This window comes from Papio anubis, chromosome 7 (assembly GCF_008728515.1).
Source record: "Papio anubis isolate 15944 chromosome 7, Panubis1.0, whole genome shotgun sequence".
NCBI lineage: Eukaryota > Metazoa > Chordata > Mammalia > Primates > Cercopithecidae > Papio > Papio anubis.
This window is the reverse complement of record NC_044982.1, coordinates 100,531,346-100,602,904: the sequence shown is the minus strand read 5'-3', so window position 1 is coordinate 100,602,904 and position 71,559 is coordinate 100,531,346. Positions and strand designations below refer to the sequence as shown.

General features: G+C 45.4%; 2 protein-coding genes across 3 annotated transcripts; one reads left to right on the top strand and one right to left on the bottom strand.

Moving 5' to 3' along the window:
- Positions 1–30,014: 30,014 nt before the first annotated feature.
- On the bottom strand, positions 30,015–37,827 carry MRPL46 (mitochondrial ribosomal protein L46). The gene is made up of 4 exons (XM_003901346.2): positions 37,537–37,827; positions 35,981–36,167; positions 35,084–35,257; positions 30,015–30,411 (listed from the first exon to the last, which is right to left on the bottom strand). Exons 1-4 carry the CDS (start codon positions 37,762–37,764, stop codon positions 30,161–30,163), a joined length of 840 nt encoding a protein of 279 aa, XP_003901395.1. The 5' UTR covers positions 37,765–37,827; the 3' UTR covers positions 30,015–30,160.
- On the top strand, positions 37,819–48,630 carry MRPS11 (mitochondrial ribosomal protein S11). Of its 2 annotated transcripts, XM_003901345.5 has the most exons (7): positions 37,819–37,910; positions 38,031–38,169; positions 38,298–38,414; positions 43,026–43,124; positions 45,484–45,613; positions 47,349–47,414; positions 48,228–48,630. In XM_003901345.5, exons 2-7 carry the CDS (start codon positions 38,105–38,107, stop codon positions 48,333–48,335), a joined length of 585 nt encoding a protein of 194 aa, XP_003901394.1. In that variant the 5' UTR covers positions 37,819–37,910; positions 38,031–38,104; the 3' UTR covers positions 48,336–48,630. The 2 variants fall into 2 exon arrangements, with proteins under 2 accessions (XP_003901394.1, XP_017816391.1); XM_017960902.2 differs by lacking the exons at positions 37,819–37,910; positions 38,031–38,169; positions 38,298–38,414 and adding an exon at positions 39,342–39,521.
- The last annotated feature ends 22,929 nt before the right edge of the window (positions 48,631–71,559 follow it).

The window sequence follows — 71,559 nt, the reverse complement described above, 5'->3', positions numbered from 1 at the left end:
GGGAGGGACCCTCTGTGCCATCTGATCCAGCCCCTCTCAAGGCAGAGACTTCTCCTACAATGCCCCTGCAATGGTTGACGACCTGGTCCAGGCTCAAGCCCTTTCAGATCCTTCTGACTCAGCAGCATGGACTGGTCCTAATAGGAAGGAATGTGAAGTCGGCCATCCTAGAACTTCCATTTATTAGCATCCTCCTCCTCTTCTATAGAGTAACCCTAGGATTCAGGAAAAGTGCCATTCAGCCTGCTCTTCTCTGGAACAAAGGGCTTCTGTTCTGTCCACCTGTATCTGGAAAAGTATTGCCTATGTGTGCACGCACACACACACACACACACACATGATTACTTGCTCACATACACATATACACTCACATGCTCATACCCACACATGTATGCACACACTTTAAAAGACTGTGCCTTTTAAGGTAAGACCCTGACCTTTAGAGGCAAACCACAGTCTGAAGCCCTCTTTCATTCCTTATTAGTGATGGCTTGAAAAAGTCATCTATCTTCTGAAAGCCTCAGTTTTCCCTGTATTTAAAGTGAATCCAAAAGACATCTGCCTCCTAAATCATTGGTAGGATATACTTGAGATCTTTGTAAGACCACCCAGCAAAGTACGCGGCACATAGTTTCTTTCCTATCTTCCTGTGCTTTTGGGAAATCCTTGGACTGACCATGCCCAGTCCACTCCCACGATGATGACCACCAACTCAAACATCCAGGCAGAAGATGAGGGCTCTATCATCCCCAGTTGGACTAGATGCTAGAAAACACATTGCCACAGTGGGCAAAGTGGGGTCCTGGATCCTGCCCACCTCACCTGCTTTCCATTTACCTCCACTTCTTCCTTATGGCCTACTTTCATGTCTCACTGAAACCCCTGCAGCTCTTAGCCCCCTGCTGCCTCCCTAGGCTTCAGTTTTGCTCTCTCTCATTGGAATGTCTTCCCTGTCATCTCCCAATTCCTCCCACCACCAGATCAATGAAGGCTTCCTGGAGGAGGTGAGTCCAGGACTCAGTCTGGAAGAATGAGCTGCATCACTAAATATCTGCGTAACTCCTATTCATCCCTCCAAACTAGTGCCTGACTCCTCCCCAAGAAAACCTTCCCTGATCACCTCATCTCCAGCTAGTTTAGACGGTGCATCAGTTAGCACTCTTGTTTTCTGATTGTAATGAGTGTTTTTGTTTGGGGGTTGAGAGACGTATCAGAAAATGAGTGAAACACTCAAACTAGATAGTTGAGAAGAATTTAACAAAGTGATTATTTTCAAAGGCAGGGTTTAGGGAAACCAAAAAGAGACAGCATTATACATAGGACTAGAAACAGAGGGCAACCTTAACCACCCATAGGCCTAACTGGGACAATGGGGGGAGCCGCTAACAGAACCAGAAGATAATGAGATGAAATGGCAGGGCTGGTGGTGGTGAATGACAGTCAATGTCAGAATGATGTTAGGATCATAATGTTTCTTCAATGTTAACATTTTAATTAAAACTTTTAGTTGATTTTTCCACATTTGTACATATTTTGTATTTGAAGGTATTAAGGTTTTAGTGTCACCCATTATTTTTAAATGAATTTTAAATACTTCTTTTTTAAAAACCAGTATTGCCAGGTGTGGTGGCTCATGCTTGTAATCCCAGCACTTTGGGAGGTCAAGGCAGGTGGAGCATGAGGTCACGAGTTTCAGACCAGCCTGACCAACATGGTGAAATCCCATCTCTACTAAAATGCAAAAATTAGCCAGGCATGGTAGCGCGCGCCTGTAATCTCACCTACTCAGGAGGCTGAGGCAAGAGAATCGTTTGAACCCAGGAGGCAGAGCTTGCCGTGAGCCGAGATCACGCCACTGCACTCCAGCGTGGGCAGCAGAGTGAGACTCCATCTCAAAAAACAAACAAACAAACAAAAAACCAGGATTGATGCTCGCATTTCAGCACACACGAATAAATCTTCAAACATAGTATTATCATTCTGTTCTGACGTTGAAAATCAGTACTCTTTTGGTTGTAAGGGATAGGAAACCCAGCCCCAAACTGGCTTGAGCAAAAAGGGAATCCGTTACTTCCCATGTATGAAGATTCCAGCGCATTGGCTAGCCTCAGGCCTACCTTGGCACAAGGGCATGAACAATATCACCAGGACCTGGGTGGCTCAGTCTTTCAGCCAGACTCAGTTCTCCTCCATGGGTCCCCTTTATTCTTGGATAGGCCATCCCTCGGGGTCACCCAGGGACTGCAGCAGCTCCAGACCTCATGCCCATTCAACCTCATATCGAGCTGGAAGGAGCTGCTTTCCCAGAAATCTGCAGAAGTCCTGCTGCCTCCCATCGGCTCCGGTGGGCTGCTGTGGCCATCAGCAACCCCTGAGTCCTGCATCATGAGCCGCATCACCGGAGAGCCTGGGGTAAGCTCAGCTTTCTCTGAAACATAGATTGAGGTGGGAAAGAGGTAATTTCCCCAAAGCATAAGAAACTACCCCAAGAAGAGAGAGCTGATGCTGTGTGACGAAAAAACACGTACTCACCTCAGATGCGCCCCTCTGTGCTTCCGTGGAATTCCAGACTTCTCTCTTAAATGACTCCCTTCACGCTATTTAAAAAAAAAAAAAAAATCTGCCCAGGGGCAGTGGCTCACCCCTATAATCCCAGCACATTGGGAGGCCGAGGCGAGTGGATCACTTAGGGTGAGGAGTTCAAGAACAGGCTGGCCAACATGGTGAAACCCCATCTCTACTAAAAATACAAAAATCATCTGGGTGTAGTGGTGCATGCCTGTAATCCCAGCTACTCAGGAGCTGACGCAGTAGAATCGCTTGAGTGCGGGAAGCGGAGGTTGCAGTGAGCTGAGATCGTGCCACTGCACTCTAGCCTAGGCAACAGAATGAGAGTCTGTCTCAAAAAAAAAAAAAAAGAAAAAAAAAATCCTTAGGCTAAACTCCTAGAGGACAGGGACTATCAGGTATTCCCAGTCCCAGGAAATGCCTGGCATTCCATAGTTGCTCCATAACTGTTTGTAGAGTGAACATCTGATTGGCAGTTCCAGGTGATGGTGGCTTGCCTTGGACCCTCTATCTGACAGTCTGATGGGACAAAGTATTGTAGATGCCCTCTGGGTTCTGAAGGCAGACTTAGTGTGCCTAGGATTGCCTGTAGAGCTTAAAACATAGATTTTTAAAACACAGATTTCCTGGCCCCACCCCCCGAGATTCTGATTCAAGAGGTCTGGGATGGGGCCTGAGACTCTGCATTTCCAGCGAGCTCCTAACCACTGCTGATGTTACAGGCCCTTGACCACGCTTTGTGTAGCAGTGCTTGAGAGAACCCACAAAGGAAGCCCAGAGCATCGGGGAAGAGCCTTTTGCTGGCCAAGACTTGGGCTACCCTGCATGATCAAACAACCCTATTCAAAACCATGCTCCAGTGACTGCTCTATTAACCGAGCATGTTCAAACGGCCTTGCCGGATGGGGCTCATAATGAAAGAAGTAGACTTCTCAGAACTATCCAGTAAAAGATTTATTCAATTAAAGTGATTCTGTTTTAAAAGATATTTGGCCTTTTGTGAAGGCAAAGCCATGCTTTTCTAATTAAAGGCTAATTGTGGGCTAATACGCAGATCTCACTGCTTTCAGCACAGCGAGGCAGAGGGAGAGGGAGAGTCTGACAGCTGTGCTGGAAACCTAAAGAGTGAAGAAAACATGCACACTTCTTCCCCATCCTTCAGAGGCCCGCAGGATGAAGCTTACAGCTAGTGTCTTCATACATTCAACGAGCATCTTAAGCATTTTAAAAGAGGCATATAAAAACACATATATAAACCTGATCATGTCCCCTGCCTAAGACCCTTCAAAGTCTCCTGATTGCATAGGATGAAGAACACAATCTTTAATTAACATGGCCCGTAAGTCTTGATTAGGCTCCTTCCTCACCTCTTCAGCCTCATCTCCTACGACCTGCTCCCTGACTTGGAGGCTGGCCACACCGGACTTGTCCCTGTGAGTTCCTCTGATGCACCTAGTCTGACACAGACTGATCTATGCCCACCCCCTGCCAAATTCCTTACTGTCAATGTGACAGTATCTGGAGAAACAGTCTTTAGGAAGTGATTAAGGTTAAATGAAGGGCCTTAAGCCAATAGGACTGGTGCCCTTAGAAGAAAAGAAAAAGGCATCAGGGTACCCACTTAAGAGAAAAGGCCACGTGAGGACATAGTGAGAAGGTGGCCATCTGCAAGCCCAGGAGAGAAGGCTTCACAAGAAAGCAATGCTAGCATTTCAGCACTGCATGAATAAATGCTCACAGTGTTACCATTTTGTTCTGATACTGAAAATTAGTACTCTTTTGCTTGTAAGCGATAGGAAACCCAGCCCAAAACTGGCTTAGGATGCCATCCTATGGCACCTCGATCTTGAAGTCCCAGCCTCAAGAACTGTGAAAAATCAACGTCTGTTGCTTAAGCCACCTCGGCTGTGGTATTTGGTTATGTCAGCCCTTAAAGCAAAGCCCTCACACATGCTGTTCCCTCCTCCTGAAAGACCTTGCCACCCTGCCACGCTCAGCCAGAGTAATTCCTCTGCTCATCCTTCAGACCTCAGCTGAAATATCACCTCCTCACAGAGACCTTCCCTGATCACTCCCCACTCAGTCTGTTTATCTCCTTTAGAGAACCCACCAATGAAACAGATTTTAGATTCCAGAAACATACTCAAATATAAGTGAAAAATAAAGCTCATGATCAACACAACCTTTCAAATCAGTAGAACAAAGGATACAGGATTCACTAAATGGTATTAGGATAAACTGAGTCTCTAGTTAGAAAAAAACAAAAAGTTTCATCGCAACTTTATTCTTTACCCCAAAATAAATTCCTGATGGAAGCAAGGTTAATGAACCTTGGAAGTTCATGAACTGAAAGAAGGTTTTACATTCTTGGAGTCGAAATAGGAAACCACACACCCTACCCCCAACGCTTCTTTTTTTTGAGACAAGGTCTCACTCTGTCACCCAGGCTGGAGTACAGTGGTACGATCTTGGCTCACTGCAGCCTCAACTGTCTATGCTCAAGTGATTCTCCCACCTCAGCCTCTGTGAGGCTGGGACCACAGGCATGTGCCACCATGCCCGGCTTGCTTATTTATTTATTTATTTATTTATTTATTTATTTATTTATTTTGTAGAGACAAGGTCTCGCTATGTTGCCCAGGCTGGTCTTGAACTCTTGGACTCAAGCCATCCTCCCATGTAAACCTCCCAAAGTGCTGGAATTACAGGCATGAGCCACCGAGCCCAGCCAGAAAGGCCTTTTAAAACATACAATACAAACCCAGAAACTCTAATAGAAAACATTGATTACACTGCTAACTTCACAAAAAGTTTTCTTTATGAAAAAAAATGAGAGTTATAAGAACAGTAACAAATGGAGGGAAATATTTGCAACACATATTAAAGACAAAAGGCTAATTTCTATTATATATAAAGAGTGTCTACAAATCAATAAGATCAAGAGTTCAGTAGGAAAATGTGGAAAAGATAAAATAGTTAACAGTAACTAAAATAAAAATGAATTTTTAAACACATAAAAGATTCACAAATTAAAATGAGATACCACTTTTACCTATTATGTTAGCCAAGTTGACAAAGCTTAATAACAGATTGTTAGCAAGAATGTGAAGAAACTGACACTCTCACTCATATGCACTTTCAATGCATGTGACCTTTATGGAGGCAATAAACCATAATATTTAAAATGTGCAGAGTCTTTAATCTAGCAATTGCAATTCCAGAAAATTATCCTATGGATAGGCTTGCACATACATGAAATGACATATGTATAAGAATATTCATTGTGGCATCGTTAAAAATCTAAAAGACTGGAAACAAACTATCCTTCAATGTCAGGCTGGTTAAATAGATTGTGATATAGTCCATACAACTGAATATTATACAGCCTTTAAAATGAATGAGGCAGTTCTCCTGAACCGATAAGAGTGTACTCTAAGATATATTGTTATGTGGAAAGGCAAGTTATTGAAGAGGGTGTATATCATGCTAGAATGTGTTTAAAAATTTAAAAATATGCATGCATATACTTATATATGCATTGATTAACTTTGGAAAGGAACGTAAGGGACTGGTAACCAAGGCCGCCTTCCAGGAAGGGAGCTGCAAGGGGAGGCACACTTCTTTTTCACTGCATAATCCTCTGTAACTTGAATTTTGTATGTACTATGTATCAAAATGAATTTCTGATTAAGAACAAATGAATTAAAAGCCATTTCACAGGAGGAAAATACCAAAAGGGGAAAAAAGCAAAAGCAAAATGTTACCAATGACTGCGCGGTGGTTCTAGGAATGCCTTTACTTTTTCTTTGTATTTTTCTATATTTAACTCTATTTCTTTAGTGAACATGTACTGATTTCAAATGGGGAAAAGAATCATTTTTTAAAAGCACTGTGAGAGTCACTAATCAGCATCTTTCCTGTTGAGCCGCATGTGTTCCCAGCTGGAGATGGCATGAAATCCCCCAACCACATCTGTTAATCCTGAGCCATCCCTGTAAAGACCCTCCGAGCCCCTGCATGTGGCTTTAGGGAATCAAGTCATTGCAGCTGCTTCATTGGTCCTACTCCAAGCGGGCCGGAGGCGGGACCTGTGCTTAAATGACAGCAGAGCTCCAACTCCAAGAGGAAGGGAAGAAGCACAGCGACCCCTGCAAACTTGGAAAAATCACACACACACACACACACACACACACACACACACACCAGTTAACATTTGAGCAGCACTCTAGAGTTTGCCAGGAGCATCTTATACATTTTATTTGATTCTCACAACTGCCATGAGATGTAGCTCTGAGGATTCTCCCCCTTTTGAAAGCTAAGGGAACAGATTTGCTGAGAGGAAAAGTGACTCTCCAAGCCTCCACAGCTACATGTTCTGGGGTCAGGAGTTCCATACAGATATTCTAGCTCCAGATGTTCAGCTCTCTCTTCTTTGTTAAGTTGTTGCGGTGGACACTAAATAAGCTCACCAGAACTGAGTGTCTCTTTTTTCCTGGGCACACAACTAGATTATATTTCCCTCCCCCTCTTGCAATTCAGTGTGGTTATTGAATTAGTCATGGTTTTTTAGTATGATGTTTTGACATCCAAGACCTGGGGAAACTGCGCCTCCCAGAGTTGGCACATTTCTAGAGATAGTGACCCTCCCAAGAGTACAACTTTCAAACACAAATTACCCAATCCAAAGCCCACACCCTCAACGCCTGCCCTCATACTGTGGTACACTGTTTCCCTGCCCTACTTACCCCAGGGCCAGCCATCAGACAACTAGGGGCAGCCCCTACCCCCTACTCCGCTACCCCAAGTCTCAAACTAGCCAATTCTCAACCTACTTACCCTGTCTTGGCCATTCCTTCCCCAGACAACCTCAGTGAAGGTTTTCCCACAGTTCCCCTCACTCCCTCTGCCTCCTCCCACATGTGGCCCTGCATGGCATGGCATGCCCCCTTCTTATTGGGAACTGTCAGTTAACAAATTCTCTTTTCATTGGTAATTGCCTCCTGATCTGTTGGCCTCACTGTACATGAACAATCATAAAGCTTACATTTTAAAATAGTTATAAGGCTAAATTTCTAGCTAATGGAAGGTGAGCAGAATTTCAAGATGTCACCTTCAGGGCTGGCCCTTGAAAGCCTCCTATGCAGATTTCTCTCTCTCTCTCTCTCTCTCTCTCTCTCTCTCTCTCTCTCTCTCTCCCTTTTCTCTCCTTCTCTGTCTCTCATACACACACACACACACACACACACACACACACACACACACACAAAACTGGCTGGATGTACAGAATCCAGAAAAATACTTGCAGGTCCTAGGGATGATGGAACTACAAGGGAAAGGAACCTGAGTGCCCGAATTACCACATGGAAACCACCTGCCAAATACCCGTATCACACTCATACCTGAACAAAAGGTAAATTTCTATTGTTTTAAGATATTGCAATCTTGAGTTTCTCTGCTACACCAATGGTACTACCCTGACTAATTCAGTTGCCAAAACATGCCTTTGGTGACTTCCCCCTCTTCCCATAGCCCTCTTTGTCTCTCAGACTTCTTTTCTTCCTTCTCCACTCCCCCAGGGCCTTGGGGCTCTACAGTTCTCCTAGATTGCCGAGGCCCTCTAGTAGAGCGTCCTATTCTATCAAGTAGATTCCCCCAAATTCAATTCCACAAATGTCTCCGAAGTGCCTACCTTGTTGCAGGGCACTAAACAGGATATGAGATAAAAGTCCCAGGCCTGTGGGTGGGCTGGGTACCAGCTACTGGAGGTGAGAAGCTAGGCTGGCTCCAGGGACACAGGGATGAATCAGAGTATTTGCCACTTGTATTATAGACTCTCCCATTGCTAGGTATGCAGGTTTCAACATCAAAGAAAAGAAGGGGAAGGAGGAGAGACAGAATGAGATTGCAGTTAACTGAGACTCAAAGAACCAGGACAAGACTGATTAGGGGCCCCAAGGGGAACCAGGGAGTATCCTGAGAACCTGAGGTCAGACAAAGAGGAGGCATAGGGACTCAAAAAGGGTAGGTAAGAATGCTGGAGACAGGGAGCAGTCATGTTCCACAGGGTTTTGAAGAAGACTCTAGAGCCACTGGCCTTCTGTTTCTGAAACTAAGCCTCCATTGTAAACACCCCAGAAACACCCACCAGTGGCTCACCCCTTCCCAGTGTTCCTCATCAGGTGAGACAGCATTTGTGTCTACAGCTCTGGGCCTGGGCCCTGGGCTCACTGGACTGCTGAATGTACCTCCATCACAGTCACACAGCCCCAAGGGGCACAGGTACACATTCAACAAACATGCAGGGCTTGCTGCAAGGACCTGGGGAGGCAGCACGTGTGATACACTGTCTTAGTCAAGCATCACTCAGCTGCAAGAAACAGGGACACTGCTCCCCCTCACCCCTTCAAATTAGCTCAACTAATAAAGAGTTTTATTAAAGGGTTACCAGATAAACTGGAGGAGATACTGAGCACGAAGTGAAAATAATTCTCACAGGAGCCGGAAAGGCATCTGTGCCTCCCTCTCCCTCTCTCCCGCCTCTTTCTGGGTAACTCCATCATGTTTCCAGTTCTCTCTGTAGAAGGGCGTCATCTAGGTGCTGTGGTTCTGTTCATCCATAACTTAGGCTTTCCGTGGCTTCCATGAGCCAGGCTCACTTGGCCTCAACTCCACAGGGCCCCCCAGCGCAGCCTTCCAGCTCACCAACTCATTCTCTCTCAGAGTCTTAATTTCGAATTCTTAAAAGAATTGATCTGATTAAGGAACTGATCAAACTAGATCATATGTCCACTCCCGGTCTCATCAGCGTGGAAGAGAGAGCTGCCCTTCCAGCTGCTGGGAGCCTTGTCAGATGAATAAGCAGAGTGTGTAGGCAGAGATACAAACTCACAGAGCCACTGCAGACCAGCTCTGGCTCTCTAAAACCTCATGGTCCAAGCACTTCGAGAGTGTGTCTTCCAGCAAACTCTAACAGGGAATGAAAATGAGACATCAATCCTATTTCCCAGGGAGGAACCATGAATCCAAGGGAGAATGACCTATGGTAGGTCAGGATTTCAACTGGGTCGCAATGGGAGCAATTGTCCAGATTTCACACAGATCCATCCTGTGCCTCCCACTGACCCAGACCATATACCAGCATTCTTGCTCCCTAGGCGCTTATACGCCAACATAGACCATGCGGGTCTTACAGGATCTGACGTATTGCAACGCAAAAATACAGAATGTAAACAAAATGTGTCCCATAGGGGCAAAAGAAACGCAGAGACCTGGTTGCTTATCCTGACCCTGAAACTAGCTTGCCAAGTGAAGCTGGACAAGCCACTTCCTCCTCCTGCACTAGATGACCTCAATTGTCTGCCCTTCCGGCTCTGAGCTTCCTTGGCTGAGGGACATCTCAGGCAGGGCCAGTGGGGTAGTATGTGAAAAGGAAGATGGTTCATGCTTTTTTCTACTTAGTTAGAAAAGATTCTCTAGATAAGGCCAGAATTGCCTAAAAGAGGGAAGGGAGAGGGCAGTAGACTACAATGGAAAGAGTTTTCAGGCCTGGTGCCACTTGAGAGAAAGGGCTGGGTCATTGTCATAAGACAGATACATCTGGCTGGGCAGAAGATTGGTGTCCTGTTAAAAGATGTTGGTCCTGATGTTGCTTCATGGTCTTCAGCAGGTGTGAGTATGCATATGGAGGAGCTGGAGCAGTGTGGGAGCAGCCAGAAGGTAAAATACTTGCTTTCTGTGGTCTTCTCTACAGGGTCTCCAAGGAGCCTCTTGGGGGATTCTTCAGGGCATGCTGGTGTGAGTTATAAGCACTTCTGTCATAAGGCACAGAAACCCCAGCAAATCATCACAAGTCAAATGATAATTCAGTGCCACAGGCAGCTGAAAAGTTCAGAGGTAGGTCTGGCTTCAGGCATGGCTGGATACAGGTGCTCAAAGAGAATCACCAAAACCTGGTTCATTATCTCTAAGGTCCACTTTCTCTGGATAGCATTCATTCTCAGGAAGACTCTCCTGGTATAACCACAAGATGACTGCAGCAGCTCCACCACATACCTCCAGGTTTAAGTCCTATGAGGAAGTGTGAGTCCGCTTTCCTAGCACTCAAACAAACAAAAAACCTAGAACTGAATTTCATTGGCTCTGACTGGTCTCCCTTGAATTATGTGCTAGTTCCTGAACCAATCACTGTCAGCAGGAGAATGGAATGCTCTGGTTTTGTAAGTCTGAACCTTACTGTATAACCCATGGGCCAGGGGTGGATCCTATTCAACCACATGGGCTGAGAGAGAGAGAGAGAGAGAGAGAGAGAGAGGTGGATTCTCAGATGCTATTACCAGGAAAATCAGGAATGGATGTTTGGAAAGCAAATCACCCACAATCACCATAGCAGGTTATCCTAAACTGGGACTATCGCTAAGAGGACATTTTCACTGCAGATGTCAATTCAGGTGGAAAAGACCTCCATTTCAGCTACATGCTGACATATCTTATCCTCCTAGGAGGGGAGGATTTGTTTTTTAAGCTCCAGGGTACATGTACAGAATGTGCAGGTTTGTTACATAGCTAAATGTGTGCCATGGTGGTTTGCTGCACCTATCAACCCATCACCTAGGTATTAAGCCCAGCATGCATTAGCTATTTTTCCTGATCCTCTCTCTCCCTTACCACCCCTCGACAGGCCCCAGTGCATGTTGTTCCCCCCCCTATGTCCATGTGCTCTCATTGTTCATCATTCTGCCCCATGAAATGCCTAATACAGGGCCTGCCTGGTACACAGTAAGTGCTTAGTACCTGCTTCTTGATTTGAATATCTGCAATGGAAAAAAATCACAATGGGCACTGCATGCAGCATTTTATATAACTTACCAAGCACTTTTGTATCCATTTTCTAATTTCATCCTCCCAAAGCCCTATCAGAAAGGCATCATTAGCCTTATTTTACAGGTATGAAGATGGAAGATCAGTGAAGCTAAGTAGCTTGTCAACTGGTAAGTGACTTGTCCAGCTGGTGAGTGTTGAAGCAGGGTCTCAAACCCAGGACTTCTCAACCTAAACTATGGGCTCTTTCCTCTCCACTGTGCCACCAAGCAGTCAAGAAAGGAGAGGACACCAGCACCAGGGTTTGGGTCCCTGCTACCCTAGCCCAGAGAGATTCAGCCACAATAAACTATTTCCCATCCACTAAGATGGCCAACAGGGTCTCTTTTCCTATGGATCTGGAGATAGTCCTGTTCCCATATCATGTGTCCTGGGGACACAGAGCCTTAGGGGCAGGAATAAATGCTGAGATGAGCACTGTGCTGCCAGGCAACCTGACTGATCCTCTGCCAGAGCCCCCAGCCCCCGACACACTCTAGTCCTCTACTAAGGCCAGGGCCAGGGCTGAGCTGAGTTCTGAACATCATTTATTGACACATAAAATCCAAAGGTTTGTGTCTCCAAGGTTCCGCTGAGCCTGCATTTTTAAAATAACTACTCCAACCACTGAAAACATGCCTGTCCTTTCAGTTACTGCCTTTGAAAAAATTGATATATTTTAGAGCATTTGTTTACTTAATATTTTTAAATTGAATTTAGAATTTTTACAGCATTGCTATTAAATATGTGTCAACCTATTTTGAACTGTATATAAAAGTGTTTATAAGAGCTGTGTGCATTTCCCAATATTTATTTAATCCTCTAAATTAACCTTTGAATGTCTGCAAAGTGCCTCATTAAGCATGTCGCTTTTTTCTCTTAACACAGTGCATAAAAATATTCATAAGAATTGCATTGTTTTTGAGCATTAATCCACTTAATCAAAATAGGTATGTGGTTGTGTTCATTTATTTAATTAATTGAGGATTTTAAATTTTCAAGAAGGGTAAAAATGGCCAACCAAATGTAAGATATCTGAGAAGCCACAAAGGAACTGCTTATCCAACCTTAGAGAAACAATCAAATAAACTCTAAAGCTGACATGAAACAGACACACTAAACATGGGCAGAGGCTCGAGGGTGGAGAAAAAAGACTAGGAGTTGGAGGAAAGAAAATGCTGCAACTAACTGGACAAAGAGAAGTTCCAGATATGCAGCACCAACGAGCTATAATGAGCACGATCTGGCCCAACGTAGGAAGTCTGTAACCAAGACAAGCATCCCAGTGAACTGGAATACTATTCACCTCTCACTCCCCACGTTGCCCTCTGTACTCAGAGGAACAAGTTATTGTTTTTTTCAGTGATCAGCTACAAGCCCCAGGGGAAATCTTTTGACAGAACTTCAAATCCTAGAGAATGATACACTCTCTCAAGAGTTTGATTATTGGGCTCATTATAGGTTTTATTTGAGAAGAATAAGATTAACTGTTCACAACAAAATGGATGAGAAAATACGATTTTATTAATAGTAGGTAAGATCTGTTGAAATCAAGTGTGTTGCACTATGTATACCTCATTTCCCATCAGGTCCTGCTGATTTGCTGCCTTTTAGGTACTTTTTCGAGCTGTTTACTACCTGTTAGGTTATCTGACATCATGATTGACACCTCAGGCTCTCACTGGACTTGGAGAAAGGGCAACTTGGCATAACATCCAGAGCACTGGGGTTATGTACTACGTTGACCTTGGTAATTTAGACTCCTGGAATGATTAGTTTCTTTAAGTTCATGTACACACACACACACACACACACACACACACACACACAGAGCCCTGGCAGCCTCAGGGTTCGTTCTTTCTCTTTTCCCCACCAGGAGATCCCATTCTCTTTGCACTCAAGGTAAGACTTGCTACGATCCAAGAACTGGACTTAAGTAGTTAGAGGGCTGTCAACTATGAGAACCAACGGCCTTAGCAAGCTGCTTGTTTGTTTGACTGTTTGGTTGTTTGTAGAGATGGAGTCCACTATGTTGCCCAGGCTGCCTTGAACTGGGCTCAAGCAATCCGTCCGCCTCAGCCTTCCAAGTAGCTGGGACTCGCACCCGACTTATCCAGCAGATTCTTAACATTTTCCCCTATCACAACACTTGTGAAAGATGTGAAAAACTCAAGCATGACATGCTCTCTTCATACAGGCAGATCTTAACAAAAACTTCTAATCATTTTTCAAGGAAGAAAAATATTATAATTATTATCAATAATAGTAAATTATTTTTTTACTAAGGGCCACAAACTTATGGCCAATAGGCTAAAAGCAGCCTATCCCACAGAAGCATTTCCTTTGGTCTGCATAATATTTCTTAAATATTTGACTGCTTTTGCTATCTTGAAAATGGGATTATTTTACACTAAAAGAACAGTGATCTGGGCTTCTAGTTAGTATACACAAGGTCATGAAAGACAGTTACTCCCACTATGACACTGAGAAAACATCAGATAAACTGTAAAATCATGTTTTGTAAACCCACCAGAGAGCTGAGGATTCAGAGAAATCTAAATAAACTAAATCTTAGAGAGAAAGAACCCTTTCATAATGGAATAGAGACCTATGGCTGCTTTTATTCTTGGGATATGGGCAGACAGAGACACACACCTGCAATAGATTGGAGTGCTCTGCTGAATTAAAGATTGCTGAGAATGACAGACTGGAGTTTGATTGAGCCCTCAAAGTAGATGCTACTCACTAGCCACCAGTTCTCCCCCAGGGGACTTCTATTGAGTATGCAGTAACTTATGGACCTGGGCTAGAAACCAGAGCAAGAGCTCTCCCACAGAATAGAAATCTGGGGGCAGGCAGGAAATCAAAGAGGGAGAGAAAGAGGGGTCATATAATCAGTTACTATTTAGATCCCTTGGGATCTGATCCCATCCACAAGACATTTTTGAAACCAATGAAACCATTATTTTTGCTGCTAAAAGAAGAAAGACATGACTTCTGTAGGTAAATATTACCTACTTCAGTTTCTACCCTGCTTTTGTATATAATGTCTAGCTTGTGATCCAAAGTTCTAATAAATGCAAAGAATTACAACTGTAATCAAGAGAAAAAGTCAGTAGTAGCATACCTACAGATGATCCAGATAATGAAATTAACAGGCAAGAAATTTAAAACAACAATTACAAATATTTTAAGTTATTGGGAAGTATGAATATAATGAGTAAAAAGATAATTTCATCAGAGAAGCAGAAACTTTAAAGAAGAATCAAATGGAAATTTCAGACCTAAAAAAGTAAATATCTGAAATGAAGAAGTAACTTAATAATGAGCTGGACAAAGCAAGGATCAGTAAGCTCAAAACCAGACCAATAAAAAAAAAATAGCAAATCTGAAGCACAAACAGAAAAAAATAATTCTTAAAAACCCAGAACATGCCATCAGAGTACTGTGGGGAAAAAAATCAAACGGTATAATATAAACATGACTGAAGTCCAAAAAGAAGAGAAAGATAATTAAAGCAAGATAAACATTTGAAAGGATAATGACCCAGAATTTTCTAAATTTTGTGAAACATATCAACCCACAGATTCAAGAAGCTCAGTGAATCTCAAGTCAGATAAATACATCTAAGCATATTTTAGCTAAACCACTAAAAACTAAAGATGATGAAAAAAAATCTTCAAAGCAGAGAAAAAAGAGACATTAAATCTAGAGGAATAACCATGAGATTTACAGATTTATAGCAAACTTCTCAACAGAATCAATGGAATTCAGAAAATAATAGAGTTATATTGTTGAGATCCTAAAAGGGAAAAAACTGTCACTCTATAATTCTATATAGTGTGAAAACATAATTCAAACATAAAGCAAAATAAAGACATTTTCAGAAAAACAAAAGAAGAGAATCATCACCACCAGCAGACTAAACTAAAAGAAACACTGAAGGAAGCTCCTGAGGCTGATGAACATTATGGAGGCCAAAACTTTCAGGAGGGAATAAAGAGCACAGGAAAGGGGTATTGCAAATACATACACATATACCTACTATTTAAAGCAAAAAAATAACATTGAAGTGTTAAGCTAATATCATGTCTAGGAGTAAAATGTATGAAAAAGAGTACAAAATAGTACAAAAGAGGAAATAAAAGGAATATTTTGTCAGATTCACAAATTGTTGAATTGTATTACGGTAATTAATACTAATTACATGATTTATTAAATGTGAAAAGTTAACATGCATATTATAATTTCTATAATATACATTTAAAATAACATACAGAAGTGCAGCTTCAAAGCCGACAAAGGAATAAAGTATAATAATAAAAAATGCCTGATTAATTCAAAAGAAGGCCAGAAACAAGGAACAAATATATAAAAAGAGATGGGACACACAGTAAGAGCACAAACTTAAACCCAACCATATCCTTAATTATACTAACTGTGAATACACCAGACACTTAAATTTTTTAAAAAAGAGGTTTTCTGTTTGGATAAAGAAACAAGCTCAAATTATGCTGTTTGCAAGAGACATACTTGAACTATAAGGACACAGTTTGAAAGTAAACAGATTGAGAAAAAATGTCCCATATAAATGTTAATCAGAAGAAAGTTGATGTGGCTATATTCATTTATATAAGAGACAAATAGACTTCGAGATAAGGAGTGTTACCAGAAACAACAGGGACATGTTATAATGATAAAAGGATCAATTCATCAGGAAGACCTAACACTCATAAATGCGTATGCACATAACAACAGAGCTTCAAAGTACATGAAGCAAAAACTAACATAAGGGAGAACCTAACAAATCCACAGCCATGGCTGAGGATTTTAACACAGCCCCTCAGTAATGAATAGAACAAGTAATCAAAAAACAAGTATGCAGAAGATTTGAACACTATCAACTACCTTGACCTAATTGATATTCATAGAAAACAATATTCAACGACTTCAAAGCATACTTGTTGTTAAATTCACATGGAACAGTCACCAACATAGTCTATATGCTGGGACATAAAGCAAGTCTTCATAAATCTCAAAAGAGTATGTTCTCTGGCTACAATGGATTAAAACAGAAATCATCAGCAAAACATAACCCAAATAAAACATATCTATAATACATAGATATAAAATACAACAGAATAAAAGACATTTCAATTAAAAAGGAAAAAGGGCAAGGAATTTAAAAGGAACTTTATAAAAGAAGATACTGAATGGCCAATAAATATATGGAAAGATGGTCAATCTTAGTATTCATCAGTGAAATACAAATTAAAACCACAGTGAGGTACCACTACATACCCACTAGAATGGCCAAAAGTGCTCATGAGGATGTAGAGGCACTAGAACTCTCATATATTGCTAGTGAGAATATAAACTGATATAACCTTTATGAAAATTTGGGCCGGGTGTGGTGGCTCAAGCCTGTAATCCCAGCACTTTGGGAGGCCGAGACGGGTGGATCACGAGGTCAGGAGATCGAGACCATCCTGGTTAACACGGTGAAACCCCGTCTCTACTAAAAAATACAAAAAACTAGCCGGGCAAGGTGGCGGGCGCCTGCAGTCCCAGCTACTTGGGAGGCTGAGGCAGGAGAATGGCGTGAACCCGGGAGGCGGAGCTTGCAGTGAGCTGAGATCTGGCCACTGTACTCCAGCCTGGGTGACAGAGCAAGACTCCGTCTCAAAAAAAAAAAAAAAAAAAAAAAAGAAAATTTGTCAGTTTCTAATCAAGTTTCATAAACGTATCCTATAGCCCAGCAATACTAGTCATATATATGTATCCAAGAGGAGGGAGTGCATGTATCCACAAAAAAGGCTCATACATGATGGTTTGTAACAGCTTTATTTCCACTAGCCCAAAAGTGAAAACAATCCAAATATTCTTCAATAAGAGCACAGGTAAACAAATTGTGATATTTGCTATTACTCAGCAATAAAAGGGAATAAACTGCGAATACATGCAACATGGAAAACTCTCAAAAGTATACTGCACAAGGGAAACCAGACACAAAAGAATACAGACTGTAAGATTTTATTAATAGGAAGTTGAAGATCAGAAAAAGCTAATTTATGGCTATAGAAATCTGTGGTTACATGTCCAGGCATGGTGGCTCATGCCTGTAATCCCAGCACTTTGGAGGGCCAAGATGGCTGGGTCACTTGAGGTCAGGAGTTCGAGACCAGCTTGGCCAACATGGTGAAACACTGTCTCTACTAAAAATACAAAAAATAGCCATTCATCATGGTGCATGCCTGTAATCCCAGTGACTCAGGAGGCTGAGGCAGGAGAATCGCTTGAACCCAGCAGGCAGAAGCTGCAGTGAGCTGAGATCGCGCCACTGCACTCCAGCCTGGGTGACAGAGCGAGACTCTATCTCAAAAAAAGAAAAAAGAAATCAGTGGTTACCTTTGTGGGAGGGGGCTAACTGTTGACTGGGAAAGAAACACAAAGGAACTTTGTGGGTGGTGGAATGGTCCATCTCTTTATTACGGATGGTGGTTACATATATAAAATGTATACTTGTGTAAAGATGCATTAAGATTTGTATGCTTTATTGTCTGTAAATTATGCCTCAAAAATAAAACCCTATACATATCTAGTTTCTTTGGAAAACATGAGAAAATCAGCCAACAGAGGGCTCACACTCCCACATGGCCACAGTTGGCTGCAGGAAGGTACATGTCACTTCAACACAGACCCCACCACTCTCTATTGCCCACTTCCAGCCCATCACACTCATTTCTACTCCCTGCCTGGCTCCATACTGCCCAGGTCCAACCACCCTGGCACATTGGTCAGGCTGGGAGTCCTGAATGAGAGTACGACAGCAGCCACCCAACTCAGACTGCCAGCTAATGGACTAATCAGACTCTTGTTTTCTGGCTCACATTTAGAAACTGTTCTTCCTTTATACTAAGCCAATGATAATTCAGTGGGGCAGAAGCCTTAAAAGAGAGAGCTTGAACTTCTGAATCATAAAGACTACTCAAGCAATTAATTGGAAAAACTAAAAGAAACGTGATGGTATTTGCATTCCAAGCTGGTGAAGTAGGTCATATTGATTACATTTTTTAATCATTTGAGTAAATCATGTGCAAACTCTATTTTAACAGTGGTAGACACCTTTTTGCCTCAGTTTAGAGTCCAGTTACAGGGCTTTACCTTTGTCTCGTGGCTGGGCTGGGTGACAATACAGGGAGGGAATCTCACAGATTAGCTGACAGCGGTATGCCAGGCATCACACCCACAAGCCAGGGCCACTCAGCTTCCTGACCTGGAACCTTTGGGGCTGCAGACTTGTAATACTCATACAACTTATCTGCTGGTCTGGCACAGCCTTGACCTATCAGAACTGATACTGGCCAAATCATGGAGCAGATTCCTCATAACTCTCTCAGTTAATGGACCAGTAGGAAGTCTGGGAAGATCACTAGGGGAGAAGCCATGACTAGCAAAGTAGGAGGAGGACTCTTAAGGCATTGACCAGCCAGAGTGAACATTTTCAACATTGATTATGCAACCTCATCACACCAGTGGGTGCTGGGCCAGAGCTCTGTTGGAATCAGCTCACCCCAACTCTTGAGAGTCAATTGTGCACACTTCTTCCGAATTCTGCATTTAGTGACACCATAATGGTGGCTCAAAAATCAGCCATGGTGGGAATATATGCACCACAGAGATGGACAAGTAAGTGCTACAAAAACAACACCCCACCCCACCCCCACACTTCCAAGAGCCTGTTTACCTGTACACAGCTAGTAATGACTCAATTATCAGCTGCACCCACTCACACTCAGGACAGTCTCTGCACTCAGGAACCCTGGTGACAGGCAATCCTCTAAGGGCTTTAAATATAAACACTCATTTAACCTTTACAGCAACCCCACAAGGTACATCCTATTAGTATTCTCATTTCACTGATGAGGAATTGAGGTACAGAAAGATCAACTGACTTGCCCAAAGTCACACAGCTACTAAGTGGCAGAGCTGAATCCAAACTGGACCCTGGAGCCCGAATCCACATACTTCACCCCACATAGCACTGTCTTTCTTCTCTTCTTCCCCTTTCAAAAGCTTCAGTGGGTCATGAATGCAGAGCCCAAATTACCAGCTACAGAAAACCTGATTTCCCTTTTCTCAGAACCAGGGAAGGCCCAGGGCTTCAGAAACACACTCCATTGCTCAGGCCTCACTTCTTCAAGAGAATGGGAGATGTGTGCACCTAATCTTGAGAAAAATTCCCCTCCCAACACCCTCACCCCAGAAATGTGCCTAATGATGCCTTTTAAAACGCAAGGTTATGTTTTCATTAACATGTGGACTGTCCACATGTAGTATTATTGGTAACTGATGGTTTTCTGCCTCCTGGCTCTAGCTGCCTGGCCCTGCCCTGACGTCTGCTCCCTGATACTGGGGATATAAACCCTCCCAGCCTTCCAGGCCCCTTGGAAAATGCTCGCCTGGCTCCAGGTATCAAAAGCACATCCGGCCCTTGCCCCAACCCTGCACGGGGGCCTGAGCAGGCCTCTGGGAGATCCTGGCTAGAGGCATCAAGACCAGATGGCCAGGGAGATTACTACAATTTGATTTCCACATAATCCATGAACTTGGATGAGCAAATGTCTCTTCATATGCATTATCTTGTAATCCCAGGGAGGGCTGTGCAAAGCAAAGAGCCTGGTTCTTCCGCCTCCGCAGGCCCAGCATGCTGGGTAATCCCTGCTCTACTGGACAGGGCTTCTGAAAGCCAAGCAGTTCTGCCAGGAGGCTAAGGAGATGCTGACCCCAGGGTAGCGCTGGCTCCTCGGAAGCCTGGTATTTGAGCACAGGGAGGAGACCCTGGGTTCCCGGTGGCTCCCAGAAAGCATCAGGGATTTGAAACGCTGGGGCCAGGCAGACCCCACATGGCATGTGGGCAAAAGCCCAGGCTGGGAATCAGGACTCCTGGAGTCTCCTGCCTCTGCCTCCACTCTGTGTGAGGTCTAAGACAGGTGACTCCCTGTCTCTAGGCCTGGTTATCCCCAAATGTAAAGCAAGAAGGTGGAGGCAGGTGATTTAAGGAGTCCACCTTGCTTTGCATGTAGCCATGTGTGAGCACAAGCCCTGGATTGCCTCCCTGTCACACGTCAGGAGCTGCTGACCCAAGGCCCTCCTGAGGCAGGTGCCCCACCCTACTGGCTGTCTCCAGTACCCAGAAGTGCCCTTCATGAGCCTGGCCCCTGGCTCACGAGGACTAGATTTAAGTCCCAGCTCTGCCACTCACAAGAGTGAGGCGGGGCCATGCACATCCCTTCCGCAGCTCCACACCACCCTTACTCCTAGCGAGGTTTATACAACCCTGCTTTCCTCTAGCATCTTTTGAGGGTCACAAAAATTAGGATGCCAGACTACAGAGAGAATCTAGCCTCTCAGTCTACTCAAAACAAAAGTACGTTAAACCGAATACATGGGAAAACGATAGGATGTTGCTGTTACTACCTTTTTTCCTGGCTCTGTCTACCCTTTCACATTTTACCTCTCCTGAATTCCCACAGCCTCTTCATGACTCTGCTTAATCCCATTAGCTCACCCTAATGTGTTAATGACTTGGTTGATGACTTCTGCCTCCCAATATAGCAGCATGTTTGCAGTGGCCTTCAACGCCTTCACTCAATTTGTAATAGGCAGATGGCCACTCAGTGGTGCTCACATGCCAGGAGGTGTGAGGGAAGGGGGAACGTGGGCTTCAGGACCCGCAGCACAGCTTTCGACTTGGATGGTCTGGGACGTGTATACATTTGTGTGTGGTGCCTCCCTGTGGACACCACAGGTATTGCCTGGGACCGACCCTGATTGCCAACATCTATCAGCCAATGGCAGTCCCTACCAGGATTGTGGATGCAACTTTCTTATGTTGTCAGTGAAAAACCCAAGGCCCACATAGGGGTGGATAACTTGTTCAAGATCAAACAGTTCCTTAGGCATTCTGCAAACAGGGATAAGTGATCTGTAATAGCACCTCATAATTCTATAAGCATGAATGCTGAGGCAGAGAGCAGCTTGCCCAAGTCAGTTTCAAAGTTAGAAATTTAGATTTGAGGACCAATCCTCAGACCACACATGCACCTAATCTTTTGGGGAGAGAGACGACCTCATTCTTTCCTGTTTATCCCAGGCAGTGATAGTCCCCTTGCTTCTGAAACCACATCTGGTCTACTATTGCAAAATCTGCTTATGCCTGATGCCCCTTAAAGTCTCCACAAGGGCCTGACTCAGCTGAGGGTTCACCCTCCACTCTCCAAATGGGCTCTGCCCAAGACGGCCAGTGTCATCACTGTTGTCATTTGTAATCCATCTGGAGAGGGATGAAGATGTCCTGGAGCCACTCAGTTCATGGACTCAGGGATGCAACAAGCTCTATCTAGAAAAATCCTGGAACAGTGGGGACTGGTGGTGGGCGGGCGGGGGTTGCCACTGTACTCATTCATTCAACAAATACTGAAAACTCTGTACCAGGATTTGGTCCAATAACAATCTGATCACAGTCGGAGGAAAGGCTGTAGGTCAGAGTTGAGAAAATTATAAGGTGAGCTGTGGGCGCTGGCTGAGCATCAGTCAGGGTCCAGTTAGGAAAAACTCGGCCATGCCAGGTAGTTCAGAAGAGGGAGTTTAATATAAGGAACTAGTTACGAAGGTGTTGGAAAGACTGAAAAATGAAAACGGAGGATGGTGGGACACCCCAGAGATTAGCAAGTTAGAAGTCACTGCCATTCCCAGGGCTGGGGGAAGACGTGGTGCTCCCAGGAGCCTCGACTACCTGCAGAAATTTGAATCATGAAGGCAGCTGCCAGCAGAGCTGGGCCCAGAGTAGATGAGGAGAAATACCTGGCTGCTCCTCCTTTCAGTCTCTTGTTGGTACCTCTTATGGCCAAATCCAGGTGGAATTCAGTTGGCAAAAATGTTTAAGAAATGTAATTTGCAGTGGTTAGCACCCTCCCCAACATGCACACACACACATACGCACTGCAAAACACAGCAGGGAAAGGCTAGGGAATGGATCTGAGAGCAACAGGCAAATGCCCCAGCGTGTGAGGTGCATGTTCAAGCCTACATGTGATGTGAATGCTCAAGAATAAGCATGTGTATTAGCCTCAAAGGTATGTCTTCAGAGTGTGCATGTGTGTGTTTTAGTGTGACCGTTCAAGGGTATGTATGTATCAGATGGATAACAAGCTTTATACCTGTGTGTGACAGGAACGAACACCCAAGTGTTTGTGTGTGATGCGAACATTCAAGGCTATGTGTGCGTGTGATGAGAATATTTAAAGCTCCTGGCGGACGTGTGTGTGTGTGCTGTGAATGTTCAGGAGGTGTGTGTGTGATGTGAATGTTCAGAGCTGTGTGATGTGATATTCATCCAAGGTGTGTGTGTGTGTGTGTCAGGGAGTATGTGTGTGAGACAGAGAGAGAGAGAGAGAGAGAGAGTCTGGTGAGAAGACATAGGGATGGAAGAACAGAAGAATAGAGTGCACAGAAATGTTCCCTATATCCATGGAAGGAAATGTGGCCATTTGTCTTTGTTGGGGACAGAAATGCATACTAAACTTACCCCTAATAAACAGACTTTTTCATCCAAATGAGTTTCAAAGTAGCCACCTTAAAAAGTTAAATTCTTACTGTATTGATGCAGCCATGGCCCAGCAAAATTTTGGGGTCTGGTTTCATAGTCCATCTATGTGCCCAACAAAAAGTCTACAATCATTACTCATAATCACATATTCTTATTCGCTGAGGCTAGAATGACCCAACTTAATCACTTAATCATTCCCATTGCTGGCTTAACAACTTCTCCAAAACCCAAATCTCTCTCCTTTAAAAAAAAAAAAAAAAAGGAATTTGTCCACCCTTGAGGCTAAGCTTCCCTTGCACGTATGCGTTAAAATACAAGCTTCATTGCTGGATAATTAGCTGTTGTGGATGGCAGTGTGCAAGGTGCTACAGAAACTACTAGGAACCAAAGGAATACTGTGGAGTCTACAGAATTCCATCATATACACATTTGATTTTTATAAATTCAAACTATTACAGCAAGAATTTTAAAGGTAAGACAAATAACACTGTAAACAGTGGAGGCATTTTCATCCACTATTTTCTTTCATGGGCTCCTGCTCTGGAGTTAGCCTGGGATGGATGAGGAGACTCCATCTAGGACTTTGAATGTCTGTCTTTGTGCGAACATCTCGTATTTGGTGTACTTCAGAATCCTTTTCATATTCTCCCAAACCACTCCATTCAACCCTCTGAGGGATGGGGCACAGACCTGCAGTCAACTGCCCTTCAGGGACAGGGATAGGAATCTTAGTATTTTCTACATCACGGCCCCTAAACACAAGCCAACTGGTTAATCTTGTGCTCATCCAAATAAATCATGATTGGTTCCACCTCTACAAGAAACACTGGCCATGTTGGATTCCCGGAGAGGCCTGGCCAGTCACCAATATGTTACATTTCTAAAGGATATTTCCATGGTAACTTTAGTCATAGATGATTTGTGACCTATACAGTGACTTTAGAATCCACCCCTCAGGTAAGATGTGATTCTGCACAAGACATCATGGAACTCATTCTCTTGCCTTCAGACAAAACTACTCTTGAGCTGTCTTAGACAGTTAAGAACTTAAAACACTGTAAAGTAATTCCCATGTGCACTGCACTCCAGCCCCACAGAGCTTCTTCTAGGCCTCTCTGGGCTTTGTGCACGCGATTCCTACTCTCCTCTATTCCCTGACTCCCTCCCCTCTCTTCTGAGGCCTGCTCTGAGGCCCTCACAGGGTTGGTGCACAGCGCAGCTCCCTTTGGCTTGTTGACAGGTGTGGTTCCACCCCCACCCTCAGCACTAAACTGAAGATGTTGGCCAAGAGTATTTTGATCTCCATTTTATTCCGAGTGCTTGGCTGTAAAGCAACCTCCTCCACAAATATTTGTTGAAGGGTTAAGCGGGATGTTTCAAGAATTCTCTTTGAGATTTTTCCTTGTCATCAAGATTTACTATCTTGTAGAAAACGTGGTGAGGTGATTGACAAACTGAAAAAGACTAATCTATTGGACTATTTGGAACTGACCTTATTTTGAATGACATTTGTTCTTTATTTTTAATACTCATGGAGATTCTCACCGACTGTTACCAATTAGCTTTCCCAAATTGAGCTTTAACTGTTGATTTTTGTACTAAGAAGTAGCATCTTCAAAAAAAATTCAGTTTAATATTTAATAATCCTAAATGTCAAGGAATTCTTCCCATGTGTAACTTCTCAAAATTCCTACTGTTGCATTTTAAAGCTTGCTTACTTCCTCTAATTCAGACCAAGATGACTAATCGACATCCTCTGTGTAAGTCATATACACACTCAAAAACCATGACTCTCATCATTCTCTTCTCCAAGTTCAAATAATTTCAATCCCTTCAGCCTCACTGTTCTCCACATCAACCCTCTTCATGTTCTCACAAATCACCCCAGTTCAGGCTTTCCAAGGGGTCCATGAGCCTGCAGTAGATTGCTCCTCCACGACCAGTTCAGGAATTCCATGATCCAAAAGCAGGGTCCAGGCAACATGGGACAACGGGTGGCTTTAGAATCACATAGCTCTGGGTTCAAATCCTGGCTCTACCAAGCATTGACTGAGATCTTCACAGGATCTCCTCCCCTCTCCAAGTTTGTCTGCGGATCTAAAAATGCCACACAGGACCAACATAATTCTTAGGTGAGTCAGATTATGTTGTGGACATGCAGGCCTATCACAAGGCTACACGAAGTGGTCCTAACACATGGCAGTCTGGGTCCCCTCCCCTTCCAAGGGCACAGCGTCTATCTGTGGCACTCCCTGGAGCTGATGCATGGAGGTGGATGGCCATGAGTGCCCCACATCTATCCTGGTTGGCTGCAAGCCAGCTCCGGGAACTCTGCTCAGCCTGAGATAAGAAGCTTCTCCAAGGGCAGCAGCCTAAGGCCAGGCGCCGTGAAAGTTTCCAGAGACAGCCTACTTCCGGAAGAGCGGATGCCAGGCAAACCCTGCCACCTTGTGGTGCTCATGTGTATGAGCCTACTCCAGCTGTCATAAAGCCCTGCCTTCCACTCTGGGCCCCCATCTGGTTTCTCCGTCTGGGGATATCCTCTCTCTCCTTTTCTCAGCCTGATCTACCCCAAGGCTTTCTGACCTGGAGGTGTGTCCCAAACCCCTTAGACCCAGGATGTTCTCAACTTTGTCTATTAGCCCTGTCATCCCCAAAGGCCCTAGACTCAGTGCCCTCATCTGACTGTATTAGGAAAGTTTTACCCTACTGGGTCAAAGAAGAACCTGGGAGTCTCTCCCCTACCCACCTTAGCCACTTAGCAGCTACCTGGGGCCTGGTATCTGACACTTGGGCAATCACTGCTCTGTTTGTACTGCCAAAGCCTCTGAATAAAACCTGGGGCCAGCTTCTCAGTGGCTTAGGTTAGGGTGGCTGGGATGTATGCGTGCACATGTGCACCTATGCCTTGCTCTAGGCTAGTAAGACCCTCCCTGGCGGTGCCTACCTCCTGACTTGCAGGGGACCTCCCAGCCCCAGCCCCTCAGCTACAGCAGTGATTCAGCTATCTGGACCTATCCCTGAACCTTTAACAGCACCTATTCTGGCCACAGAGAGAACACTTTCCTCCTTCACTCCCTGTTTTAAGCACCGAAATGCCAAGGCAGGTGAAAGGTGACTGATAGCCTAAAGTGACAGGCTCTATGGGCTTCTAGAAAATAAAGCGGAGAAGGGCAGAGGCTGAGGCTACCCTGAGATTTCAGGCAAACAGGCTTTATCTTGCTATGTGTGTTTGAAGCTTAGCGATCTGTGAGCTTTCAATAATTGCGTTGCTGACCTTTCAGCTGCACTCCTTTTCCCGTTGGGGTAATAGAACCGGTCAGCAAATCCATTGTTTTTAGTGCCCATAAGCCTGTGCCTAACAGTGGCTCTGGATTTCCCGGCCCAGGGTGGGACAGAGCTAACATGCCCAACCAGCTGGCTGCGGCTGCCTATGGGACTGACCTGCCACACACCCATTTTGAGATCAGCTGACGGAATCCATTAATGTCCAAATTACTCACATCCCTTTCCAAATAGGTCAGAAATGCTTGGTTGCCACAATGTATAACCTAGAAAAGGTGAGAATGGGAGTTGTAAAAGCTAAAGATGTTACAGCTAAATGAAGGAGAATTCAGGAGCCTAAGTATGTTGGAATGAGGGAAACATTTACTGAGTGTTTATAACAAGCCACACATGGTGCTAAGTACTCTCACATAACTTATCACATTACCTGAGTAGTATCATCTTCATTTTATAGATGGAGAAAGGTCAGGTTAAGAACTACCTTTGGGCCAGGCGCTGTGGCTCAAGCCTGTAATCCCAGCACTTTGGGAGGCCGAGACCGGCGGATCATGAGGTCAGGAGATTGAGACCATCCTGGCTAACCCGGTGAAATCCTGTCTCTACTAAAAAATACAAAAAACTAGCCAGGCGAGGTGGCGGGCGCCTGTAGTCCCAGCTACTCAGGAGGCTGAGGCGGGAGAATGGCGTAAACCCAGGAGGCGGAGCTTGCAGTGAGCTGAGATCCGGCCACTGCACTCCAGCCTGGGCAACAGAGCGAGACTCCATCTCAGGAAAAAAAAAAAAAGAACTACCTTTGTATACAGGTGTAGGTTTGCATTCTGGCCACACTTCTTACTAGGAAGTAACTCTAAGTAAGCTAACTAACTTGAGTTTATTTCTCATGTATAAAATAGGGATAAAGATGCCTGCCCTGCTGGTTTAAATAACAACATAGGTTGTAAGTAAGGGTGCTCACACGGCTCTTGGCACTCAGGAGTCACTACACTGTCATCAACAGTAGCAGTAACTTAACTGAGGTCATAAAAATTCAAATCCAGGTTTTCTGACCCCAAGTCCAGTGCTCATGGGGAAAGGAGCTAATTAGTACACAGTTTCTCAAGTCCAACAGGTACAGATGAACATTCCTAACCCCAAAATCCAAAATGCTCCAAACTCCAAAACTTTTTGAGGGCCTCAAAGACACCACAGGTGGAAAACTCCACACATCAAGTACTTAACACAAATCTGGTTTCATGCACAAAATTATTTAAAATATTGTATAAAATTATCTTCAGCCTGTGTGTATAAGATGCATATAAAACATACATGAATTTCATGTTTAGATTTGGGTCCCATTCCCAAGATACCTCATTATGTACCAATGCAAATATCCCAAAATCCAAAAAAACTTGAAACCTGAAACACTTCTGCTCCCAAGCATTTCAGATAAGGGATATTCAACCTTTACAGGAGCCAAATTAACAACTAATTATCCTATAAAGTGTTAAGTGTAGAAGGACATACAAGGCATGGAACTGGCCCAGCAGGAAGTAACCCTTAAAAGTAAGTTACCATGAAAACAAGTTTGTAAGCAGGGCAGTATTTTCTCTGTAGAACCAGCAAAGGTGAAAACCAGGAGACTGGAAATCATTTGGGAAAACAAGGACCAAGAGGTGGAGGCTAAACCTTAACAACCAAAGGATCCTTACAGTGAACTGGGTGGTCTGTTGTACATGTTACACACACACACACACACACACACACACACACACACACACACAGTGGCATTTCTCCTCTTAGGTTGTACAAACACACTTCAAACTGGAACTCCTAATCCCCACAGCACCACACACATTACGCTCTCCTCCCACACTGAGAACATCGCCTCTTATTTTGTTCTCTGGCAATCTTCCCCCAAAGGATACACTAGAAACAATTTTTTGGTCATGTTTGGCAGCCGGTAGAAGATTCAAGCTGGCACTCGGCAAATATAGTTATTTATACTATAATGCTAAAAATCTTGCATTCTGCAATATCACACTCCAAGAATAACAGCAAAGGGGGTTGGGGAAGACCACTCAAAACCTATGGAATTCTGTAACCAGAGCAATAACAAAAGAGAATGAAGCCTAATGATGATGCAGATGCAGTACCCCCACCACCTGTACACCAGTCCCTAGCAGCCTTAAATCGTGGGGCTTATACTGCTTCCTGAGATGTAGGTCCTTTGAGATGTAATCTTAGCAGAGATGCATTCCATCAAAATTAAAACTGTGATCCAGGACAGGGCCTTCTTCATCAATTTTTTAAAACAAGGTGGGTGAGGTGTCTTCACAGCTTCTTCCATTCCACTCACAGTTTCCCCTGAGAGCTGAACATCATGCAAAGGCTAGCAGTGCTTCTAGAAGCTACTAAACCAGTCCCTACTTGCAATAAAGGAAGGTGCTTCTAGAAAATTTTCAGCTTTTTTCTTCAGCTATTCAATTTTGTCTCCAATCATTTAAAAATATTAATGTTCGGCAGAAAATCTAACATAATTGTGGGTCATCCTGACACCATTTCCCAATTGCATATATGCTACTTCCCACCAAAAAAAACAATGTTGTTACAGACACGCATAGCATGGTCATGAAAATAGTCACCACTTCACTTTGGTGATTCCTTCCCTTCTAGGTCAGAGGTGCCCGTGGCCCTAAGAATATGCAATACATTTCACACACACGTCACTGCAAAACCCAGAATGTGCATCCTGGCCCTGTGGCTGCACCCAGGCTTCACTCCAAAGGTGCCACTGCAGCTCACCACCAGCGCCTATGCCAGGGCACATCTCCCCTCAGTCATGTGGGGGAGACAGCACATGCAGGAGGAAAAAGATTAGCAGAGGAATATCAGAACTAGGCCCCTCAATTTTGATCACAGAAAGCAATTTCCCCGACCCTGCGCAAGAACATAAGGCTGCAGCTGATGCAGAGAAATCCCATTTCACATGCTCACAGCCTGTTTAACCCAGGCCGTCTGAGAGGAAACCAGGAAGCATCTCATGGGAATCCAGGACTGCAGACTAAAACCACTATTCTGGGCAAAGGTATGCCTGAGGTCCCCATGCTCCTCCACTCACTTAACAAATGTTTACTGAGTGCCTTGTATGTGCCAGGCACTGGGGACCAGTAAGGACCCAAGCAACACACTGAAGAGCCAAGAGCCCCAAAGAGGCGAGGGGCAGGGGGTCAGCATTCTCCTCTAGCACCAACAGGCACATGCAGTATGACTCTGGGCTAAGTCACAGCCTGGCCATGATTCCTCCATCTGTAGAACGGAGATAAAGTAACTTTGCACATTTTACATGACTGTTTCCAAAAAGGTAAGACATGACTAAATTCTTTTTAAAATAAAATGTTTTTAGGAAAGGAGGGAAAGAAGGAAGGATTATTTCCCAGGCTAGATTAAAACACCTTCATATCAAGCACAGAGGGAAGGAAAAACAAACTGGAAATGGCTAAGAAACTACATAGAACTAGTTTTTTCCCAAGGGCTTAGAGAAGCTTTCACAGAACTCAAGGCTTCTGGGAAGTCAATTCATTTCCTTCTGTTCTTTCTTCCTGGGCCCAGTAAGTCAGCGAGGCACTGTAATATAATCCAGCATTCAATTATCACCTTGGGGAAAAAAATGGAAAGACACAACTCTCTTCACTGGACCATCAAAGGGCAAATCAGCTGAGACAAACACAGTAATAGACTCATTTATTTCTCAGAATTTAGTTTACTGCTTGATATTACCTGCAAATGTGAGGCAATCACACAATGTTCTTGAGGCTCTAATCCCAGACTTGTCTGAGCACCGTCCACAGGCAGCTCAGCCCATCAGAGGTCCGAAAGAAACCTCCTAACTTGGGCCAGGTATTTTGGTTTCAAATAGTCACCAAGCTCGTCCTTAGTGACCCACACATGATGGCCCTTATTCCCGGCCTGGGAAAAGTCTCCAGTTAATAGCAGTGCTTTGAAGAAGAACACCTTGGCCCCGAGGTTACTCTCTGTCTGCACTGCCCGGGGGAACTTGAATTTATAGTGCCCACAAGGTGCATTTCCTAGGAACTTGGCTTCCATGTTGTTTTCTGAAGAAGGAGGAAAAGAAAAATCACCGGTAAGGATACAAACATCTGTTTACTCTGGCTCCCAAAATTATAGGGGGTCTCTGCAAGATCTGGCCCTGAGGTAAAATCAATCCCTAGGAATAGGACTAGAGCCATTCCTGAAAAGAGCCTCCTCCCCTCTCAATCCAAATGCTTCCTGGCCCATGGAGCCAGATTCACTGGGTTTATTCCCGTGTGCCAAGCTACTGTTTTTAGACTGAAAGTCAGCAATGCAGTTACAATCACATCTGGGAGTCAGAGCACCTAGTTCCTACGTTCAGCCCAGCCACTGTCTATTGGTGAAGGACCAGGACATTTGGTCTGTAAAACAAAGTTCATCCACCTTTAAAAAGGGTGTCACATGGAAAGCATTAAAAAGGACCCCAGTTTTAACTCCTACCAGGTGAAAAAAGTCATAAACAAACTTAAAGACAAAAACGGATGAGTAGAAAATATCTGTAATCTATAACTAAGGGTTAATAACCCCAGCATTTCAAAGGATGGGGAAATGATGGACTAATTACTAAATGGCATCTGAAGAACTGACCAGCCAGACAGGAAAAACCAAGCCGGATCCCATGCTCAGTCCTCACATTAAAATTGATACCATACAGATCAAAGATTGAACATAGACATTTTCACTTTTCGTAAAAAATTTGTTCATTCTGGATGGTTATTTCATGGACATTTAATATTTTCCAATCTTTTCTGTATTTTTTTTTTTTCTGAGACAGAGTCTCGCTCTGTCACCCAGGCTGGAGTGCAGTGGTGCAATCTTGGCTCACTACAATCTCTGCCTCCTGGGTTCAAAGGATTCTCATGCCTTAGCCTCCTGAGTAGCTGGGATTACAGGCATGTGCCACCACGCTCAGCTAATTTTTTTGTGTGTATTTTTAGTACGGACGAGGTTTTGCCATGTTGGTCAGGCTGGTCTTGAACTTGTGGCCTCAAGTGATCCACCTGCCTCGGCCTCCCAAAGTGCTGGGCGTATTTTCTAACTACAATAAAAACATATGAGCATTAGAAGAAAATGTAGGATGCTTTCTTAAACCTTAACATATTATTTGAGAGGGCAAGGCCTTTCTAAGAAAGAAACAAAATTTTTAAGCCCAAAAAACAAAAGATTTATATTTGTCTACATAAAAATTAAATCTTTCTGCAAGGAAAAACAAAGCACAAAAAAAGTCAAAGATAAAATGACAAACTAGGAAAAATATTTTCAACACATTCAACAAAGGAATATCTTAAGGTATCAGCAGCACTTAAAAATCAATGCAGATACTCAGAAAGCTGAGGTAGGAGTACTGCTTGAGAATAGGAGTTTAAGGCCAGCCTGGGCAACACAGCAAGATTCCATCTCTAAAAGAAAAAAAATCAATGAGGAAAAAAACCAACAAATTAAAAAGAAAAATGAACCAAGCACATGAATAGTAAGCTCACATGAAAATAAATATCACTGGCCCATAAATACATTAAAACGTATTGAATCTTATTAATAATCTAAAGAAATAAACAACAGTATATATCATTATTAGTAGAAAGTTCAAAAACTGAGCTGTACACTGCTTGTGAAGGATAAGGAAAAAACTTGTACTTTCACACATATTTTGGAGGGGTTATAAATTTGTATAACTGCTATTAATTGGCGAGAGGTGTCAATTTAATTGCACATGTCCTTTGACCTAGCAACTCCACTTCTAGACTTTTATCCTACCAGATATACTAATTTGCCCATATGAGCAAAGATGAGTGTACAAGGATATTCACTGCAGCTTTGTTTGTAAAAACAGACTGGCTAAACAAACTGCAGTACATACATATTATAAAATAGTATGCCAGTGTTAAAAAAGCTTCAGATAGGTCTTAATAGGCTGATCTGAAAAGATGTTTAAAAGTGTATATGAGAAAAAAGGAAGGCACATAACAGTGTACATACATGCTCCCGTTATATGGAAAGAAAGAAAACAAAACATTTATGCATTTGTATACGCATAGAGAATTTCTGAAGAGATACAGAAAAACACTATTAATAGAGGTTGCCTCTGAAAAAGGAAAATTACATCTTACACTACATTTACTAGACACCGGTAATTTTTTTACCACATACGTGAATTGCTTTTCTCATATTAAAAAGTAAAAAAAAACACTACTAGCATTAGATGAAAAATTTATAGATAGTGTGAGCTCACATAAAATAAAAAATGTTAGCAGCGGGTATCTGTGAGTGGTGGAATTGTACTGGCATATTTCTTTATACTTCCCTGAATTTTCTAAACTTAATTCCATAAATGCATGTTACTTTTCTATAATCTGAAAGAGATGGATTAAAAACATAAACAAACTAAAAAGAAAAAAACAGCTTATTACAAAGATGAGCAAACGATCTAAATAGGCAGTTCACAAAAGAAGTACAAACAACCAATAAACATATGAAAAGATAGTGAATCTCACTAGCAAACAGGAAAATGCTAATCTTAAAGAGAACATTTTGACTCACTAGATGAGCAAAATTTTAAAAGCGACTATTTCATACGTTGGTGAGGTTTACACAAAGAGGCACTCTCAGACACCACTCCTGGAAAACATCAATTGTTATATACATTCTGGAGGGCAACTGGGCTACACTTACCAAAAACTGAAGTGTGCACACCTTTGAACCATTAATTCTACCTCTAGAAATTCCATCTCGCAGAAATACTGGAAGTGTGGAGCCAGTGGGGAGGAAAGGAGTGCACTTTCACTTTTTCAATATACAGTATATGCTCTTAAAGTGCTAGAGCTTTTCTTTGCCATTTTATATTGTCAGATTAGTAAATGTGTAATAAGTCAATACACTATTTTATATGCATCTATGAAACATAAATACGTCTTTTAATATATTTGATATATTTCTTTTACATTTATTTATTACAATGGCAATGTTTAAAGGAAAGCATAGTGCTCAGGTGGAACCCCTTTCCACATTGCAAACAGAAGGGGGCGCTGAGCAAGGATCGGTTGTGAATGTTCCACGGTAAGAGAGGCTGAGCACCTGAACACAATGATCCTCCCAAGAAACTCAGCTGCTGACTCCTATGTGATGGCTGAGGAGACTGAGAAAGCAGCAACCTCTCCTCCTACCATATTCCATTCTGTCTTGATGTCTCTCCTGCAGGCCACACAGGCCCCTTGGGAGTCAAGGGAACACACACTGGCTGCTGACATTTCATTAGCAGGTACTTGTGCTGATGGGAGGGCAGGTAAAGTGGCTGTGCACCACAAAATCCATTTAGTCAACATTCAACAAATGCCTATGTGCCAGGTACTTTGCTGAAAGCTACGATCAGAGCGAGGAACAGATACTGCCCATATGTTCAAGGAAGTCAAAATTCTGACTAGGGAGAAAAATGTGTTAGTAAACAATTACAGTGCAATGGCATAAGTGAAAGAATGTATTATCCACTAGAACACAAGCTCCTAGGGAGTAGGGTAGTGTACCGTTCATCACTGAGACCCTATATGTCTGTTGCATAAATGGAATAAGGACACACACCAGTGCTATGGGAGCTTAGAGAGGAGTAGCTCTGTCTTCCTGAAGGCTCGGGAAAAGTTTCACCACATAACATATAATGTAAAAGCTGTTTTAAAAACTGAGCAGTCAGGCCAGGAAGGAGTAAAGTATTTCATAAGGGACCAGCAGGCCCCAAAGCAGAGACAGATGAAAGACCATATTATTCAAGGAATGCAAAAGGTTTGTTAAGTTCGAACTTGAATTTTACATTAACGAACAGCAAGACAGAAGACTGATGAGACTGGGATCAGGGCAAATAAGATTTGCAGGCCATGCTTGACACTTAGAATTTTTATGGGAAACCTTTTAAGAATTCTATGCAGAGAAGTGACAAGGGATTTGTGTTTCAGAAAGCTCATTTTGGCAGAATTGAAGGGCACTCCACAAAACCAAGGTTAAACTTACTTGGCTTCTAATTCAATCGCTCAGTATAGTGCTTCTCAACCACTGTAATTTACTCCCGGGTAATATCTGGCCATGTCTAGAGATATTTTTGGTTGTTGCACTGGGGGTGGGGTCAGGGGATGAGGTAGTGCTACTGGCATCTAGTATGTAGAGGCCAGAGATACTGTTAAACATCCTGTAACGCAAAGAATAGCTCCCCACACTTATCCGACCCCAAACACCAATAATGCCAAAGATGGGAAACCCTAGTCTAGTGAGAAGTGAAGAGGGTCACAGCTAAAGCTGTTAGAACAAAGAGAGGACTATTTAGAACAGATCACGAGGGACTCAAGGACTTATGGATGTAGGAATGAGGTCAAGGATAATTCTGAGGTTTCAAATTGAGTGAACAGACAAGCAGTGATGCCAATAAGCAGTGCTGCAAAGATAAGACAAGCAAGCTGAGAAAATGGTAGAAATGTCAATTTTGAATGTACTAAATTTTAAAATCTCAGTGGAACAAAGGATTTTCACCTGGTCTTTAAAAAAAAAAAAAAAAAATCCTTACCTGGGTTTTTCTGCCTGAAATTTTTATAAACTTCAAAATTTCCATTAACCTTCCCACCCCCACCCTTAATCCAATTCCCCAGTCAGCCTGTAAATCCTCTGGCTGAGTCTGAAGTGAATTTTGCGGAATTTAGAGGAAGGTAGAAAACCCACCTGAGAGTGTTGCCAGGGTTCGTTCAGCTGTTCCTCGAAGGGTCTCCCCAGGCTGCCACTCTGCCTGGGGCAGTATCCAAACATCCTGGTCTCCAAGCTTCTCTCTGACTAACAGGACAAGGTTCCTGTCTAGCTTCCGGTTCAGGGATGTTCGGTCATTCTTTTCATCAGCTTCTACAGCAAACGGGGTCAGAGGAGGTAAGAAGACTGTGATCTGCCAGAACCAAGAAGCCTGGAGTTTTACAATCTTCCTTTAAGATCCACAATCCTTGCCCTCAAAGAGCTTAGAACCAAATTACACCTCTGACCCATCTCTCTAGCTCTGACCTCCACTCTGACCTCTTCCAGGGAAGAGTCTCACAATCCCGAGGAAACTAAAAGGTAAGAAATCAAGAGGTAAACTTCTTTGAATAGCAAACCATATTTTGAGTCTTCAAAAAAGAAACAATGATCATACTAATTCAAACACAACTACTTCATTGGTTTTTATACTATTACTGACTTAACTAGCCCCTACTCTCTCTGTTCTTCAGTCTTCACCTGTGAAACAAGGAAAACAGAACTCAATCTCCCGCTTTAAGAGGGATTTCACATAAAACACAGGAATTAGTGGAAAAAGGCTTCAATTGCCCCATTCTCAGTCTCAAACTTGGAGTTAAACACAGATAACATTCACAAAGTTTAACTGAGAGAAAAGTCTATTCCAATACCCTTACCTCTCACTCGAAAATAAGACAGACTTTTAAAGTCACATTATGGTAGATGTGAGCAACAGAGAAGAGAATATGAAATTATTTGTTACTTAAAACACAAAACAGGGGCCAAGCAACTGTCTTTTATTTGGGAACCCAAATTCCCCTTTTCCCTTCCTTCTTGCTGGCCTAAAAAGATCACAACCTGTTATGCGAGCTCCAAGTTTGAACTGTAGAAATGTCTGCTCCCACATGTCTTCCAAATCTTGCACCAGCAATATATCCTGTTCATCTTGTTCATCATCAAGGTCGGCTTTCTTCTTTGCCAATCGCTGGTTTTCATCCAGAGCACGAAGCTCATGGTCTGAATACACGCTTCTCTCTATCTCAATCTGGGAAAATTAAAAGGGCAAAAAACTACCTTAATCTGGCAAAACTAAAAGAAAAAAAACCAGGAAGAATAAAATAAAGATATGCCACACTTGGCAGGCTGAGAAGTTTATCACCCAACATAACCAGATATACAATCAAAACACCATGCAGAAAGGAAACAGAGGGAAAAAAAGGTCCTCTGAACTTTGGGCTTCAGTTAAATTTGCCAAAAATGTTAGAATATCACTGGGGGTGAAGACTGCTACAAAAACAGAGAGCTGGGTTGGGCAATGCCTGCTCACTTACCACAATCCAGTCATGTCAGTCTTTGATCAGAATCTCACCCACCAAGGACTTTCCTGTTCAGGGACCTTCAAGAGTCTGTTCCTTCTTCCTAGAATGTTTTTCCTCACATTCTTTCTTCTGGGAGAGTCCTACTCATCCTTCTGACTTCAATTTAAATAGGACTGTCTCAGAGAGATATTTCTCATATAGAGAAAAACCTGTATTCAGAAAGCCTGAAACATTCCTTGACACTCACCATAAAATCAAAATGTGATGTATTTGTTAAACACTCTTATAGTGCCCTGTGTTTTCCTTAACAACACTTATCAGGGTCTGCATTTCGTTGTATGACTATTTGCTTACTGACTGATCCTCTCACTCAACTAGACTGAAGTACCGTGAGAACCAGAGCTACTTCTGCCTTACTCATTACAGCATCTCCATCACTTAACATACTCTCTGATGCATAGTATGGGCACACTGAGTATCTGTAGGGTGAGTAACGAGTATTTGTCAAGCGAGCAAATAAATGAATAAATCAAGCAAAAAGCACAGAAGAGAAGTTTATCGTTCTCAACAGACCAAGACAAAAACATCTCGGATTCTGAGGAAACATATCACCCTTCAATCCCTTTCTGTAGCGACTTCACACCCTCACAGCCACTATACTGTTTTTGCCCATGCTTCCTCACTTGCCCCTCACACAGATAGCCCCATAAGGTAACACAGAGCAGGCTTATCATAGGCATCTTACAGATGTGCCCACTGCCTCTTGTATTTCCTTCTTAACATTCATCACATCACAAACACTTTCTCCCTCCAGACTTGTAAACTTCTAGTGACAGAGACCGATTCTTGTTGACCACAGGATCCCTACTGTGTTGCATGAACAAGAAGTAACTCTCCAAAGAGTTGCCTAAGGTGACAATAAAGACGGCCAATGAAAAGAAACCACTTTTTGTTGAACATCTATGTACCAAATCAAGTCAGTAAGGTAGGTACTATTCTGCGGATAAGTACCGTATACTTAAGTTCAGAGAGGTGAAATTACTCGCTCAGTCACGCAGAATAAACGTCACTCTGAACCCTGCATCTCAGTCCCACCTGCTGCAGTAGAGATGCCATCTCTTCCTGCAATGGGGTCAACGGCTTGGAGACTAGAGGGGGCCGCTGCAGGCACAACGCGCCCAACAGGCGCCATGGGGATCCGTTCCCTGAGGGTGCGGCTGCAAGAGCCAGGCTGCGAAAGCTTAGACTACCGGCCCAGAGCCTTTCTAACCGCCGCCAGCTCCCCGCCACCCCTAACAGCGTCCCCCTTACGGACGCCGCCATCTTTCGATCTCCCACAATGCACCGCGGCTCCCAGGGAGCCCTCAGCCGCGGGAGCGGCAAACTAGGGGCGAGCTCAGTCCCGGAACTGCTAGAACGAACCATTCCCATATGGAGGGGTGAGCCCACATCTCAGAACATTAAAAAAGGTAAAGAATCCCCTAGTGAACCACAATGAAAGTCTTATTGAGCATTTAAATGGAAATTAAAACATTGAGTGGACCTGATGAAGAGTATGATGACTTTCCCTTCTGTCCCCTCCCCGACAGACACTCATGGTACCGGCGCCGGCGCAGCGATGACTGACGCTGCCGACGGAAGCTGACTGGGGTCAATTCAAGTCATGCAGGCTGTAAGAAACGTGGGGTCGTGGTTCTTGCGGTCCTGGACTTGGCCCCAAACAACCGGGTAACAAATGATTGCCCTCTCGAGCCCACCGCCACCTCCAGGGCTATGCTCCTACTCGTGTCCCTTGAGCCACCCGAGCCCCAGTGACCGTTAGGTTGTGGTCCTCACCGAGCTTTTCTTCCCGGCAGGGTCGTGGCCAGGACGCCAGCCCGGACAATCCACACAGACGCCCGGCAGCTCCAAGACGCTGCGGCCAAGCAGGAAGATGAAGAGAAGAAGGCGGCTCCTAGCCACACCAGGTTCAGGTGAGCCCCACTTGGACCAGCCCTCTGGAGACTCGCAACCCCTGCCTCTTGCCCGACACCCTCCAGAGTCAGAACCAGTGAATTTTCAGCTCTTTCACTTGCTATCCGTGGAACCTTCTGCAAATAAATCTGAGCCTCAGCCTTCTCATCTAAAAATGCGGATAATGCTGAGAGAGGTGGTGAGGATCACATAAGCCGTGGTACAGAGTAAACGTTCAGTGAACATTCGTTAAATCAATGAGTGAATGTGGGATGTCCATAACATGTTATCAGCGTTCTTTCCTTCTGAGATGGAGATCTTTTCAGACTAACAACCTTCCGTGCCTCCAACACAAAATGGGGAGGTGGAGGGCGCTAGCGATGGAACAGATGCTCCTGCACATCTTACAGATGGTCCAGGGTGTGTTTTGTGCTCAGCCCTAGGAACTGGCATCTTGCTTCCCACCAGTGCCACCACCTCTGTATGCTCTATACACATCCATTTAACAAACATTTACCAAGAATCTACTATGAGTGAGACACCATGCTAGGTGCCGTGAATACAGATACAAAAGATCATTCCTCCCCACAAGTAGTTCACAGTCTTTGAGGGAAGACATACATGCAAACATTTTCACCATAATTTGCTCAATAGTATAACAGAGGTAAGCATTCTTTGGAAGTATGAAAACATAAGTGCCTAACTCCTGGCCGGGTGCAGTAGCTCATGCCTTTAATCCCAGCACTTTAGGAGGCCGAGGTGGGCTAATCACTTGAGGTCGGGAGATCGAGACTAGCCTGGCCAACATGGCAAAACCCCATCTCCACTAAAAATACAAAAACTAGCCAGGCGTGATGGCTGGCACCTGTAATCCCAGCCACACAGGAGGCTGAGGCAGGAGAATCGCATGAACCCGGGGGGCGGAGGTTGCAGTGAGTCAAGATCACGCCACTGTACTCCAGCCTGGGTGACAGATTGAGACTCTGTCTCAAAGGAAAAAAACAAAAAAACAGAATAAGTGTCTCATTCCTGAGGAAATCAGGCAAGACCATGGAGAAAAGAACATGGAGCTCAAAAGCGAATGGGAGTTCATCTGGACAAGTTGAAGTGGGTCACTGGAGACAAAGGTAACCATCTGTGTAAAGGCATGTGGTATGAAAATCATGGTGTGTTCAGGTGTGTATGTGATGGCAGATGAGGCCAACAAGACAAGAAGGAATCAGAATGTCAAGGGTCTTGTCTGTCACACTGGAGCTTTTACAATGTCTCCACTGAAGACAGTGAGGAGCTGCTGAAAGGATCTAAACCAAGATTCTGTTATAGTCATTTCTTAAACAATGCCAGGCACTGTTCAGAGTGTTGGGGATATATCCCTGACCAAACAGACAAAAAGCCCTGGCCTCATAAAACTTAAATTCCAGTGGGTAGAAGACAGTAAATAGAAAACAAGTAAAATGTAGGAGAATAATGGTTGGAAAGGGGAGGTGGGGGTCCAGCAGGCCTGCATAGCCACATTCTGTAGGACTTTGTCGGCCACTGTGAGGACTTCAGCTTTTACTCTGAATGAGATGGGAGGCCAATGGAAATTGCTGAATAAAGGGTTGACATGATCTTGCTGACAAGATCTTGTAAGCCCTGTGGCTGCTGTGTTGATATTAAACCATAGGAGAGCGAGAATGGAAGCTGGGAAGAGTCCTCTAAGCAGTTAGAAGACTATTGAAATAATCCAGACAAGAAATGATGGTGGCTTGAACCATGGTTATTGCCATGGAGGTATTATAAATGGTCTGACATATTTTGAAGGTAGAACAAGCAGGATTTGTTAATATACAGTGTGAGAAAAAGAGAGGAGCGAAGGAAGACCCCAAAATTTTTTGGGCTAAACAACTGGAAAGATGGAGTTGTCATTAAGATGGGGAAGACTGCAGGAGTTTGGATGGGGGTTGTTGAGATGCTTAATAAACATTCAAGTGGAGATACAATGTAGACCATTAGAAATGGAGCTCAAGGGCTGGGTGTGGTGGCTCACACCTGTAATCCCAGCACTTTGGGAGACCGAGGCAGGCAGATCACCAGGTCAGGAGTTTGAGACCAGCCTGACCAGCATGGTGAAACCCCGCCTCTACTAAAAATACAAAAATTAGCCAGGTGTGGTGGCGCGAGTCTGTAATCTCAACTACCCAGGACACTGAGGCAGGAGAATCGCTTGAACCCGGGAGGCAGAGGTTGCAGTGAGCCAAAGTTGTACCACTGCACTCCAACCTGGGCGAGACTCCATCTCAAAAAAAAAAAAAAAGAAATGGAGTTAAGGGACAGATTTTAGCTAGAGATATACAGTTGGGAGACATCATAGAGATATTTAAACCATGAGATGACAAAATCATTAATAGCGTAAATGTAGATGAAGAGAAGAGGTTCAAGGATTGAACCCTGGAGCACTCTCACATTTAGAGATTTGGGAGATTAGGAAGAACCATCAGAAGAGACAAGGAACTTCCAGAGAGATAATAGGAAAACCAGGAGAGATCATTTGTTTTTTAATTTGGCTCAAAGTGGGGAGATCAACTGTGTCAAATGCTGCTGATGTGATAGGTTGCTAGATCAATAACAGAATTGCGTATTGTATTTAGCAATGTGGAGTTAGTCGGATTAAAGCATTTTTGGTGGAATGGTAGGGGCTCATATCTGATTGAAATGGGTTCAAGGAGAATAGAGGCAGAGGACAGGAAGAAACAGCAAGTATAGTCAGTACCTTAAAGTTCCTTAAGAGGGCTCTGCTCTAAGGGTATAGAGAAATGGACAGTAGCTCCCAGGAGGTGGGTTCAAGAGGTTTTGGAGGGTTGTTTTGTTATTTTTTCAGTTTGGAACGTAACAATATGTTTTGCCATTGGGAGTAGTGCAGTATACAGGGGAAAAAACAAGTGATACTGGAGTGGGGACATTGTGGGAACGGCGTCCTTCAGGGGCTAATACACAAGTGGAGCACTGTAACAGGAGACAGCACAAAGGCTGTGGGCACAGATGTTCGGTAGTGGGAGCTGGAAGAAAGTCTGATTGCTTCTATTCACCTATAGAGGTCATCCGCTCAGCAGTGAGGAAGCAGGGAGTTGGAGGTTAGAGGAGACAAAAGAAGGTATAAAAGAGTCATCTAGGAGAATGGAAGGATAATTGAACTGGGGATGTGCTGTACGATTGCCAGGCAGTTCTAATCACTTATAAGGTCAAACCCACAGGAAAGAAAATACTTGTAACCTTTGAATACCAGTGTGTTTTTGTTTTGCCTTTTAAAATACCTCTAGAAAAGCAGGTAGGGCTGGGGTGAGAGTAGCCCTCAGATTATAATATAATTTCTAAAATGGAATCTATTGTATTTCAAGTGGCTGTGGTAGGTACAAACATGAATCTGATTTATGTGTGTAGGCCTAGTGGAACAGCAAGTTTATTTCCAGCTCCATCACTGAAGGATGGTTGTGTGCGTTCAAATTTTAAAAATCACAGCTTTGGGAGGCTGAGGCAGGAGAATGGCGTAAACCCGGGAGGCGGAGCTTGCAGTGAGCTGAGATCTGGCCACTGCACTCCAGCCTGGGCGACAGAGCGAGACTCCGTCTCAAAAAAAAAAAAAAAAAAAATCATAGCTTGGTGAGGAAAGCTCTAGACTGAGACAGATCTCCTAGGTCCAAGGCTTGGCTTCTCTTACTAACCCTATTTCCCAATTGGTACCTAATTTTTGCCATCTGAAAATAAGAGTACTTAGCTAGAAAGAGCCAGAAAACAGCTTGGACTAAGACAGTGGAAGATCTTGAACGCAAGACAATGTGTTCACATCTGATTCTATTGGGACATTTGAAACATTGATTTCCAGACCCCAATCAGAAGTCCAGGGTGAAGCTTAAACATCTGTATGCTTCACAGCTGGCTGATGTTCAGCCTGCATTGAAAACCACTGGTCTAGGGTAGAGGTTGGCAAACTATGGTTCACTGGGCAAATCTGGCCAGTTGCCTGTTTTTGTAAGTAAAGTTTTATTGGAACACAGCCTATTAATTTACTGTTGTCTATACCTGTTTTTGGGATATAGTGGAAGAGTTTAGTAATTGGGACAGACCTGTTGGCCCGCAAAGCCTAATATATTTACTATCTGGCCCTTTACAGAAAAGATTTGCTGTCCTTTATTCCAGGGGATTCTGGATTTTTTTTAATGGTAATGATATGAGTATTATTTTTGTCTCTTTTTTTATAAAGTAAAGTCCAGAGACTGTCTATGGTTGATGAAACAAGAAACAGGTTTGAGTGTATTTTTTAAATTGTGAGAAGAGGAACCTACAAAAGATCTGAAAATAATGATATGGGTATACTAGCAGGGACAAGGAAGATGGGGAGTATGAATTAAAATATCTTCTCATAGCAGAAAGTCCCTAGATGTGTCTGAAGTCAACAAGTCAAGAAACAGCCTCATAAGCACGGTAGTCACAGATGCAGTGGTGGCACCAGAAGGACTGAAAAGGAATGGTGGGGGCAGCCACTTCAGAAGCAGCAGGGGGCAGAGAGCTGTTGTTTTTTAACCATGTGTTGTATTTCTTTGACTTTTAAAAAGTTGAGATAATTTTAAATAAAATCTTTCTTCTAATTGCAGCATTTACCCTCCCATTCCAGGAGAGGAGAGCTCTCTGAGGTGGGCGGGAAAGAAATTTGAGGAGATCCCAATCGCACACATTAAAGCATCCTACAACAAGTAAGTGGGAAGGGAAACACTGGGCAGGTCTAGCATGAGATTCTTTCTGCTTCAAAGGGAAAGTCAAGCTTGGCCCTGGGGTAGAAGCGAGGGTGCTAAGTGCTGCATGATGGCGCCAGTGTAGAGCAGCATCTTCCTCCTCACTTGAGGAACCACCTGCTGTCTTTACAAAGCTTATTCAAGTTTCGTGAAAATGTGACATACGGTGGGCATTTCCTAGTTATAAGATTTCTTTGCTTTCCTTGAGAATAGTTTTGCTCAATAGTTGGAAGAAGTGTATTAGGGGCATATGGTCCCACCATGAAGGTGTTTATTAAGTGTTGCTGATAGGGAATGGATGATATATAAATTAAAAGAAATATGATTCAAGATATTAATATGATTTATTAATACACTAACCAGAATCTAAACGAGTAAATAGATATTGTCCTTACTGTGGGCCACTGTGCACTGGCCTCTGCCTTGTAGAGCTAAATGTGGATGGTGAGTTTAAAGTGACAAGGCTAGTGTTCTTGTGTGGCTTACAGACGGGGGCAGTGCCAAGGGAATTCCTAAACATATGCTGGCAACAGAAGCATTTCTGGTATTAGTGACAACTTTGCAGGTTGGCCCCCACTTGGAAATGAGATCAGTATTTGGTCACAGCCAACCCACCCAGCAATTTAGAGACCAGCACAAGAGACTAGAGTCATGGGCTAAAGTGTGTGGCACAGATGAAATGCTCTAGGATTCATTTCAGCATTTGTCAGATAAACGTAAAGTGACAGCAATTGGATTTCCTTTTTTTCCCCCTTTCAGGCTAATAAGGACATAGGCTAACTCTGCATTTAAGTGTCTATGGTCTACTCTGTACAGCACTGTTTAGGCTGTCACAGAGACAAGCAATTATGCATCTATTCCGTATGGAAAACCCTAGAAACTGGTAGGGGGAATGGCAGAACCATACCCAGGAAAACAAGCGGATGACCCAAGCTCAGGGCTGACTCCAGCGGGCCTCCCCTTTAGTCACTTCTCCTGCCTCCTTCTGTGAGCTCTCAGAGCTCTCCAGACCAGAAATAGAATGACGATGACTAAAGGGGAAATTGAAAGCATATCTGAGGATTTCTTAAGGCATAATCTTAATTGTATTAATAAATTAACTTATTAGAGACGATTAGGAAAAAGGTGTGTCTCACACCTATAATCCCATCACTTTGGGAGGATCACTTGAGGCCAGGAATTTAAGACCAGCCTGGGGAACATAGTGAGACCTAGTCTTTACAAAAATACAAAAACTAGGCGGGCATGGTGACATGCACCTGTAGTCCCAGCTACTCAGGAGGCTAAGGTGGGAAGATGGCTTGAGCCCAGGAATTGGAGGCCGCAGTGACCTGTGATCATGCCACTGCACTTCCAGCCTGAGTGACAGAGTGAGACCCTGTCTCACAAAAAAATAGAAACAAAGAGAAAATTTTACTTGTTTAAAATAATTTTTGATCATGAAATATAGTATCATAAGCATCAAAAGTATCCAATATGAGGCCGGGCACAGTGGCTCACGCCTGTAATCCCAGCACTTTGGGAGGCCAAGGCGGGGAGATCACCTAAGGTCGGGAGTTCAAGACCGGTCTGACCAACATGGAGAAACCCTGTCTCTACTAAAAATACAAAATTAGCCGGGTGTGGTGGCGCATGCCTGTAATCCCAGCTACTCTGGAGGCTGAGGCAGAAGAATCGCTTGAACCCGGTAGGCAGAGGTTGCTGTGAGCCAAGATCATGCCATTGCACTCCAACCTGGGCAACAAGAGCAAAACTCCGTCTCAAAAAAAAAAAAAAAAAAAAAAAAAGCATCCAATATGGTAATGTTACTAATATTTTTTTAAGAGTCCTTTTAGAGCTATATACTGAAATATTTACAGACAAAATGATAGGTCTGGGATTTGCTTCAAAATAATCCATTGGTGAGGGGAGTGGGGTAGGAACAAGCTTTATAAATGAAACTGAATTGGGTAAGAGTTGATAACTGTTGAAGCTGGTTGATGGGTCCATCAGATTTCATATGTTATTCTCTTCACTTTTGTGTATATTTAAAACTTTCCCCAATAAAGTCATTTTCTGGGTGATACTTGTAACTACTCTCAGATTATGGAGCACCCTTTAGATTATGTGACTTACCAGTTTTCAGTCAGGTTTAGGGGAGAATTCTGACCTTTCCTGATACTTCTTGTAGGAGTTCAAAACATGTTCATCTGATAAGCTCAAAGTAGAAGCAACTGAATTCCTTTTTCTTTCTCACCCAGGCTTCTAGGGGCATAAATTAGCTCTCTCTTATTTCCCTAAAGAAGAGTGGTATCCTGTGTGTTTCTTCTGCTTTTCTCAGCACACAGATCCAGGTAGTCTCTGCCAGTAATGAGCCCCTTGCCCGTGCTTCCTGTGGCACAGAGGGATTTCGGAATTCCAAGAAGGGCACAGGCATCGCAGCACAGACAGCAGGCGTAGCCGCAGCGGCGGTAAGTGTGTGTTCCTTCGGCTGCCCTCTGTAGTGTGTGTTTGCTTTCTGCATAGCTCATCACTGAGTGGAGAATCCTCATTATACTACCCATTCAGAAGCAAGGGTTTGTCATGGCAGCTTAGATGCCCTGACATTGGGGCACTGGTTTGAAAAGGTTTATGTGAAAGGCTCCTCTTTTTTCTTTCTCTCAGCTTCATTAGAGGTGAAGCCCCTGTTCGTTCATTCTAGGATATAAAAGCCAAGATACCAAAAGCTTGAGAACCAAAGACCCCTCAATTTAAAAACCATTAGCCAGGTGTGGTGGCACCTGCCTGTAGTTCCAGCTACTTGGGAGGCTGAGGCTGGATGGCTTGAGCCCAAGAGCTTGAGGCTGCAGTGAGCTAGGATCTCACCACTGCACTAAAGCCTGGGCAACAGAGAGACCCTATCTCCAAAAAAAATTAAAAATAGGCCGGGCACGGTGGCTCACAGTTGTAATCCCAGCACTTTGGGAGGCCAAGGCAGGCAAAGAGATCGAGACCATCCTGGCCAACCTGGTGAAACCCCGTCTCTACTAAAAATAGAAAAATTAGCTGGATGTGGTGGTGCGCGCCTGTAGTCTCAGGTACGCAGAAGGCTGAGGCAGGAGAATCACTTGAACCCAGGAAGTGGAGGTTGTAGTGAGTCGAGATCACACCACTGTACTCCAGCCTGGCGACAGAGTGAGACTCCATCTCAAGAAAAAAAATAAAGACCCATGGTTTGGGGTTGGGGGAGATAAGATAGTCTCTTTGGAGAGGATATAGTATCGTGAGGACTCATACGATACCAGTTCCAGTAAGAACTGTTGTAGACCTTTTTTAGAAGCAAATTGGCAAGGTGCTGCTATTGGTATAGTTATTGAGCATGTACATGTGCCAGACACTTTACATTTATTATCTTGAATCTTCAAAGACCCTCAGGATTATCCACATTTTCATAAGCCATTTGAGATTCAGAGTGTGTGACTTGCCCAGAGCCATGCACCGATTCAGTTCACTCATCAGAACCCAGATTGGTCTGAGACCAAAGCCTGCACAATTTCTACTATAGCACAGGCCTTACAAATGTTCAGACTGCCAAACCAGATGTATTTCCTGAAGGAAAACCTTGACCTTCAAACAAGGCAAGGCACCCCAAAATATTGATTGCATGTACTATCATCAGAAATCAAAATGTGTAAATGCCCAACCATGGACAGATCATATACTATGAAAAGAAGTACGTCAGTGTTCACAGTGGCTTCTGCATGGTGGGTCATGAGTGAGTTCTGTGTATTTTCCCTTTTTGTAATGAACTGCCTTTATTATCAAGAAAGAAAATTTCAACTCTAACTACTTAGAGATTTTAAACAATACTTTTGAAGTGGGTATTTAGGTTCAGCCTTGAAGCCTAGGGTGTTGCCTCATGGTCTGAAATTCTGCATGTGCCCAGCTGAGAAAAAGCTGAGCAACATTTAGAAATCTCCATTAGGTGGCAGTGCTGTCCTAGGCTAAACAGATCACAGTCACGTGAATTCTGCAACCTGCCAAATTCTGTGTTCTCTGCTGGCGCTTGTCCTCCACTATAGCCATCTGCCCTTTGCCTCCCTGTTTACTTCTCTGGGTGCCCTTTCCCTGAGCTCATACCCGTCCTTGCTCTAGGAGGCAGTAACAAGAGATTTGGATGCAATAGTTCTCTCTCCGGGGCACTAACCACTCATTGCTTCTCTCCAGAAAGCTACACAAAAAGGTGTGACCCATATCCGAGTTGTGGTGAAAGGCCTGGGGCCAGGACGCTTGGTAAGCTACAGTGATTTCCGTAGTGTGTGTGCCTCCTAGTAAGTGAGAATCTGGGGCTTGAGAGCAGAGTACAGAGAGATTAGAAAACACCCTTTAGTGGATTTCCATGTTTGCTTGAAGTTCCCGTCGGTGGTTTATATAATCGACTAAGCCCCTCAGAGCAAGCCTAGATCACTTAGTATAATTCATCAGACACTCACTGAGTGCCTGCTGTGTGCCATAGACTGGGAATTTGAAGGTGGTTCCTGGGGGAACTGTCACAAACAAATCCCTCAGGACAGACTGGTGAGTGCCGTGGTAAGCATGTGCCAGAGTGCTGGGAGCCCATCAGGGGATCCCGTACCTAGCAAGGATAATCTTTCCTGATGATCATTAGCACAGATAATCTTTAGCTTCCTCAAAGAGGTGACATCTCTCTGACTTTGCAGGAATAATGAGGTATTAGGGAGGTGGAGGCACAGTGGGTGGTGGGGGACATTGCAGGCAAAGAAAACTGCCGAAGTAAGCTACAGAAGTATGATACCCAAGGTGTGCCAAGATCTACAGGAAGTCTTTGTTCAGACTGTAAAGCACAACGTGGAAAGTGGTGGGTATGATTTGAGAGGGGGACAGTGAAAACCTAGCTAAAGGGTTTGGGTGGAGATGTTTGTGAGAGTAGAATAGGATTGGGATTATAGGTATCAAAGCCAGTGGGCATCTCACCCCTCCCTTCCCTTCTCTACCCCACCCTGTCCCTCTCCGAACCCTGCCTGGAGACACTGGATTATCATTTCTGGGACCATGCCATTCTACTTTTCTTTCTGCTCCTTCCAGTCTGCCATCCACGGACTGACCATGGGGGGCCTGGAAGTGATCTCAATCACAGACAACACCCCAATCCCGCACAACGGCTGCCGCCCCAGGAAGGCTCGGAGGCTGTGATGGGAAGGAAGCCTGCACTTGGACCTGACCTCAAGCCTCAGCTCCAGTGGGACCTTGTAAAATGCTCCCTGTCAGAGCTCTCTCCAGAATATGCTTGTTAGAGGTCCTTCAAACAGTAAGGGAGAGCTTTGCCTCCTTACACAGTGGCCTTTGCTTGCATCTCCAGCTGGAGATGGGTGTGCCCAGAAGTAAGCTTTGCATCTCTTACAAGAGGGGAGCTACAGAGGCAGCCGTGGCCTAGACCCAACCTGTGCTCAGAGAAAATAAATATCTGTACCATCTGTCATAATTTTGAGATTTTTGTTTCAGAGTTACATAATTCCTACTTCCTCCTGAAAAAGAGAGTGTGATTTGAGGTGAGACCTTGGATGAAAGGGTTAACATGTAAATGTGAGTTGCTGTTTACCAGACACTTTTGGTTTCAGATATTTCTTATCTAGCCCCTTACCCAAGATTTCCAGAGCTAATCCTAGTGACTTTTCTTATTAATGACTTGTAATTTGGCCCAGATTGAGAGCTTTTTGCCACCTACCTCTGGATTCTGATAGATTTCACCATTATGGGCATGTTTAAAGTTAGCCCTAAACACAGGATTTTCTACAAGTGGACAGTCAGACTCCCCACATTAAAGTGGCATTCATCATTTACACTCCATGGGCTTCAGCAGTCCCAGCACTAACGAGAGAGTGCCCTAAAAGCGGGGAGGGTAGAGTTGTGTAAGACATGATTCTTGGCCAGGAGCAGTGGCTCACACCTGTAACCCCAGCACTTTGGGAGGCCAAGGCGGGTGAATCACTTGAGTCCAGTTTGAGACCAGCCTGGGCAACATAGTGAAACCCCATCTCTACCAAAAATACAAAAATTAACCAGGCATAGTGGCGTGTGCCTGTAATCCCAGCTACTCTGGAGGCTGAGGCATGAAAATCGCTTGAACCCAGTAGGGGGAGGCTGCAGTGAGCTGACATCGTGCCACTGCACTCAAGCCCAGGTGACAGCGAGACTCTGTCTCAAAAAAAAAAAAAAAAAACCTGATGATTCTCTAGAAAATAGGATGGATGGCAGGATGGGCTCGAGTAGAGCCCAAATCTAGAAGTGCAGAAAGCAAGCTGATAAGGAACCTGGGTAGTGCTGGCAGTGGGGCACAACTCAGCACCCCCAGGCAGGACTGACTGCTTCTCTGTTGGGGCTCTAGGGTTCCTGCATACGGCACAGAAGCCAAAGGTGGGGGCTCTAGAGACACGACCAGAGAGGCCCCTCTTCCACAGGCAGAGAAGACCAAAGGTAAGAGTATCACCAGAAGCTGAGAAGGAGTAATCAAGTACGCAAAAGCACTGTTCCTCCCAGATGAGTGCAGGAAGGGCCTGCTGACCAGAAGGGGAAGGCACTGTGGGGTTTTACTTCTGTGTCCAGCCAGCTAAGCACTGTGATCTGCCTAAACTCAGTATAGGAAAAGACACAGATGCCCCTTAAATAGGCAAGAGGCTGTGTTAGGGCAAAGAAAGGAGGAAGATCATGAACCAAGACCTGAATTTAGAAGGAAAAATGCCTCCCTACTGCCTTCTCTTTAATCTTTAGCAGGACCTATGAAGGTCATCTTGTGACCAGTGACCAAAGAAGCCCAGCCGAAGGCTTCTTGGATCAAAGCCACTGTCAGAAGGAATTAGACTGTTTCACCGCAAAACTACATATAAATACAATGCATAAAAACATGGTGCATTTGAAGATCGCACTTTGTGCTGGGCACGGTGGGTCACGCCTGTAATCCCGGCACTTTGGGAGGCCGAGGCGGGTGGATCACGAGGCCAGGAGTTTAAGACCAGCCTGGCCAACATGGTGAAACCCCATCTCTACTAAAAATACAAAAATTAGCTGGGCATGGTGCCTATAATCCCAGTTACTTGGGAGGCTGAGGCAGGAGAATCGCTTAAACCCAGACGGCGGAGGTTGCAGTGAGCCAAGACTGCGCCACTGCACTCCAGCCTGGCGACAGAGCGAGACTCCATCTCAAAAAAAATTTAAAAATAAAACTTACACTTTGTGATTTGATATGGTTTGGTGGACAGAGGGCCCATAGCAATCAGACAGTTCATCAGTCAGGGCCTGAGCAGGAAACAGCTCACAAGATTTAAGAGAAAAGCTCAATGAAAGCTCTTTGCAGAGGCATGGGCAAGGTTCAGGAAATAAGGTGGAGTACAAAGTAGCTGCCACCCTAGGCTAGAAGAGGCAGGGGAAAGAACAGTTCCTAGAACCTGGCAGGAGCTGCCACAGCAGCAGAGTGCAGCTCTGCCAAAACCGTGGCCTGAGGGAGAGGGAAGAAATGCCTGACTGTTCCCACCCTATAGTCCCTTGCTGGGGTCTCCCTTGGCTGATCCCAAAAGGAAGGGAACTCAGTGTTGTGGTACTTGGAGGCTCAGCCTCCCAGGCTGCAGAGTGATCTGGAGGGGCACCTGGAGGATAGCAAGCACAGGAGGCTTCTGTGGCTCCTAAAAGTCCTCCATACACCATAGGTTTTTATTTTGGTTTTGGTTTTTGAGTCTCGCTCTGTCACCCAGGCTGGATTGCAGTGGTACAACCATGGCTCACTGCAGTCTCAAACTTCTGGGCTCAAGCGATCCTCCAGCTTCAGCCTCCTGAGTATCTGGGACTACAGGCACATGCTACCACACCCGGATAATTTTTGTATTTTTTATAGAGACAATGTCTTGCCATGTCACCCAGGCTGGTCTTGAACCCCTGGTTTCAAGCAATCCTCCCACCTCAGTCTCCCAAAGTGCTGGGATAACAGGCGGGAGCCACTGCACCTGATCTACACACCATTGTTTCAAAAATGTTATTTTACTCACAAGAGGGCTTTGGAAAGGAAGATCCTGCCCAGCAGAGCCTACATGCGCAGACAGGACAGAGGACCCTTAAGGATCAATGGTCTTGGGCCCAGAAATGGATGTCTGGCGCAACCCCGGGAGCAACAAGGGAGGCCACCTTGTTGACTGTGCACTGGAAAATGCATGTTCCTTTATTGTAAGCTCTCGGTGCACAGTGTTGTTTCCAGGCTCTGAGTGGCCAATAAAGCTGGTGCTGTCTTAAATTGTACTGTCTCTTAATCATTTGTCTTGGCCTCTAAAAGACTGACCCTCCCACCCCTGTGAGAGACAACGTCACCTTCACCGAAGGCTGACCAATCTAGGCGGTGATTATTTACCTAACATGCCGGACTGCCCTGTCCCTGCTGCTGCAGCCCCTCTCAGCAGCAGGTCTCTCCTTCCTGAGGAAACAGGTGGAATGTGTGCTTGCACTTCCCACAGGTGGAAAGATGCAAAGCCCAGCATGTGGGTCCCAAGTATTTGTACAAGCAGGGTGTTGGCATCAGCTTGTGTGACACACTTTGTTGTCTTCTGGCAGCACAGCCTCAGATTATTGCTATGGGTGCATCTGCAGTTTTGCTTCTAAAGCTGGCTGCACAGGACTGGCTACATAAGGAAAGCCTATCCTTCTACACCAGCCAAAAAAACGCAATTTCTTTCCTTTCAGCATAGACGTGATGTTTTCACATCTTTCTGCCAAGGCTGTCACCTGACACCGAGATGTATGGTCACTGCCAAAATAAGCCTGTTTACCACTAGAGTCCCTGAATGCTAGCAGAATTTCACTGGCACCTTGGGAGAAAGCATTTCCCAACTGTATTTGCCTGCAACCTGGCTCTGACATGTCTCTTTAAAAAGAAAAAAAAAGCCGGGCGCGGTGGCTCAAGCCTGTAATCCCAGCACTTTGGGAGGCCGAGACGGGCGGATCACGAGGTCAGGACATCGAGACCATCCTGGCTAACACGGTGAAACCCCGTCTCTACTAAAAATACAAAAAACTAGCCGGGCGCGGTGGCGGGCGCCTGTAGTCCCAACTACTCGGGAGGCTGAGACAGGAGAATGGCGTGAACCCGGGAGGCGGAGCTTGCAGTGAGCTGAGATCCAGCCACTGCACTCCAGCCTGGGCAGCAGAGCGAGACTCCGTCTCAAAAACCGAAAAAAAAAAAAAAAAAAAGAAAAAAAAAAAATGCATATATACCTTACTGCTGGGCTTTATTCTTGTTCTCTACTCATTTTCTCCTGTTCTGGAAAGACACATTGCTTTTTAAATCTGGGTACTATAAGCCCAAGGTGATGTAGCTATCTCTTGCCAAAGCAGAAATTATCCAATCACCAAATTAAGCCAACATGGGCTAGCCACAAACATGGAGGCTGGGCACTGGGAGAACGGAGCTGGAGCTGTCCATACTCTGGAGCTCACACTCTGAGGAGGCAGGACAGGTATGTGGCTGAGTTAGAATGGAGTTCCATAAAAGAGGCACAAATGGTATTGGCGTTGGAGTGAAAGACCCATCCTCTCAGCTTCAGGACCGGAAGGGAAGTCTTTGTGGAGGAGAAGGCGTGCAAGAGGAACCATGGGCGAATGAGCATCCTCAGGAGCTCAGAACACAAGCAAGCCTGAGGGGTGAGAGGTCAGGTTCCAGGTTCCCGCTAAGTTGGCATGGTGGGTCATGCAGTTTGAACTGGATAGGGAGACTGGATGGAGAGAATAGCTTACCAGAGGATTACAGGGAAAGGAAGGGGTCATTAAAACTTGCAGTCAGGCCAGGCACAGTGGCTCACATCTGTGATCCCAACACTTTGGGAGGCCGAGGCAGGTGGATCACCTGAGGTCGAGAGTTTGAGACCAACCTGACCAACATGGAGAAAACCCATCTCTACTAAAAATATAAAAAATTAGCCGGTCATGGTGGTGGGCGCCTGTAATCCCAGCTACTCAGGAGGCTGAGGCAGGAGAATCGCTTGAACCGAGGCGGCAGAGGTTGCAGTAAGCTGAGATTGTGCCATTGCACTCCAGCCTGGGCAACAAGAGTGAAACTGGGTCTCAAAAACAAAACAAAACAAAACAAAAAAACAAAAACTTGCAGTCACACCAAGGATAAAGAGCAGGCTCCACAGATGGGATGGACAAAGGGAGGTGGGTGTGTAGACAGCTGCGGTCAACAGGAACTTCAGAGTTAGAGATTCAAGAGAGAGCTCATTCACAGGAGAGGAAGTGAGGCACATGGGTGTCTAAAATAGTCGAACTATAAGTCACTGAGGTTTAAGTCAAGTAATTATGTGGACAAAGAAACTTACCTTGATGCTGAAGCCTGGAAGAGCATGTCAGGGAAAAGGATAGAGAAGTCTATGAGGTTCAAAGTCCTCAAACAAAGTGGAGTGGCCCATAGTGTAGGAAGCAGACCAGGAGTTCAGGAAGGCGGAAGTAATAGATTGTACACACTTCAAAAGAGCAGGGCTATCAAATGGGGGTGATGGAACAATATCCCTGGAGGGGCTGAGGAGGTGGGAGCATGCTGACACCTATCCCTGTCCACTGGGTGGGAGGTAGGGAGGGCGTGCACAGTGCTGGGGAAATGAAGGTGATGAGACGCTGTGTCTCCTCAGTAGACTGAAGGTGTAGGGACCATGGTGGGAAGGGAGGGGCGATGAAAGTGCAGCAGCTGTGGACACAAGATGCCCAGAGTGTGGAGAATCAGAAGAGCCTCTGGGGGCCAGAGCCCCACAGGAGCCAGAAACTGGATTGGAATCTGTCTAATACCCATCATCTACTCTGCTTCCACCCTGACTTTATAACAGAAGAATTTCAAAAGCTCAAAAACTGTGAAATGATGTTTAATCTTACTAGTCATCAAGGACATAGAAGCTAAATGCCTTAGCATCATTCCCCAAATGCAGAGATGCCAATCAATGCATAGTGGGACGAGACAACCCAGGAAAACTGTACAGAGTAAGGAAAAGAAGATGGCCAAGATCATAAATGCAAGCAGGAGAGACTGTGAAGGAGGCAGGACAGAGGGCTTAGTCAGAGTGCAGGTTGCTATCCAGAAGTCTGATAGGAACTCTACCAGATGAGGTGCCCCTTAGGTTTAGCCACGTGGAGGTCATGATTCACCAAAGGGAGGAGGGTCAGAGACAGTGGGAGGTGAAGAAACAGAGGTTGGGCCAAGGGTGCTGAATTTTCTGGTTAAGGCTGTCTCGTGGTGATGGAGAATAAATGGGATCAGCAGTTTGCCCTGCACCATGATGAATCAAGTCAGAGTATGCAGAGGAGACGAGAAGAGGCTTAGAGCCATGGAGAAGCAGACCTCAGCCAGATGGCTATCTCCCCTCTGAGGGAGACAGCAGTGTGGGACCCCAGGGACAGGCATGCCCACTGTAAATTGGGAACAGCAGTGTCTGATGTGAGCAACGTGAGCACCGACAATGGAAACAAAATGTCCTTGGAATCAGTACACAGGGAACGTTTTGTGTTCTTTCCAACATTCTACACCAATTGTTCTGAAACAAAAGAGCGTGTGCTCTCTCTCAGCTCTTACTGGGGGAAGGTAAATACCTAGAGCCTCTTCAGAGGGAAATTTGGCAATATCTGTCAACACAAGATGCGAAGACCTGTGGCTTCATAATTCCCTTCTAGGAATGTACCACATAGAGACAGCACTGTCCACTAGAACTGCTTGCCCAACAGAAATGCCCTATATCTTCCCTGCCAGAATGGTAGCCACTAGTCCCACATGGCTCTTAAAATGTGACCAGGAACTGCGTTTTAAATTCTATTTAATTTGAATTAATTTGCTTTGAAATAGCCACATGTGGCCAGTGAGTATGGGACCACAAAGCTATGGATATTCTTTCCAATGTGTACCAAGTATGCAAAGATATTTTTGAAGGTACTGTAAAAGATTGGAACCTAAATGTCCATCAATAGGGGACTAGTTAAATTATAATACAGTACATCCGTATAATGGAATGTTAGCCCTGAAACACGCCAAGATGCTTGCTAAGTGAAAAACGAGTGGGGGCAGAACATTGTGCATAGTATAGTTGCTAATTTTTGTAGAAAAGGAGAAAAGATGTGTACATACATGTTTGTGTATGCATTGAGTATCTGGAAAGACATACCCCAAACTGGCAGTGTGCTCAGCTCCAGGGCGGGAAACTGGGTGACAGAGTAGCAGGTGGAAAGCAGACTCAACTCTTTACCTTCTTCATCTTTAGAGGTAGGTGCCATATTGATGTTACTTATTCAGATTAATTAATGAACCAATTAAAAATAAAGAACTGTTTTTCAAAAAATGTATAGACGCTGCAGTCAGGCATTACATAAACCATCTGCTGAAATGTGCACATACTTTTTTTAGTATATATTTGGACACACATGGACCCTGTAATACTCCCCATCTCCATTGTTGGTCCAGTATTTGGGGGAAGACATCTGATTTGGCTCTCAAATTTGTTCTCGTAATTAATCTGGCTTCTCCCCGCTGCCCACCCAGGTTCAAATCAAACTATGCACATGCTCCCAAATTAGCATCACAAGTCTTGCCAGAAAAGTCAGCCTCAGTGTCATTATTGCTTGGCCGGGAGGAGGAGGCAGAGAGAGCAGGGTGATCTGTTTCCATAGTGCCCTGTGGCAGCTTAACCACCTAGGATTTGCGTAATCCCCTTGAACTAAAAAGAAATGTCAACTGAGGGGCAGCGTGGTGTCACAGGGGGCCCTGGCTGGGAGGACACCTGTTGTCTAGACCCAGCTTGAGAACAGACTCAGCATGCAGGCTGTCAGGCCACACTCCCTCCCCAACACCAGATCTCAGTTTCTCCCTCAGGACCATGAGGGGGTTGAGTGGGACGCAGCTCCAGCATCTAAGGAGCCTATAGCTCCTTCGTGGCTGGAAAGAAAGCCTGGATCCTGACTCACTAAGCTGCTCTGAGGGAGAGCCTCAGGGATACTACACAAGCCAGATTCTATGCCCCTGGAAATCCAATTAGTTCTCCCCTGGACTCTAGGCCAGGCCTACTCCCTGCCCATGGCCCCCACCTGCCGCCCTACTCAGTTGCCCATTCCTTCTAGCCTGCTGGGCTGAGAAGAGCTTAGGCTTTGGAGTCACAAAGACTAGGGTTTGAATCTCAGCTCTACTGTGTGACCTTGGAGAAATGGCTGCATCTCTTTGAGCCTCAGCTACTCCCACCTCCACAGGACTGGCAGGGGGATTTGTAAGGCAACTGTGTACTCTGCTCGGGCACAGCGAGTGTCATCCAGGCTGGCCCTGCCTTTCCTGCCCTGTCCTCCCGATCTTCACACTGCTAAGGTGGCAGCTTCCATCCTCACAGGGCCTTGGCTGATTCTGTGGGGCCCTGGTGGGGAGCACAGTGGTGAATGCAGATGCATGCCCATCTTGTTGCTGCTGTTATAATTATTAATTATTTTCAAATATTTTTCCTGTAATTTTAATCAGAAAAGCTATGGGAGCCAATCACCCATCTTCCTACTTCCTTAAATTCATCCAACTGTAGATAAAGCCCAATTGTTCAAAAAAAAATTGCAGCCAAAAATGAAATGAAATGAAAACGCCAAATGATTGGGAAGTCTATCCCTCGAGTCTTTCTTCCCTCCCTCCTGCCTCAAGCATCTATCAACACTCAGATTCAGGATGTCTAAGCCCTGGTAACTGGCCTGAGCAGCCTAGGAGGCTAGCTGGGGAGACAAATTCAGAAAAAGTCCATTGTGACACCACCTGGTGCTACCACAGAACAGGGACACCTGTGAGTGAGTGAGAGAGACAGAGAGCGCCCTAGAGTGTGTGTGTGTGATGGTGGTGATGAGAAGATGAATCAAGGAACACTTCCTAGAGGAGGTGACACAAGCTCAAAATCAGAGTAAGAGTTAGGAGGCAACTATGGGTTATGAGGGGTGATGGGGGAGTTTGCAGCAAAGAAGATGGCATGAACAAAGGGTAGACTGCAAGCGATCCTCCTTCCTCGACCTCCCAAAGTACTGGGATTACAGGTATGAGCCACCAGGCCCAGCCTTAAATTAAAGATCTTGAAAGCCAGGCACAGTGGTGCATGCCTGTAGTCCCAGCTGCTCAGGAGGCCAACACAGGAGAATCACTTGAGCCCAGAAGTTCGAGTACAGCCTGGGCAACATAGCATGACCCCCATCTCTTAAAAAAAAAATAAAAAGAAATATGAGGGCTCTTGAGATGGGGAGATTATCCTGGATGATCTGGTGGGTCCTAAATGCAGTCACAGGTATCCTTGTAAAATGGAGCCAGAAGATTTGACTACACAGACAGAAGAAGAAAGGCCATGTGACCACAGAGGCAGAGACTAGAGAGATTCAGCCGTAGGCCAAGAAATGCCAGCATCCACCAGAAGCTGGAAGGGGCAAGAACAGATTCTTCCTGAAACTGTGATGGTTCGTTGCCCGATGTGCACAGCAAGTCAATATGCCAAGACACCAGATTGCAGTAGAGAAAGGAGTTTAATCGTAGGGTCACTGAATGAGAAGATAAGAGGAAACCTTAAATCCATCTACCCAAGGAGTTTGAGGCTAGGGTTTTTAAGAGTCTTGGAATGGGCCGAAGTGTGGAGATCATCGATGGGTGGAAGAGTGCAGGGTGAAGTCATGGGACAAGGAGATGAAACAGCTGAATTCTCATGCCGATCCCATTTCTATGTGGGGGTCTTCAAACTGGTTCCTGGAATTCATGGCCTGGAAAATATCTTAAGCCATCTTTACACAAAAACTCTATGATTCTAATGTCAGAGATCCTGTCTATAGGAACAACGTGGATGCAATCAATTGTTAAATAGTCTCAGGATCCTAATGTCAGAAATCCTATCTGTAGAAACGATGGGGATGCAAATGGTCAGTAACCAGTGCTACATGACTTTTAGCAACAAGGAAGAGGGCCAAAGTGCATCCTGATAAATGCTTAATTCTAACTATATTTCTGTTCAGAACTGGGCGGGCAATTCTTGTCAACCCTGTACAGATGGTTTCATTCCCTAGAGCCTCTGAAGGAAGCACAGCCCTGCTGCCAACTTGATTTTGGCCCAATGATACTGATTTGGGACTTCTGGCCTCCAGAACTGTGACAGAACAAATGTCTGTGGTTTTAGGCACCCAGCCTGTGGTCATTTATCACAGCAGCCACAGGAATCTAATAGAGGAAGGAGAGAATGCTGGAAAAGTCAGTGGGGATGGAGAGAAGTTGGGGGCGGTAGATATAGAAGAGGAAAACGGGCAAGGCTGGGGTGACTGCAGGTGGGATGAGAGAGGGAGGGACAACCAGGCATCTGGTGGCCTCGTAACATCAGAAGGGCCCTACACTACTGGGGCACCAGGAGGGCCCTCTGCAGGCTGTAAGCAGTGGGAGCCCCTGAAAGGTTTTAACAGGGCTGTGCCGTGGTCAGAGTGTGTTTTAGAAAGAGCAGGCTGGGGTCTGGGTCACTGGATGGAGGAACTAAAGGCACCTGGAGTCAGGGAGACCCACAGGAGGTCATGGCTGGGATCCAGGTGAGACATGAGTCTGGCAGAAAACAGCCGCAAGCAGGATTGCAGGCAGGGCAGATTCTAGGGAGGTTTAGGAGGCTGTCTTAGTCCCTTTTGTGCTGCTGTAATGGAATACCACAGACTGGGTAACTTACTTCTTACAGTTCTAAAGGCTGTGAATTCAAGTTTGAGGGACCAAATCTGATGAGGGCCTTTGTGCTGTGTCATCCCATGGAGGAAGGCAGAAGGACAAGAAAGGGGATATGAGAGAGAGAGAGAGAGAGAGAGAGCATGAGAGAGAAAGAGAAAGGGCATGTGAGAGAAAGAGAGCACAAGAAAAAGAGAGAGAAAGAATGCAAGGGCAAAATTGGATTTTCTAACAATCTACTCCATGACCTAATCACCTCTTAATGGCCCCACCCCTTAATACTGTCACAATGGCAATTCAATCTCAACATGAGTTTTGGAGGGACATCCAAACCATGGCAGAGGCAAAGGTGCCATTTCCGGGTGGAGGAGGGGTGAGAAGCACGGAAGTGGCTGCAGGGGCGCCACCAGCAGAGCCTGTGTGGGCCCTGTCTCAGGGATGGGACTCGCCTGGGCCTGATCCTGGGCCCTCTGAAAGCCAGGGGGGAAGCCTCAGTGCATTGCAAGGACCCCTCTCCAGCCCCCTCAGCTGTGCCAGCCGGGCTGCCTCTGGGAAAGGACACACAGGGGATCCTGGTGGTCTTGTCCCTGGGAGCAGGCAAAAGCACATTTTTTGTCCTGTTGGGATTGGGATAATTGGGGCATTAACGGAAATGCATTTCTCACCTATTTTCTGTCTGATTGAAAAGAACTTTGCAGTCATTTAGAGCTCTTACACCCTCTCTAATCAGAGCTCACTTCGCTCAGTCAGAGGCAGAAAACTGGGTCACACGTGGACTCCAAAGCCTCCCAGGATGCGACAAACCAAAAGTGCAGCATCCCCCACCTCCTCTGCTCCCTGCCACACAAGGACATAACCACCCTATCCCAACCCCTCAGTGAGTACAGACTCAGTAGCGGGCTGAACTTGGAGTACTGACAAGATACGCTTTATTTTTCTCCCATCACTGCCTCCAGTCAGCTTCCTCACACCACCCTTTCTAGACTCCTGAAGCTCCATCTCAGGGAGACTCCATGGCTTTCTGGTACTTTTTCTTCTTTTAGTAGGCACAGGGTTTTTCCATGTTGGCCAGGCTGGTCTCGAATTCCTGACCTCAAATGATCCACCTGCCTTGGCCTCCCAAAGTGCTGGGATTACAGGGGTGAGCCACCACTGCGCCTGACCTGGTTACTTTTAATTCCAAGAATAAATCCCATTTGATAGTTATGACTCTTCTTCAGGGACCTAAAAGTCCAGTCAAGTCTATAATAAAACCTCAATCTCATCACCCACGTGCGGCTTCCCCTCCTCATCTTCAGGCTCTTCCAGGTCTGGGATCGCAGAAGATGGAACTGGGGAGAACTCACGTTGTTTTGCTCAGCAGGTGCTATATGTGGGGCTCTCTTGGCCAACCCTGGCAGTCACACTTCCTTTACTCCAGGGGGATTCTTTCAAGGGCCCTAGAGTGAGCTCTTTGGAGACTTTCCCCACCCATCCATCCATGCAGAGACCTCTGCCCCAGGCTATTCTGAGGGGGATATGGAGTTGTACTGCCTCAGACCTCCTCATGGAAGCACCTATTGCCCAGCTACCAGGAGCACTGTCAGCCCCAGGGACAGCCCAGGTCACACCCTTCCAATGGCATGTCCACCAACAGGGGACATCCCTGACACTTTTGGCTCCAACTGAACCCCCCAGGGGCCTGCAGCACAACTCACCTTCTTCCTCCGCCTGATCCCGCTTCCTCTTCTTCTTCCCACAGTCATTGATCCTAGGGTACTTCCCTAATCTCCAACACAGAGCTGTCACCAGGTCGGCTCCTTGGAGAACCCAAACACAACCCCTTCCCTGACAAGCCTGAACCCAAACACAACCCCTTCCCTGACAAGCCTGAGCACTCTGCACTGCCTCTCCTCACCTGTCTCAGCTCCTGCCCTGTGGCCCACCCCATCCAGCCTCCTACTGGGGGGACCCCTGAGCCCCATTAGGTGAGAGGGGTACCAGCAATGTTGGCTCAAGCCCAGCTCCCTTCACAGTACCCACTGAGCTGCAGGAGCCTCGGGGGTCACCAGTTGCTGGCAGCATAACTTACCTGGCCATTGCCCCTCTCTCTTTGCCCTACCATACAGGCTGCTCCTCCAGCCTTCCACTTCCAGCCTTCTCCTGGAAGAAGCATGAAGAAGCATGCTCCATTATCTACCTGCACAGTGATGCCCCAACCAAGTCACATGAGTCACCATCAGCGCTTTGCTCCCAAGAACTCTCTTGTTAAAGTCTGCTTTAGAGTGGCATGGAGTAGGCTCACAGGTTTTCTGCAGCTCAGCAAGCCTCCAGCCAGATCATGAGACACCATCCTGCACTTGTGACAGGCTCCACACTCTACAAGCCAGCTGCCCATCGCTTGACTTCCAAGCAGGGAAAGCAGCTGTGGCTGTATATGGTGTCTCACTAGTTGCGCTTGCACAAGAATTGGAAGAAGAGCGGCAGAGACCATCCTCATGCCCCACCCCCACCCCCTGCCCTTGGTTGGTTGGGTTTTTTTCTACTTTTTAGTAAAGCATTTGCTTACTCCCCACGCTTTGGTTGGGGAGATGGTGGATTTTTCCATAGCAACTTTATGGGTGTTGAGAGGTGGCTGTGACAGTGGCCATGACAACCTCTCCATTGGGGTCAAGGAGCTGAAGGTCACCCACCCCCACAATCCCTCCCAAAGCCCTGTCTCCCTGATGGGGACCAAGGTAGCAGCAACCTAGGGCATCTGCAGGGACACTCTGGACCCTTCCAAGGATATGTAAACACCTAATATCCAGTAACAAATCCTTTTCCACCTGAAATAGCCAGGGTGGTTTCTGTTTCCTGCAACCGAGAGCCTGACTGGCGCAATACACCTTTTCCAATTTCTAATCTCTTACTTGGCCTGGAATGGGTGACCACTGTTGGATTCATTTTGCTGTCCTTTATTAAGTCCTGTCTGGAGATGATTAGCCCTTCTCTTACCAGCCCTTCTCATCCTTGGCTGTTCACATGAATTCCTAGGGACCCTTGTGAAAATGCAGGTGCTGGTTCAGTGGGCCCTGGCTGGGGCCTGAAAGTCTGCACCTCTAGCAAGTTCCAGGAAAGGCCTTTGCAGTAACCCTACCCTGGACGTGCTGAAAAGCACAGCTTTAGACTGTCGACCCTGTCTCAGCCTCCAGGAGTGCACAGTGAGTTGGCTCCTAACTGTACACAGAGCTGGCTGGGCAGTGAGAACACGGGCCACCTGCCTTCTCTGCACCTTGTGACTGAAGGAGAAGTCCAGCCTCCCAGGCAGAAGGCAGCAGTGCTTCCTAGGTGGGCTTGTGATTCCTTGAAGGACCAGCACCTCAGGAGCACCGAGGAGCACAGCAGTCATTGTGCTGGGGGTGGAGATGGACAGGGACCAGGCAGGAAAGGAAGTCCTCTGAGGGTGGCAGCTGCTGGGCTAGGCCTTCTGTGGCAACAAGTGGGCAGAAGGCATGGCATCAGTGATGTGGAGAAGGCAAAGAAATGCACTGGCTGTGTTCCAGGAGCCAGGAAACAGCCCTCCTGAGTGATCCGGGCAGGATGGGGTGGAGTCAGTGCAGGTGCAGGCTGAGGGGAAGGACTGGAAACAGGGCTGAGGCCAGGCAGTGAAGGGCCTGCAGAGGAGGCTGGGGCATGCCTAAGGGTCCTGAGCAGGGCTGTGATCAGAAGCATGGCAACACTTGGAGAATGGAGAGTGGACAGCAGTGAGGAGATGGTGGCCTGGAGAGAGTGGCCTGAGGGACAGAGGCACAGAATAAAAGGGCTCCGAGTTCACATGTCCTCCCACCGGCCTAGCAATGGGAGCCAGGCCTCATGGGCCTTATTAACTGTATTTTATAAACTGATCCATTCACTCAGCCAGCTTTTGTGTTTTTTCAAAAGTTACGGCACTAAATATGGCAAAAGAAAAGAATACGTTATCCATTCATTTAGATTATGCCATAAACTTGTGCCTTTGCAGGGCACATTGAAAGTATCCAGCATGGCACTCAATATGTGTGTTGAATGTGTCAAATGAATGAGTGAATTTATAAAACTAGAGCAAGTTGCCATGGGTGGGGGTCTTCCAGGTTGCTCTGGTCATAGGCTGTGGGGTTGGCAGCCTGTTCCTGTGGGTCCACCCTCTCTACTCTGACACACCCAGCCCAGGTTTAGTAAAGTGGTCACTGATCACTAGAAATATATAGATCTTCTTATTGAATGTCCAATAAACAGCTCAACCCACATGGCAAAACTGCAACTCTTGGTTTTCATCCCATCCCCAGAAAATCCTTCCTCTGACCCAGTCCTACCTAAGGTAACCACTCACTCAGTTCAGGCCAACAGGCTTTGCAGTCATTGACTCCTTTTCCTTACCCCTGTGCTGAGCTCATTGACTGGTCCAGTTGGCCCAACCTCTAAAGTATAACCCAATCTGACCGCTTCTCACCATTTCTCCTGCCATCACCCTACTCTTGCCTGGCCCTTTGCCTTGGCCTCCTAACCACCTTATCCTCCAAGCACAGCCCCATTTTGCCCCCAACATCCAGAGTGATTTTTTTTTTTTTTTTTTTTTTTTTTGAGACAGAGTCTCCCTCTGTCACCCAGGCTGGAGTGCAGTGGTGCGATCTTGGCTCACTGCAACCTCAGCCTCCCAGGTTCAAGACATTCTCATGCCTCAGCCTCCCAAGTAGCTGGGATTACAGGTGCATGCCACCACGCCTGGCTAGGCTTTTTTGTATTTTTAGTGGAGATGAGGTTTCACCATGTTGGCCAGGCTGGTATCAAACTCCTGACTCAAGTGATCCACCTACCTCACAGTGTTATTTTTAAAGCACAAGTCAGATCATGTCACTCGTTTATTAGTTTTCTTATGTTCTTTGTCTTTGGCTAGAATGTAACTCTATGAAGGCAGGATTTGTGGTTTTGTTGTAGCCGGGGCCTAGGAAAGTGCTGGGTAGGTGCTAAATGTGTGTTGAGGGCCTCACTGAAGAGGACAGTCTATGGCGGTGGCTGGAGTGGGGGCCTCACCTCTAACCATGTCAGTTGCCCAGAGCTGTCCTGACCCACCCCACAATGCAGAGGAGCAAACCCCCAGCTCCAGATTCAGCCATGTTCCAGAAAACGGCATGGGAACACTGGCGTGCATTACAAAATGTGATTTTTAAGATGGTTTTCTAGAATGTTTCTGGAGAACCATCCCAAAATGATAAGTGAACTCTGAATTAACAACAAGATGAATGACTAAAATGATATATGGGGTGGATTCTACAGTGTTATCTAGAACCCAAAACATTAACCAGGGTCTGATTCTGAAAGGACCATAGTGGTATCTCCAAAATGTGACAAAAGAATTTAGAAAAGAAGGGATATTTTTTCTTTTCAAAAAATAGGTGCTTAATAAATATGCATTGAATAAACTGCTTATATAATAGAAAAGAAAAGAAACTGTGTTCCACATGTCATTCTGAGACATACTAGAATGGCTCCAGAAGCAGTATTCTGAAAAGGGGTCACTAAGAAATCCTGGCATTCCGTCCACCTCAGGGGTTTACTATATATTCCTCTGACTCCAAATTATTCAAATATTTACTTTATTATTGTATTATTTTGAATGTATTGTTGAGAGGGGAATCTAATCCTTTGTGAAATGAGGCAGGAAACAGAAGGCAGACATAACAAATGAAATCAGCAGACTCAAATCATGGGGGATGTAGAAAACATGGAAGAAGCAGAATTGAGAGGAGGGGAGGAGAGAGATCACTCACTTCAGGTACCAACTACAGGCCCATTGTCTTGGTTTACATCTTCCTTTCTAGAAGGGAGGTTAAAGGGGGTTCTCTAATAATTCATAAAATCTTTTGCTCTCCCAGCTCTTCAGATTAGGAGACACTTGCTGGGTGAACCGCCTGGCCATTGAGAGGTGGGAGATTCCAAGGCCTTAGTAATGGTTGTGTCTCATCCCACTGCCATGGGGATGGAGATTAGAAAGCCCTAAGCATCCAGGACTCAGAGTTGCGGGAAGGGCCAGGCAGAAGGGCCCACCGTGCGTCTCCACCAATGGTCCCTACGGTTGCTGGGTACACTTAATCCCACTGTCACCACACACTCACCACAGGGGTACACAGGCAGCTCTCCCCTGCAAACAGCAGCTGGTCAGGGCTGGGCTCCATGGCTGCCCATCTGCCACCCACTCTCCTAGATGTGAGGATGTCTCTAAGACAGGCCTTATCCCTCAGAGCATCTCATTCAGTTTCTTCTGGTTTGGATCTGTGGCTCAGATGGGGATTTTCCCTCCTTCCCACATGGCTGGCCACCTGCATGCAGTGTGAGTTCCAGATAAACCGTTTATCCTTCCCTACTCCATGCCCTTCCCCAGTGCCTCACGTAGCAGGGTAAAGATGACTGAGCCGCAAACTTGAAGTCTAAGTTTGAATTCTGGCTCCAGCTTTGTGACTTTCAGAAGGTTACTTAGTTTCTCTGTGCCTGAGTTCCTTATCTATAAGAAGAACACAGTAACAGTAGGCATTTCAGAGAGTTAAGTGGATCATAATTGACATACACAAAGAATTTTAGCACAGTGTCTGGTTCAAGTGCCCAAGAAGTGCTCACTGTTCTTAGCTCCCCTGCACTCCTCCTGGGTGGGGCTTGTAGACGCCTGCTTTAACTCAGTCAGGGCCTTCAGCTCATCTGTTTGCACTCTAAGGAGGCCCAAAGGAATAGCTTTAGAACCCTCTTCAGAAAGTGTCCTGAAAACTATGAATGGACCTTAAGAATCTAGTGGCAAGACTATAAAATGAAAGGCCTGCATGCTAATTGTGACCCTGTCAGTGATTCCCTTGTCCTTGTTCTCTTACTGGTTTCCCAGTCTATACAGTGGGAATCCTTTTGCCTAATTCTCATCACTCCAGTAGTAGAATAATTTTTTATGCTGTTTCCAGATGTCATCTGGAAAACTCAACTTTGGTACTAAAATACTAGTATCTGGGGGCCGCTGCCCTAGAAAGGGAGCTCCCCCAGGCTATGTGTGTTGCACAGCTGGCTCCAGAAGTCTGGCACAGGTGGGCTGATTGGCAGAGCCTCAGTAGCAATGCCCCCGTGAGGGAGGCTGACCTTTGCTTCCAGTTAGAACTCAGAAAGTGTAGGACCGCACAAACCCAGAAAGAGGTTCGAATGCTATGGGAACCAATCAAATGACAACGTCACTCAAAGGGTCCGAAAAGTAGAACCATGGGGGTGAGCCCACTGAAGTCACTGTATGGGCGAACCGAGGCCCTGGACTGGAAACTGCTGGGAGCCTCTGAATTAGTTGGCCTCGGAGACCCTGCAAGCACTGCTTCAGTGTGAGGTTGCAGTGTGAGACTGCCTGCGGTTCTGTGCTACCTGCAGCACTGAGTGGCCACAGCCCAGCTGCTCTTTTGTATTTTCTGAAGAAGTTGTGGAAAGGACACAGCCTTCCACCATCTTCCTCTGCACTTCCACCCCCAAGCCAGACTCCTGTTGTTCTGTGGCTCACACAATATAAAATACACACACCTAGCAGGTGTCTGCAGGCTGAGACAGGCCAGTGTTGCCTGCACAGCAGGAGAACTGAGAGGTGGTAGCTTCCTATTTTCACTTCATCAGTAAGCAGCAGTTGGAATGGAAGCCAGACCAAGGGCTGTCATCTCCTACAGTCTCTCCAGAAATGGAAAAAGCTTGTCCTTTCTCACTATGGGTAGAATGACTTGAAAATGCCAAATTAACCCTTCACACATGCACTTGTGCCCACCCTGACTGAAGGAGAGGCTCTCTGGAGAGGGCAGCCTAGCCTGGCACTTGACAAGTGCTTTCTGTTGTGGATGGCTCACTACACATTAGACCCTGGCCAGACATGCAGTCTCTCATTTCATCCTCAACACAACACTCAGCAGTCAGTATTATGATGCCTATTTATAGATGAAGAAACTGAGGCTGAGATAATACAACAGGGTCAGATAGCTGAGGAAGCATGGAGTCAGAATTCTAGAGACCAAATCTTAGGCGACTCACCAGCCTCCCTCCCTTGGTGAGTGTGACGAATTCTGTCCCTCCGGCACTCTCCCTCTCTCGCTCTTACTCCCCTCCCCTCTGCTTCATCTGGGTATCAGGTCACAGAACTCCTCTGCCGCGGGTTTGCAGGGGTCCTCGCCTCCTTCACTATCCAACCTGGCCCCAAAGACAGCATGTGCTCATGACAACAGCTCGGGCTTCAGAATCAGAGACTCAATTCAAATCCTGATTTTACATCCACCGTGTGTGTTATTTAGGGCAAGTCTCTGAGCCTCAGTGTTCTCATCTGAAAACAGGAATATTATTGCCTCCTTCACAGAGCTGTCGTTTAGATTGGTGGAAATGTCTGACAACTCCCTAGGACAGGTGCCCAGAGAGGGCAGCAATGCAGGCACATGACAGTTCTCAACAGAAGCTTCAGAAGCAGAGACCACTCAAGCTCCAATCCTGACTCTTCCACTCAGTAACTGAGGGCTGGTAACTGAGCAGTCCAGAAATACCTCCTGGTTTACTTCACAGGGTTGCTGGGAGGATTTAAGCAGTTAATAGAGTGAGAACACCATGCTTGGCACACAGTTACTGCTCAAAACACTCCCCTGGGTGACTCAGCGGCTCCAGTTGCATGCTCTGCCTCTGGCTCCTCAAGCTTGACTTCCAGTCTCGAGGTCTGGCTCTCCAGGTTCATAACCTGCCTCTCCTATGCATGTTCCCACTGGGTGTCTTCTTGTGAGCACCACAAATCGTGTCTGGCATCTTTCCTTCCCAACTGGCCTCTTCGTGGCTCCCCAGTCTTGGTTGGGCACCATCTTCCCCCGCTTGCTAACTCACCCCTGACTCTGTCCTTCCCTTGGCCACCCATGTACAACTGCTCACTCTCTGTATCATGCCCATCCATCCCATCCTCCCCATCCCTTGGCCACTGCCAACCCACAAGCACTCCTGACCATCCACCCTGGGGCACAGGGCACTGAGACCTGGTCAGTGTAGAGGGGACGGTGCCCTGGGCTGGGACAGGACACATGCAAAAGTGCCCAGCAGACTGAGAGCTCTGTCTGAGAGGCAGCAGCTTGGACAGAAGCTGAGATCTCTGCCAGCCAGGTTGTCCAACAATAGCTGTCCCTGATTGAGCACTGAGTGTGCCAGCACTGTGCCAAGCCTCCGCTGATATTATCAAGTCCAGCTGCCAGTTATAAGAAGCTAGTGAGGGTGGGAGAAGCAGGAACAAAGTGGGCAGAGGAAGCAATAAGAACGCGGGCTGAATGCAAACAGCAGGAGCCGAACCTAGGACAGTTTCTGCACCTCTGAAAGTCTGTTCCTCCCTTTCATCAGGTCTCCATTGCCTACAGGGTGGGAGGGAGGAGTTCAGGAGTCTCCTACGCATGGATGATTTATTTCCTATGTGACTGTAAAGGCCTCTTTTCTAGACCTCCCTGCTTCCTGCAACAAATCCATTCTGTAGCCAGGGTAATCTGAAAACACAAATCTGACAAATGGCTTCACCAATTAAACTCTTCAAGGGCTCTCTAAACGCAAAAGCTCAGAAGGCTGACAACGCTCTTCATGGTCTGCTCCCCATCGCCTCCCTGGCCACCCCAACGGGGGCACTTAGCTTTAGGTAAGGTTTTGTTTGCTGGTCCCCAAGCATGCCAAACTCTGTTGAGCATCCATGCATCTACACCTCACTGCCTCTGGCTGGAACACCTTTCTCTTCCCATTCCTCCACCTCTCCCCTATTGTCATCGGGCTAACTCCTCTCATCCTTCAGAATTTTCAACTCAGGTGACATCTTTGCCAGAAGCCTTCCCCAACCCCCAAGTCTAGGTCAGATACCCAAGGTCTCTGTGCTCCCCCAACCCTTGTGCACCTCTCTGTCACCTGATTTCAGTGAATCCCCCCAGCCCATTTATTTGTCTGTCTCTGAACCTGGTCTATAAGCTCAGGGAGTCCAAAGACCACACCGTATTGACCTTTTTAGCCTAGTGCCTAGCTCAGGGCCAGATACTCAAAAGAAACTCAATAAACGTTTGTGGAATGAATGAATAAATATGAAGTGGCCCCTGCAGACACAGCCATGCTCACCACTGTGGCTAGAGAAGGACACAGGAGTCTCACACTCAAACAGAGCTGAAGGAATGATGAGGGGACTGTGCAAGCTGGAGAGCACACATGCTCAGTCTAAAGGGGGCCCCAGTTACTGGCATGTGGGACTGTTGGGCTTCCTGACAGCAACATGAAAAAGCAGGATATTCTTAAAAACTTCAAAACTGCAAATATACTAAATAAAGCATGTCAGTGTGCAGCACCTCATCTCCAGGCCTCCAGTTTGCAACCTCTGCAGAAGCACTTGGGAGGAACCAGCCTGGTCTGAAGTCTAGTCTCTGAGCAGCCATCTCTCAAACCTGGTGAGGAAGACAAGTTCAGACTCATAGTGGTGGCTGCTTTGAATATCTGCCATCCCACTCTCTCTTTCCAAGGGCCCTAATTAGCCAGTTAGCCAGCCACCTAGGGTGAGGCTGAAGCTCCCCTTGCTCCCCTTGCACAAGGTGGTGTGGTGCCAGGGCCTCCAATACCTCCCTCTGCCAGTCCATCCTGAAAGGCAGGCCTCCCAACTGGGGGTGAGATCATTCCCTCTTCCTCAAAGTTGTACTTTTAAATCCCAGTGGACTTTTCTAGGCCATGTTGCTGTGTGTAATACACCTGTCTGTGTAATAGCTGGTCACATTCTGTCTGCTCTAATCATGAACTTGAAGGAGAGGAGTGGTGGAGCACCTGAACCACCAGTAGGCAGTTCAAGGATCAAGAGGTTCAGCACCACAGCTGGCAGGAATAACAAGTTCAGACCACTCTCTTCTGAAGAATTAGCCCCAGACCCAAGGACAGCCCTGCCTCCACCCCAGGCTATGACGGCAGGTGAACTGGCCACCCCCTCGTCTGGAGAGAAAGGGCCTTAGAGCAATCAGATGTGAGTACTTCATGTTGCTAGGGAGCAACAGGCAGCAGCTGGCTGAGAAATAAGTCGTGTCCTTGGGAAAGCATGTTCCTGGCCACTAATTAAATGCTGCTGCAGCGTCTCCTCCTTCAGGGAGCTATAGAAATGTGCTGAATTAATGCAGATGGGAGCAGCTGGTTCCCAAGCCTGCTAAGCCTCCTCCTGTCTCTGCGCAAAGGAAAGGCTCAGGGGGCAGGAATGAAATTGCTAAACCCCTGGAAGGCTGGTAAAGAAAATCTGGCCTCAGACTACTCAGTTCAACTAGCCCACAGAGTGTCTACCTAATACCACTTCTACTGTTGCAGGTGAATTCATCTGTTAAATACTTTTAAGAAAATCTCATTAAATTCCACTTCTGGGTACATGCCCAAAATAACTGAAAGCAGGCTCTCCAAGAGATATTTACACATCTATTGTTCATCACAGCACTATTCACAATAGCCGAGAAGTAGAAGCAACCCAAGTGTCTATTGATGGATGAATGGATAAACAAAATGTGGTACCTACCCACAATGGAGTATTACTCAGCCTTAAAAAGGAAGGAAATTCTGACGGGGCACCCTGTAATCCCAGCACTTTGGGAGGCTGAGGCGGGTGGATTACGAGGTCAGGAGATTGAGACCATCCTGGCTAACACGGTGAAACCCCGTCTCTACTAAAAATACAAAAAAAAAAATTAGCCGGGCATGGTGGCGGGCACCTGTAGTCCCAGCTCCTTGGGAGGCTGAGGCAGGAAAATGGCGTGAACCCAGGAGGCGGAGCTTGCAGTGAGCCGAGATTGCGCCACTGCACCCCAGCCTGGGCGACAGAGCGAGAGACTCCATCTCAAAAAAAAAAAAAAGGAAGAAAACTCTGACACATGCTACAACATGCATGAACTTTGAGGACATGATGCTAAGTGAAATAAGCCAGTCACAAAAGGACAAATACTAGTATTCCATTTATATGAGGCACGAGAGTAATCAAATTCATAGAGACAGAAAGTAGAATGGTGGCTGCCAGGGTCTGTGGGGAGGGATAACGGGAAGTTGTTGTTTAATGGGTATGGAGTTTCAGCTTTGCGAGGTGAAAGTTCTGGAGACTGGTTGCATAACCACATGAATGTACTTCAGTAGCACTACTGAACTCGCAGTGGTGTTACACTTAAGAAAATAGTTATGATGATAAATTTTATGTTTTTTACTACAATGAAAAAAAATCTTCTTAATTCATGTTCACAGTGAAAAAAAAATTACAAAGATAAAGGGAAATGTCTATCTTCCCTCACTTCCATGCCCACTTTCCAGAGAAAACCATTAATAGTCTTCTATGTCCTTTCAAAAGCATTCTGACTCTACAAGCATGTATGTATTTATATGTATACTGACTTTAAGTTCAGCACAGTTGTTTTTTCTTCATATGAAAAATAGCGTCATACTAAACACAGTTCAACTCATGTCTCAGCTTTCCAAATCAATATGTACAGATTTGCCTCATTACTTCTAACAGCTCTATCAGATCCCATTGTATGGCTGTTTCACGATGTATGTAGTCTGTTTTCTACTGATGCACATTTAACAGTTCCCACTTTTTCATAAAAAGTTGCAATGAACATGTCTTGTTCACATATACAAATGTTTTGCCCTGACATATTTATCGTTTTTTTCTTCTGATACCTTTCGTAATGACACAGAGTTAGAATTTAACTGGGTTAAAAG

Excerpts from the sequence above, each read along its gene's own strand:
- MRPL46 (XM_003901346.2), bottom strand. The coding sequence starts at position 37,764 with ATGGCGGCGTCCGTAAGGGGGACGCTGTTAGGGGTGGCGGGGAGCTGG. Across the intron at positions 35,258-35,980 it reads ACTTGGAGCTCGCATAACAG|AAGCTGATGAAAAGAATGAC; the intron begins GTTGTGATCTTT and ends CGTTTGCTGTAG. Across the intron at positions 30,412-35,083 it reads AACCCTGGCAACACTCTCAG|AAAACAACATGGAAGCCAAG; the intron begins GTGGGTTTTCTA and ends CTCCTTCTTCAG.
- MRPS11 (XM_003901345.5), top strand. The coding sequence starts at position 38,105 with ATGCAGGCTGTAAGAAACGTGGGGTCGTGGTTCTTGCGGTCCTGGACT. Across the intron at positions 38,170-38,297 it reads ACTTGGCCCCAAACAACCGG|GGTCGTGGCCAGGACGCCAG; the intron begins GTAACAAATGAT and ends TCTTCCCGGCAG. Across the intron at positions 43,125-45,483 it reads ATTAAAGCATCCTACAACAA|CACACAGATCCAGGTAGTCT; the intron begins GTAAGTGGGAAG and ends TGCTTTTCTCAG.